Here is a 65,751-nt window from a genome sequence, read left to right on the forward strand (position 1 = left end):
CTGCATATGCGGCTTTTGAAGGGGAGACTGCCCAGACCAACGCCCATTTAAAAAAAAAAAAAATGTGATTGTGAAGAGACTATAATGAAGGAAAAGTAAAGTTGTATATATAAGTGCACACTTGTGTGTGTATGTGTGTGAGTATAAGTACAGGTGTGAGTATAGATTTAGAGGAAGATGAAAAAGGAAAAGCTAAATGTGGAGTGTGATAGGTGTAATGTGTGTGTGGGTCTGTGCAAGTGTCACCTAGTGATAAGTGCAGCAAATAGAATGGGTGTCTCACAGGCGTTGGTAATTATTAATTATTATTAATTAGACAGGGGATTATTGTATTTAAATATTTTTTATATGGCCTTAGGAGTGCACCCACAACCCCCCTCTTGTACTTAGAATAGCTCAGCAAATAAATCCACTGGAGATCAAGTCAAACTTCTGTGTAGTGTTTAATTAAAGATGCATAGCACTACATGTTTTGGACCTCTTGGGTCCTTCCTCTGGTGCATTTAAAGAATACTAATTTAGAGTCAGCCACCTACCCCCACACCATCATGTGACACAAACCAAAAGTTCCCCGTGTAAACCAGCTCCATCTTGTGGCCGGTGTAATAAGAAGCTTTTCAGATACTACGTATTATGTAACGGACACATTGGTAATTAGCAATCTTCATTAGTAATAAGGTATAATAGAATAGCTCCATCATCAATTGCACACGCATTTATTTTAAAGGTTTACTTATCCTTTAAAGAACAGAAACCAGCCAAAACAGGAGCACAATAGATAAGGACAGAGTAGGAATAAAAAAGAAACACCCATGATATTAGCCAATGGGAAAAGGCGATGATAGAGAACTTAAAAATGAGAAAGTTAAAGAGCTGAAACAGTGAAGATGAACAAAGAGTTGAACTTGAGTCATGAAGAATGGGGAAAACAAAAAATAAAAGAGGAAATAAGGTGAAAGCAAAAGGGAAAGCAGAATAATAAAAACTGGAATATACTTATAGGACTGAATGGAAAGGGACTAAATAAAATAGAATAATGGAAAATGTAAAAATAAACAATGTAAATACGTTGATATATGATATTAATATATTATTTATTGAATGGATCACATTTAGTAACCCTGTAAGTTATATATCATGGGCGGCAAGCGAAGCAACTGCGAATGTTGTCGAATTACAGCTGCTGGTATGTTCCTATAGCATTCCGCTGTCGGTGGGATGCTGAGAGCTGCAATTCAACAAATCCAAAATGACAGCAGATCAGCCAACCCCGAGTTATATATTAGTTTATGTTAATTACAGATCCTAATTAACATTGTCTGATTGTATTACTGTCTCCATGCACTGTTGTTGTGCACATGAAACTGATACTGCGCAACATGCTAGAATTTTATTTTCCAGGTGTAACTGAGAGAACTCGCAAGTCAAAAACCACAAAGTAAAGATGGACTTTTTGGTGGATTCAATGTATTGGAACAGGAAAGGACAATCTTTAGTGATGGGCGAATAAACTTGTGAATTCGCGGCGAATTTCTGCGTTTCGCCACCGCCGAATAAATTCACAAGACTCCTGCGAAAATTCACCGGCGAAGTCAAACAAATTTTGGGCACGCATCCGTCGCTCACATCAACGACGCCCATTGACTTTAACGTTGGCGTCACAATTGATGTGGGTGTCAATTTTCGAGATTCGCTGATGTTTCGCCATTTTTCGGTGAAATGGGAGAAATTCTCCCATCACTAACAATCTGTTACATGGCATAGCTTGCTCTACATAACGTCCCGCTCTGGATTTCTATATTCTCACATGCATCTTTTTTTTATCCTTTGTAATGAATCTTTTATGAGATTTTATATTTCCGCAGTATATAAACTGAATTACAGCACAACACACAGCGCCTAGTGTTCCAACGGGTCATTAGTACAAAGTAGATCCGGAGATAAAACAATGCGCTTTACCTACTACAGGTATGGGACCTGTTATCCAGAATGCTCGGGACCTGGGGTTTTCCAAATAATGGATCTTCTTAACTTAAGTCTACTAGAAAATCATGTAAACATTAAATAAACCCAATAAGCTGGTTTTGCCTCCAATAAGGATAAATTATACAGGTATAGGATCCCTTATCCGGAAACCCGATATCCAGAAAGCTCCGAATTACATAATAGCTGTCTCCCATAGACTCCATTTTATCCAAATAATCCAAATTTTTTAAAAATGATTTCTTTTTTCTGTGTAATAATAAAACAGTCGCTTGTACTTGATCCCAACTAAGATATAATTAATCCTTATTGGAAGCAGCACCAGCCTATTGGGTTTATTTAATGTTTAAATGAATTTCTAGTAGACTTAAGGCACGAAGACCCAAATTACGGAAAGATCCGTTATCCGGAATACCCCAGGACCATTCTGGATAACAGGTCCCATACATACTTAGTTGGGATCCAGTACAAGCGACTGTTTTATTATCACACAGAAAAAGGAAATCATTTTTAAAAAATTTAGATTATTTGGATAAAATGGAGTCTATGGGAGACACCCATGCCATAATTTAGAGGTTTCTGGATAACGGGTTTCTGGATAACAGATCCCATACCTGTAGTAGCAATTTCACAGCTGCAGCAAAATGAAAACGTGATCTACCAATCACTGTGACAAACCACAGCCGTCTCCATATTCCAAGGAAGAGATTATAAGAGCCAGTCACCTGACCTGTTATTAAACAGCTTTATTACCACTCACATGTCAAGCAGGTTCCAAACTCAATTGTCTTCCTTGTTCACAATGAAACTTTTTGCAATAGAATTTTGAAAATAAAATTAGGTTCTGGCCAGAGTTTCCAGCAGTGCTCGAAATTTCTTTACATCTACGTGTGTTTTGCCTTTAACTTGTTTCGTAGTTTATCACTTGTGCGGACATTTAAAATCTAAAAAAAACAAAGAAAACGCACTTATGGAAATATGTTTTTTTGTAGGTCTTTGCTTTCCAAAAACTGCCTAAACATAATGAAAATAATTAATAGATGTTCAAAGCTACATTAAAGCGTTAAAAATGGTCAACACTATTGGTGAAGGTCAGAGACGTTTATCCATTAAAAAAGCTTAAAGGAGAACTAACCCCTAAAAATGAATGTGGCTAAAAACGTCATATTTTATATAGTGAACTTATTGCATGAGGCTAAAGTTTCAGCTTGTCAATAGCAACAATGATCATGGACTTCAAACTTGTCACAGGGGGTCACCATCTTGGAAAGTGTCTGTGACACTCACATGCTCAGTGGGCTCTGATTGGCTGTTGAGAAGCTAAGCTTAGGGCGCGTCACTAATTATCCAGCAGAAAATGAGCTTCCCTGGCTGTAATATAAGCTGATGCTACAGGTTTGCTGATTATTCAATTCTGATGCTAATTGCACTGGTTTCTGTGCTGCCATGTAGTAATTATGTGTATTAATTACTAATCAGCCTTATATTGTGACATTTCTATTCTATGTGTACTGTATATTGTGAGTGGGTCCCTAAGCTCAGTAAGTGACAGCAGCACAGAGCATGTGCAGTGAATCAGCAGAAAAGAAGATGGGGAGCTACTGGGGCATCTTTGGAGACACAGATCTTTACTGCTAAAGGGCTGTGGTTGCCTTGGGCTGGTACAGAAGCACAAAACATCATTTGCAGCCTAATTCTTTGGTTAAGTTTTAGTTCTTTAATGATTTATTTTTCTCTATATAAAAAATACATTTAGGAGCCAGTGTGCAAGGAGCTACATTGTAGTGGTACAGTAGGCTAATCTCTCTCTCTAATCTGGCTAATCAGGTTTGATAAAAGATTATATATCCAAGAATATATCTTAGGCAATGGCATCCTACATATAAGTTGCAGTCAGCATAGTTTCATGAAGCACAGATCAGGTCAAGTACATGTTTTTTTTGTTTTTAGGATGTAGAAAGTTGGTGCTTTAGATGAAGGGATCTTCTTTGATCTGAAGGCTTTGGAATAAGTTCCATACAGTCTGTTGGTTTGGTGGTGCAACTTATATATATGGATAGGGAAATGACAAAAGGATTGTGCACATAAAACAGTTGCACTAACTCTTCTGACATTAGCTCCTATACAGCAGATACTAGACATATAACATCCCAGGTTTGAACCAATGACCTGCCGTTTCTAATGCACTTTGCATTGCCTCTATATGAGCAGACAGCTAAGGGCTTGGTGTCCTTGTATGTTCAAGCAGGCATGACTATCATTTATCTGAACACAGGTGACCAGCATTAGCCATTAGTCTGTCTATAAAACCCCTGCTCTGCACTAACACATTGTCTGTTATAGTTCAAGCTCACTGGCTCCTAGATGCTCTGAATACTGATGTATTTGTTCCTTGATTCCTGTTACTTCTTGCTATTCCCCGTGTGACTTACTGGTTCTGATCCCGCCTGTTCCTGACCTTGAGTTTATCTCACAATTTTGCTGCTGTTATTTGTTTCTGACCTGTCTGACTACATCCAGCTCTTTCCCCATTCAATACCTTTGGCTCCCTTCCCTGTGGATTCTCCTGCTCAGGGCCAGAACTAGGGGTAAGCCGAGTAGGAACAAGCCTAGGGTGCAAAGCTTGGGGCCACCAGACACTTACCCAGGGCCGCCATCAGAAATCGCAGGGCCCCATATGAAAAAATTTCCTGGGCCCCCTGGGCTGCACCCACCGCAAGCCCCACCTACAGGTCCACCCTCCCCACCCCACAGGTTCACCCCCCACCACACACTAAAAAAAAAAAAAACATTGGTGGCTATGGTTCCCACATGTTAATAAAAAAAAATAAAAAAATATTGGTGGTCAGGGCCCCCATTAAAAAATATTGGTGGCTAGGACCCCACATGGGAAAAAAAAAAATTGGTGGCTAGGGCCCCCCACGTTATAAGAAAATTGGTGGCCAGGGCCCCCCTTAAACGTACATTAAAAAGAACTTGCACCCCCAGAAGTTTAAAAAACATTTGGTGCCCAGGCCCCCACCACACAACAGGGACCACAAAGGGTTACCTTTAGGGGGGCCCTGCCATGTTACACTTACTTCATTACTTCACTGCTGTCATTGAGCTGCCAACTACAGAAGGGAGGAGGGGAGCATTTTCTTCTGTTATTGGTCACAGAATTTAAAGTCCTGGTAAAGCTGCATGGTGATTGGATGAGCTGGAGGAGAAGTTCAAACCTCAGCTATCCAATCCCTGAGCAGCTCAACCGGGACTTAAACCAATAACTTCTGTCCATTACTTAGACCAATAAGGGGAAGTAATGGACAGAAGATACCTCCCCTTGTGCTCCCGCCCTGCCTTCCCGAAGTCAGCAGCTCTCAGAAAGCAGGGGGCCCGGCTAATAAAGAAAGTGCAGCGTGGCTGGGCCCCCCTTACCCTTGGGGCCCCCTACAACTCTCCCCCCTGTCCCCCGTGATGGCTGCCCTGCACTTACCTTCTCTGTCCTCTCTACTCTCTGCGCTGCTGCGTGTAAAGGCACAGTACACAAGGAAAAGTCAAACAAAAATGTTTATTTAAAATTGTTGCACAGTGTCACTCACAACACAGCTTGGTCCACTAGCTCCTTCCAACGGGTTAACAAGTGCTCACAGTGGCGGAACTACCAGGGGAGCAGGGGGTGCAATTGGGCCAGGGCCCGCACCCCCTCAGGGCCCCCCGGCAGCTCGCGCACTGCCAATTTCGGGCCATATCGTCTGATTCCGGGTAAAAAAATCTGGTACGGAGGGGGGCGGGGTCCGGCGGCACATCCCGCACCAGGGCCCATCCCCCTCCAGTTACGTTACTCAATACCACACCACACTGGACTTACGAACCCAGCCAAGGCATTTCAGTTGCACCACCTACTGGTCAAGTAGTCCGTCGTACGACCTACGACCCTCCACTTGGCCCAGCTATGACTTTTCTTGTGCCACCTCCCTCCTTCAGTCAGCTTGACACCACGTCAGGCCCCCTCTGACCTTTCCGGGTAGAAATTTCCATCACCTTGGCCTGAGTTGTCCACACTATCCCTATTCTCACACTTCTCCCTATCTGTGTTTGAACCATGGCTGCTAAGCCACTCTCTCCTTGTTGGGGTGTCAGCTACCCATACTTACTAGCCCTGTCTGGCTAAGGCACCTAGTGCCTGTACTAGGGATAGAGACCTATCTACCTATATCTGCAGGAACTGAAGACGCAACCCTGGTCGGAACCCCTCCTTTTATACCTTTTTGCACTTGTCCCTCTATTGCTCTCTAGTGGTAAAGGGGAATACTACACCTGAACTCTATTACTCTGCTGCCATCTAGTGGCAGTTTTACCAAATTACTGCTAACACATTTACTTACCCACAGATCACATATATTTCACAATTTCATACCTCCCAACATTTTGGAAGTAAAAAGAGGGACAAAAAATGTTTTTCCCGCACATAACACAGCAATTTTTTTGACCACACCCTTTCTGTGGCCACACCCCCTAATTACCATGTTTGTTTTACAAAATTTGGCAGGTTATTTCTCCTTATCTAAACTGTGTTTTTGTGTCTCAAAATTGTTACAAAGTATCTTATTTACACCTGTTACCTGTTCTGGGCTCTCTGCTAAAAGCCAATTAAGTGAGAAACTTTGTTTCTTTTTCTGGCTGTTCAGTGCAGAGAAAAGAGGGACTTTCCAGTACAAATGAGGGACTGCGGGTTGAGCTGTCAAAAGAGGGACCGTCCCTCCGAAAAAGGGACAGTTGGGAGGTATGCAATTCCCATACACACAAACAATCATCACACCAACCAACATTTATAACAGCATTTAACACACATTACAGGTCACCTCCTTGTGGACTTTGAGTGAGTGCCGACTGGCCATGTTATGATGCAGATGCGGCATATGTAGCAGAATAAATATATGAATGAGCTTTATTCAGGGCACCTGGGAAGAATTCTTCTGGGATTAAGGCAGAATTTAATGGAATGGAGAGCCGCAGGCTGTAATGCAAACACTGTGGGTTTCTGAGCATTCAGATCCTCTAACTGGGGAAATTGGCCACCGCTGAGCTGCTGAATTGTTCCTTTAATACATGGGGAGCGTGGAACTGTCAGGCCGGGGATGAGTCCTGCTCAGTGCTCTGCAAATTGTGTTTTAAAGCAACTAAAAATAGCCTTTCCCCAGTGCAATAGCCCTAAGGCCAATAAGAACTCTAGGGGGCAGATGTATGAAGGGTCGAATATCGAGGGTTAATTAACCCTCGATATTCGACTAGGAACTAAAATCGTTCGACTTCGAATATCGAAGTCGAACGATTTAGCGCAAATCCTGCGATCGAACGATCGAAGGATTATTCCTTCGATCGAACGATTAAATCCTTCGAATCAAACGATTCAAAGGATTTTAATCCAACGATCGATGGAATATCCTTCGATCAAAAAATCTCAGGCAAGCCTATGGGGACCTTCCCCATAGGCTAACATTGACTTCGGTAGCTTTTAGCTGCCGAAGTAGGGGGTCGAAGTTTTTCTTAAAGAGACAGTACTTCGATTATCGAATGGTCGAATAGTCGAACGATTTTTAGTTCGATTCGTAGTCGAAGGTCGAAGTAGCCCATTCGATGGTCGAAGTAGCCCAAAAAACACTTCGAAATTCGAAGTTTTTTTAATTCGAATCCTTCACTCGAGCTTTGTAAATGTGCCCCTAGGTATTTAATCCATAGCTCTCAGGTGTCCTCTCCTGTTTTATATTATAAAATATTTGGAAGAATTCTACCTATGGAGGATAAGCCCTGCTTAACCTTACCCTGTAATTCTTTGGGGCATTTTTACAGCGGATCTCATAATGCCATACCATGGCCTTAAAGGGAATCTTTGTTTCATACGACTGTATCTTTACATCTATGGCCAGCTGTATTCTTACAATTTGATTGGTCCCTGATATTCAAAGGCTAGGAAAATTCTGACTGTGGTCGTATCTGATGTAGTTGATCATAGACAGGTCTTTGACACTTCTGGTGTTTTAATGGTCTTTACTTGGGTCGTGATCAGAATGCTACTACTCAATCACTAGGGACACATTGTTTAACAAACTACTGGAATCAGTAAGAGACGGGTGCATTTACTAAGAAGCAAAATCTCTACCTGTCGGCAGCTCTGCGAGGGGAAAGAGACGGGAGGGACCCAAAGGGCAACTAAGAAAAGAAAAGCTTGAGAGACTTGAACAAGTGTTGGGGGCAGGACACACAGGAGTGGGAAGAGCTACTGGGGCTCATTTATCAACACTGGGCAAATTTGCCCATGTGCAGTTACCTATAGCAACCAATCAGCGATTAGCTTTTAAAAGCCAGCTGCAAGTAGAACAATGAATGCAGCAATCTGATTGGTTGCCATGGGCAAATTTGCCCAGTGTTGATAAATGACCCCCACTGAGCCTTAATGATCTGGCAAGGAGTTGAGAAATGGAAAGGAATTATATAGGGAAGACTCCACTGTGATTGGTTGGACATAACTGTGCAGTTGATGTGGGTTAGACACACAGAGGAACACACAGTAAATATTGAATTAATTGTTGGTTTTAATATACATTATGAATTAAGTCACTGGTTTAAAAAGTACGTCACTTTAAATTCATGGATTGCATACGATCAAGTTATATTTAATTAATTAGAAGTTATTAGGGATCCACCGAATCCAGGATTCGGTTCGGGTTTCGGGCTTTTTCCAGCAGGATTCGGATGCGGCCGAATCCTTCTCCCCGGCCGAACCAAATCCTAATTTGCATATGCAAATTAGGCGCAGGGAGGGAAACTTCTTGTCACAAAACAAGGAAGTAAAAAATGTCGATTAAGCAAAAAAGTTCTCCGCAACTGCCTATTCACTGTGAATGCATCAAATCCTCTTCTCGGTCACCGTTATCCCAGCTTCAATTAGTCAATTAATACAGTAAGAGGCGAGCACCACAAAGTAGAAAAACAGGTAGTAGTCTTTAATAAATCACAGCATTTTGCTACTTTGAACTAAAAAATGTTTTCCCCTTCCCACCCCTCATTTGCATATGCAAATTAGGGTTTGGATTTGGTTCGGTATTCGGCCGAATCTTTATTGAAGGATTCAGTGGTTCGGCAGAATCCAAAATAGTGGATTCGGTGCATCCCTAGAAGTTATTGATGTTTTTTGAACCAGGCTTGTCGATTAAGCTTGAGTCAGACTAATGTTTTTATTTGTATTACTATTCTAATTGGTGTAGTTAATTAGAAGGAGAGGTCAATATAATCACCAACAGCGGTTGCGTTTTCTTTCCTTTTTCGAAATGGACCTAATTGCTCTACGAAGCTGCTGGGAATTGATAGAAACCAAGGACAGCAGCAGATAAACCCAGATTGAGCAGGAACGTCTCTAGATGCCACTCTGGACCAGTGGTTGGGTAAAGAATGAAGGATCTTCAGCCTCCTGGATGTCAAATCCCTCACATTATATGTATCCATGGTTAATGGCATTCATTTAGGCAACTGTCAAATAGCCCAGTATTTTCCCAAAAACAAACGAGTAGCTTAAAAAGTGCAAAACTGCAAAGCCAAAGCTGTGTGTTTCTAGGGCACTTAAGGTGGCATACACGGAGAGATCCGCTCGTTTGGCGATGTCGCCAAACGAGCGGATCTCTCTCCGACCTGCCCACCTTGGCCCAAGGGCCCAACGATTGGATCCTAACGAATGGGAGCAGGCGGTCGGATCGCGGGACCGCATCAATGAACAGATGCGGGCGCGATCCAACGGGATTTTTAGTCCCATCCGATTGAGATCTGCCCGACTTTCGGACAGATCTCAATTGGGGGGCCCCATACACGGGCCAATAAGCTGCCAACTCGGTCTGTCGGCAGCTTTTATCGGCCCGTGTATGGCCACCTTTACTCAAGAAGAAATACTTAGCCTCCAGGGCAGAAGTTTAGTTTTGCATAGTGACAGCATATCATTCAGACAATTTCAAGTAATTACTCGTATTTCTTGCATGACTTGGCTTTTCAATTACCATTTTTTTGTTCTGTGGCCGCCATGCTCTCATGTACCTCGGATTTTTAGTTAAAGGGGGAAAAATGAATAATTAAGAGACTGTCACTAATAGTAGACATTTGTGCACTTCTTCTCAACATAATGACAGGCTCTTTGCCTTCTCTCTTGCACCTGATGAGATGAGCAGTGAATAAAGGGAGGCCAGAGCTGAGGAAATGGAGTAGGACGACCATACACACAAATCTGCATACGCCATTCAATTAACGGATGTGATGTGACAACGGGGGGAAACAAAACTTAGCCATACAGAGTATAAATTGAACTTTGGCAAGTGACATTTTGCATAAAAAATGCCTCAGCTACAGCGAATGAACTCCCGTCGACTCTCAGTGGGAGAGGCGAGTCTCTTAAAGGAGAAGGAAAGCTATGGAGGCAGTTTATTGGCAATAGATTAGCCACAATAGTGGAAGCGGGAACACTATATTTATGCCAAAGAATGCTTTACAATACCTGGGTAAACTGCTCTAGAACCTGTTTAGGGTAGCAGCTGCCATATTAGCTTAGTGTGACATCACTTCCTGTCTGAGTCTCTCCCTGCTCACGCATAGCTCTGGGCTCAGATTACAGCAGCGAGGGGGGAAGAGGAGCAAACTGAGCATGCTCAAGCCCAAGCCCTGGAGGTTTAAGCTGAAAACAGTTAGTCTGATACAGAAGCCCATGAGTACACAATAGAAGGAAAGAAATGTGCGGTTTCTTTTGACAGAGGACTCAGAGCAGCATTACTTTGAGGGTTTACTGGTGTATTTATATAGACCTTTTGGATAAAGCTTACTTAGTTTTAGCCTTTCCTTCTCCTTTAAAGGAGAACTAAACCCCCCACAGCCAAAAGTCCCCACTGGCCCCCCTCCCCCTGCACAGTGTTACCCCAGAATCGTGTCCCCTGTAGGATTACTTACCATACATGCAGTGTCAGCAGCGGAGCTCATGGGCACATCTTCTTCTCTTCTGTAATCTTCGTAAAGTAAGCTTCGTATTGGCGCAGTTGGAGCAATCTTTCATTTAGCGACAAATTGCCGAAGGGAAGGAAGAAGACCCAAAGATTACCAATGCGCCCATGAGCTCCACTGCGATGACTCTGCATGTGCGGTCAATTATCCTACAGGGGACACAATTCTGGGGTAATTACCCTTTTGAAATAAAAAATAAAGTGGTATAAAGGTGATACCTTTATTGGCTAACTAATATAACCATAACAAGCTTTCAGAACATTTTAGTTCCTTTTTCAAGCGGATTACAATGAAGCTGTGGTGTTCTCTGGTATATACGGTATATACAACATTCAGCTCAAAGGTCAAATGACCAACAAAAGGAATATTAATCTGCGTGTAAGGGGTCAGTCATTTACGAGGGGATCTGCAAGAGACAAGCAGATAAGGTACAAGGGTGGGTGAAAGAGGCTGAATATAAATAAGGGCTGAGACACACGCTCAGATTCAGTTGCCCAGCGACTAATCTCCCTGAACTACCTCCCTTCGGCAAGAATGTAAATCGGCAGTTGGATGACAATCGGTGCGCTTCGTTTTCCGAAGTTGCCTCACGAGGAAATTTCAGGCAACTTCACAAAAGGAAGTGCTCCAATTGGGATCCTGCCGGCGATTTACATTCTAGCCGGCACTAGCCAGTTCGGGAGAAAAGAAGAGGCGATTTATCGCCGGGGGACTAAATCTCCCCGAATCTGAGCCTGTCTCTGCCGTAAGGGCTGAATTACTGGAGTGTAGAATAAAAGGAATTCCATATGATCTCCAGTCCAGATCATCAGATGTTGGTATTTATGATCTGTGGTGCCGGCCTTTATTAGTCCACATAATCAGCCATAAATCCAAGGCCCAGGTTTAGTCCCTTCTTCAGAGAATTTAAAGATTCCATTGTATTCCCACACTTTTCTTTCATTATCTGTTTTAAAATTGCCCTTAAGAACCAACATTTTTAAACCCTTTATGGAGTGATGAGGCCATTGAAATGATTTGCTATTGGTGTGTCCAGTTTTTTATTGGTTACATTGAATCGATGGTGTGTATTTCTCTTTCTCATACTTTGCCCAGTCTCTCCTATATACAGTCCCCGTTATGCATTTAGTGCATTGTATTAAATACACAACATTGGAAGAAGAACAGTTGTACTGACCATGGATGTTGTATTTCTCTAATGTGTCCGGAATTGGTATTTTGTCTGAAGTCAGGATGTGTGGGCAGGTTTTGCATTGGTTTTTGCCACAGGGGTATGTTCCATTTTTGGTGGGGCGCAATAAGGTTCCAATAGTTGGGAGTTGCTCCAAAAAAATAAAGGGCCAATAAATTAAAAAAATACAAAATATTGATTAGGACATATTTCGTGCCTGTTGGGGCACTTACTCATAGGGGTGCAATAAGGCACTTTTTGTTATTAGTAGGGATGCACCAAATCCACTATTTTGGATCGGCCAAACCCCCGAATCCTTCCAGAAAAATTCGGCCGAATACCGAACTGAATCCTAATTTGCATATGCAAATTAGGGGTGGGAAGGGGAAACCATTTTTTACTTCCTTGTTTTGTGACAAAAAGTCACACGATAGCCCTCCTGCCCCTCATTTGCATATGCAAATTAGGATTCGGTTTGGTTCGGCCAGGCAGAAGGATTCGGCCGAATCCTGCTGAAAAAGGCCGAATCCCGAACCGAATCCTGGATTCGGTGCATCCCTAGTTATTTTTTTTAGGGTGGGAGGCCGTCAGGAGGGAGGAAGGCCAGTGGGGACTTTTGACCGTGGGGGTTGAATTCTCCTTTAAAGCAAGGAGATCAGATTTTATCGCAAGGTTAACGCCTGATCATTTCACATTTTACCCACCAGCCGTACAGGCCACAATGCAAATGACCAGTTATCTAGGAAAACGAGAAACTTGACTTGTTTCGTATGATATTCAGTGCGTCTATAGCTGGGGACAATGTGACCAATATTGGCAGAAGACTTGGATATCCGTCGGCTCATTGATCGAGCGCCTTTGAAGGCAACCGAAAATCGGCCACTATTCGCTCTGAATCATCAGATACAGGTAGAATTCTATTGTTTCTACTTAAATATCGGACAAATTCAGCTCTAGCAGTAAGAGGCCGATTTATCAAAGGTCGAATTCAAGTGAATTTTTTTTAAAGTTGAATATACTCACAATTGGACTGGGAGGTTATTTAAGAAAAAAATTTAATGTCGAATATTAGATCGAATGGTTCCGACCCAAAAATTCGAATTGTATTTGATTCATACAAAGAGTTTTCTCCCGAAAAGAAAAATTTAATGGCAGGAATGTTTTGTTTAGGATGCCAAAACATAAAAGGGAAAAATCACCATCATTACTCTTCGGAGCAGATTAATTAAGTGTAATTCAAAGTGGGGGTGAGGTCCATTTGCAAGTAAGTCAGTAGCTCAGGTTTTGATAAAAATAAAAAGACTTTATAAGGACCTACAAGAAGCCTAACGCGTTTGGGCACTTACTCATAGGCTCAGATTTATTAAGGTTCAAATTGTAATTTCTAATTTTCGAATAGGATTTTTGGTCAAAACTCACAAATTTGAGTTGGTAAAAATACAAACTTATATCTGGACCCTCGGAACAACTCAAATTCAACAATTCACCACCTAAAACCTGCCGAGTTCATGTAGAGGTCAATGGCAGTGACCCATTTGATGATGTTTATAGCCTTCCTGACATTCAAGTTTTTTTTCTTTTCGTTTTTTTTTTCCCGGAGAAAAAACTAGATTCGAGTTTAGTCTAATTCGATTTGATTCGAGTTCTCGGGTCGGTAATTTTTGTTCGAGTTTTAGACGTTCAAGTTTTTTCTTAAATAACTTCCCATTCGAGTTGTGAGTATATTTGAATTTATTAGAGTAAAAAAATATAAATGAATTCAAATAAATTTGAAATTCGACCTTTGATAAATCTGCCCCTTAATCTATACAGTGTATTTGTAAATGGTTCTTAGAGCGCTGCTCTTTATAGTGACCAAAACACAAGTTACTCCAATCCATAGATTTAAGGAGCTGAAGTACGACCAAGAGACATTGTACAAGTCTTATTCAAGGGAAGCTTGAGGTCACCTACATATATACTCGCTCCCAGTTCATCTGTATTTGAAATGAAACCGAAAACAAGTAAATAAAAACAGTTTATTAAATCATTCAGACTTGAAAAAAGTCAACATTATCGAATGCACTTAAATGTTCTCATTTCGTAACAAGTGTTCTGTACAGAACAACCCCAAACGGATTGACTTGACATAAATTAAACAAGACGAGAACGCACAACGGAAAGAAACATATTTACACGAGACGCGTTGTTAAACGTATAAACCCAATAACCGGTTTCCCAGCCTGTAAGACGTTTAAGAAGTCGTCAAAGCAAGTCAACCGAGACACAGCAGCAACAGGTACACAGAAATAAATTCATGACAAACAAAGGAAAATGGAAAAAAACACATTAATCCTGTCCCATGATTGGGCTTACCAGAGGCTTCAGAAAAGGATTTGCTCTTTCCAGGTCACATGATTAAACAGAAGTGCAAGTCACAAGCATTTAGAGAAAAACTTCATGGTTATTTCTTTGAAAAGGAGTTCATGATCATCAGCAACTTCTACGCTTTCCTTAAAGGACAAAGAAACCTTCATAAATGATTATTTCCCATCGGAATAGGTGCTTTAAAACAAGCAAAACACCTTTCTATGCAGCATCTTTATATTCCAACCTTCCCTACAGCTCAGCGAGAAAGCTTTGATTGTCAAGGAGCAGGAGAACATCACTTCCACTGAACTGGCGCCCAATCTATGTTAACACCCAACGTCTTGAGCAAAGATGATTTCCTTCTAGTGATGACTAGAGGCCAGAAGGTGAATACATATGATGCAATGCTTGGAAGGAGAGTGACATCACTGGATACATATGATGCAATGCTTGGAAGGAGAGTGACATCACTGGATACCAGATGGCAGCTGTATTCATAGAAATAAAGCTCTATCTTCAAAGGCTGATTAAAAAAAATTGATGTTTTGGGCAGTTAAAATGTAGTGTTTGGAAAAGGGTTTGGAGGGACATGGTCATTTAAAGGCAAGATAACTTTCACTTGGGCTTAGTGTTGGGCCGTTCAGTTTTTAAGCCCAACTTAAATTAGTTCACGTTAAAATGGGAGATTCGTTTTTCCTCTTGAAGACTCTTGTCAATTAATCTGTCTCTCATAGACAGCAAGGTTATAACTGAATGAACAGCGGTATATCTGCATGATAGAGACCTGCAAGAATGTTAAAATATATTGTGCAGCCCTCCATATACAGATAAACTACATCCCCCAGCATTTTCTAGCAGCAGCTACAGTAGATGAACAGGAATGATATCTTTGAAATGAAATCAGCGGTGTTCTAAAAACAAGATGGCGGGTAAAGCTAAAAAAAAAAAAACCACCACAAAAAGAAATTCCTTTTGCTGACTTAAAACAATAAAAAGCTAAAAACAATAGCTATGACTTGATACATGATCCTTTGCTCACGGATTTGACATTGGATTACAGTCAAAGCACAATGCTTTCCTTATTTACCATTAGCTCTAGAAAAATATTTGTTCTATTTTACAAATTCCACATTTTTTCCCCTTTTGCTCTGCACTTCAAAGGCTTGTGCTTTCCATCAAGTAAAAATATAAATATAAAAAGGCAAGGATCCATTGCTAGCCAGTCACCTGAGGAAGAGTAACAGGGCTGAAGGGCACAAGGTATTAAGGTTTTAACCCAAGCACTTTGTATTGCTCTTACTACGCTAAGCCAATCATATTGGAGTTACAGTGGCGCAACAATCGCCTGCTTCATGTTCTTCATACGCTTTGCGGGGGAAACGTCAGCCCACTGAAGCAGGAGGAGCTATAAAGTGGTGCAAATTGGTGCAATCCATTCACTTGCTGGACTGCCTGAAAGTCTTTATACCGGAAGCGCTTAAGGAACGAGACCTCTGTCTGAGGGCCAGCTTCCCAAGAAGGTCAATGCTGTCAAACACAGGGTTCTCAATGATTTCTTCAACCTCCGGCCTTTCATTTGGGTTATGAGATAGCATGTGCAGTACCATTTTTTGCTGCAAATAGAGAAGGACATAATATTAGTCTTACAGTGGAGAGTGAGTGTGTCACTGGTCTGAAGCCAAATAAACCTGGCTTTTTTAATACAAAAGAGGTACAAGGAACAGTACCCAGTGTTGATAAACGACCCCCGCTGGGTCTTTTCCCTGCACCCAAGTCTGCTGTCCCAGCTTCAGAATAATGGGAACAGGCAAAGTGGGCAAGTGTAATAACAGCATAAATATTAGGGATGCACCGAGTCCACTATTTTGGATTCGGCCGAACATCCAAATCCTTCGCAAAAGATTAGGACAAATACCGAACAGAATCCTAATTAATTCTAATCCTAATCTTTTGCGAAGGATTTGGGGGTTCGGCCAAATCCAAAATAGGGTGGGAAGGGGAAAACATTTTTTTACTTCCTTGTTTTGTGACAAAAAGTCACGTGATATCCCTCCCCTAATTTGAATATGCAAATTAGGATTCAGATTCGGTTCAATCGGCCAGAAGGATTCGGCCGAATTCGAATCCTGCTGAAAAAGGCCGAATCCTGGATTCGGTGCATCCCTAATATAAATGGTGCTATAAAAGGTGGAACATATTGTTACAAAGAAAACACCAAGAAGTGCTTTATAACAAGTCCATATAACAAATAATAAAAAGAGAAATAAGCAGAATGTAACAACAGGATTACAATATAAAGTAAAATCTATTTAAAGTGATACGGACAATCGGTATCAGTAAATAGAAGCTGCATGTTAAATTTAATTAGGGATGCATCGAATCCAGGATTCGAGCAGGATTTGGCCTTTTGGCCTCTGCCCGGCCGAACGGGATCCTAATTTGCATATGCAAATTAGGGGCAGGGAGGGAAATCGCGTGACTTTTTCACAAAACAAGGAAGTAAAAAATGTTTTCCCCTTCCCAGCCCTAATTTGATTATGCAAATTAGTATTCGGTTTCGGTATTTTGAATCTTTCGCAAAGGATTCGGCGATTCCAAAATAGTGGATTAGGTGCATCCCTAAATATAATCAGCTAAAAGCTCCCCAAAGCCGCCCCCAGCACGGCGAACCTTAGTAACGGCGACCCTCCGTCAACATTAAATCATCTTGCGGAGTTGTTTCAGTCACGCTGGGCTGGGGGAGGCAAGATCCCTAGATAGTCTAATTACTTATGAAAACAGGACTCCAGCCTATGGAGGGATCGTGCTACCCCCAGTCCAGCATGACTGAGAAAGATGATTTAGTTACTAAGGCTTGCCAGACTTTAAGTAGTAGGCTGGAGTTCTATTTCACTTATTTTACAGGTTTACAAATAGGGCCCCGGTTGTGCCTTGGAATATACCTGGCTCTTGGAAAAGTGTAACAATTCTGAACACCACGGGACAGAAATTGATTTTGCAGATTAAGTATTACATAAAAACATTAAGCAGTGGTGAGTTTACCTCGGTGGCATATCGCTCTGTAAATAGTTCTGGGAACTTCAAGTCGCGTAATTCTGTTAATACCTAACAAAAAAGAGAAAGGGAAAAGTTTGAGAATGGCGTGGTCATTCAGATTAATTAAATTCTGAAAGGCGTGTTAAGCAGTTTGTAATATCTTGTACACAGTACTATATGTGCTTTACTCTACAGCCATGTGTGGGGAAAGACTAAAGGAAATCCCTTCTGTGTCTGATGATCCCCAGGGAGTAGCAAAATAACATAAAATACATTTCTAATAATGGTTTGTTTCATGTGTCTGTGCTTTCACATGGCTCTTACTGAGCAGTGCAATAGTATAGTAATACAGACCAGTATTATGCAGAGCTCTTAATTAGGTTGATTGCTAATTTCTACAAAATAAGGCTCTAATAAAATATATTTTCTGAAGACTTAAAAAAAAAAAAAAAAAGTAAAATAATTCTGTAATACAAATATCCATGTAGGTAGTGTAAAAGCCATAACATAGGTGAAAATAAGGCTTTTATTCAATTAAAGCTGAACGTCTGCAGTTCAACTGCATCTGAGTTGTTTCATTTAAAATTCATTGTGGTAATGTACAGAATCATATTCCATAGCATTCTACAAAACAAACAGTTTCTTGTCAGCACTTTCAGTCCTATTACTAAACTCGAAATGCTTCAGGACCTTCCCAACAGAGCACAGACTGAAGCAGGGGCGATCCTTAACCCTTGGCCACCCTGAGGCAGCCTTTGTTCTGCCTCCCACCTCTCCCCTCACGTTTACAAGAGGAGTCCCGGAAGTTGTTGGGGGGGGGGGTCGGAAGAGATGCCTTAAATAATCCCCTCCTCACTAATCTACCATGAGCCAACTGTCTGGGTATTCTACTTACACAATTATATGCTGCACAGTGACAAGTCCTAACCCATCGGGAACACTTAGAAAGTATGTACTTACTCTGACTCGCTCCATCTGTGTGCTAAATGGGTATAAAAGCTCAAACAAGATCAGCCCAAGGGAGAAGATATCCACTTTGTGGGAATAGCTTTGGCCAAAAATCTAGAAACAGAAAAGCAAAAGAGACACCAATGTCAAAATAAGAAGCATGTTGTTATGAAATTCAGCAGCAACCACAATAAAAAGGGTAACAGGTAAATCTTATCAGGATGCAGTATACATGGAAAGAGAACGGAGCAAATGCAAGTGTCAGATACTTTGCTTGCCGATTCATTGTCACTGTTATCACATCTGAACTTACAATAAACAAGAAAGGAATTGCAGGGGAAAGTACAACAGGATGATGTTGAAGGATAAGAGATGTAGAGTCTTTGGGTGAAATGTTTCTTTACCTGCTCGGGGCTCATATACAGTTTAGTTCCCACTTGACCTGTATGACGGGCATATGCTGGCATTGGTGTTAAAACGGTTTCTTCATCTTCTTCTTGGTCCATTGCAGTCACCAGCCCAAAATCTCCTACTTTAACTACATCGTCTACTGTAAAAAATATATTGGAAGGCTGGAGAGGGGAGAAAAAACAAAACAGAAATCATTTTAAACAAATATATTTTGTCAGGTCCCATAATCTTTCACTTGAAAGGGTTGGTTCACCTTTAGGGTCAGGGCACACAGGCAGAATAGGGGAGATTAGTCGCCCGGCGACAAACCTCCTTTTCTTCGGGGCGACCAATATCCATGAACTGCCTCCCGCTGGCTAAAATATAATCGCTGGCAGGATGGCACTCTGAGTGATTTGTTTTCCATAGTCGTCCGAAGTTTCCTCACAAATCTAATCTGCCTGAGTCCCCTGACCTTAAGATAACTTCACAGCAACTTTGCAATTGTTTTTTGTTTTGTTTTTTTTAACTATTTGCCTTCCTCGAACTCTTTCCATAATTAATTATTTTAATTATTTGCCTTCCTCAAACTTTCCTTAATTATTTTAATTATTTGCCTTGATCAAACTCTTTCCTTAATTAATTATTGTTTTAATTTGCCTTCCTCAAACTCTTTCCTTAATTATTATTTTTATTATTTGCCTTCCTCGGAGGAAGGAAAATAATTTAAAGAATTATTAAGGAGTTAGAGGAAGGCAAAAAATAAATATAATAATTAAGGAAAGAGTTAGAGGAAGGCAAATAATTATTAAGGAGTCAAACTCTTTCCTTAAATTATTATTTCAATTATTTGCCTTCCTCGAACTCTTGCCTTAATTTTAATTATTGCATGTAAAGGCAAAAAAATAAAAACCCATTTTTACTTTCTCTATTGAAAAAGAAACCTATGTCCAACATACTTTAATTAAAAAATGTGTACTGTTTTTATAAGAAACCTGACTGTATGCAGCGAAATTCTCCCTTCATTTACTGCTGTGGATAGGAATTGTCAGACGGTCCCTAACTGCTCTGCAGGGAAACAATCATACTTATGAACAGCAGGGGGAGCCCCCGCCTTACTTCCCAGCCATACAGAACTCAAGCAGCTTTGTTTGTCTCCCTGTAGAGCAGTCGGCGACTGTGTAGAGATTTGTATTGGATTTTATTTTTGCCTTTACATCCCCTTTACTGTTTTCAACTCCAGCTGCAGGGACAAAGATCATGGTGCCAGATTTAAACAGATAAATTAAAGATTATTTTGCTGCAGCCACTGGTTCTGCAGACTTGGAGAAAGTTTGTATTAAACAATATAAAAACTATAAAATCCACATAAGATTACATGACAACACAGGACCCAGTGCAGTCTGTATATTCTGATTATTAATCAGTCTTGTTGTATCGGCTTCTGGCAGATATTATTTGACTTGTGCTGTTTTGATAATTTAGAATATAAGCAGCTCAGACCACACTGAGCATGTGCACAGCCTTGGTCTTGCAAAGATGTTTAACAAAGTTACAAGATGGTGACCCCCTGTGGCCAACTTTGAAAGCATAAATCATTTGTTTGATTAGGTTTGTGGTGCAGTAAGTTCATGTTTATATTTAGTATACAAAATACAGCATTTCTAGCCTTATTCTATTTTAGACTTTACTTCCCTTCTGCTCCCGCAGAATCCTGTACTGAAATCTGTTTCTCAAAAGAGCAAACAGATTTTTTTATATTTAATTTTGAAATATGACATGGGGCTAGACATTTTCAGTTTCCCAGCTGCCCCAGTCATGTGACTTGTGCTCTGATAAATTTCAGTCACTCTTTACTGCAAGTTGAAATCATATCACCTCCTCCCTCCCCCCTACACCCCAATATTAGAACTAAAAAAAAAAATACACTTGCTGGTTCAGAAATTAAATGTTCTATTGTAGAGTGAATTATTTGCAGTGTAAACAGAGTAATTTAGAAATAAAAAATCATGAAAGAATCCCTTTAAAGGTACAAACCTTGAGATCCCTGTGCATAAGCCCTTTGCTGTGTAAAAACTCAACGGCTTCTGCAATCTGCAAAAATACATGAAGACTTTCCGCCTGAGGCCGCTCCTGTAGTGAGCAACGCACACTCATCCAGTCTTTTAGGTTCTCTTTACGGCACAGCTGCATCTGGATGTAGAGGTAAACCTTTGGGGAGCTGGGCTTTATACTTTCAGCAGCGTTTTTATTTAGATCAAGACATAAGGAGTTGGGCCTGGGAGGAGACTCAGATAAAGTGCTTGTGGAGGTGGGTTTGCTTTCATTAGAGTCTTGGCTTGCGCTCTCTCTTTCTGAAAACTCGCTATTCGTGATAAGGACTGAAACCTCTGCCTTGTCTACGTGGTTGGAAGAATTGTCACAACCAGAATCTTCAAAAACTATAGAAGATGATGTTCTTTCGGGTACCCCGATATCTGCCGCCGTACGAGGGCAATGTTCATACCAAATTCCTGTGTTCTCATCTTCAGAACCGTCATCTAAATCAAAGTCTGAAAGGCAACTGTCCTGCAGGTTTACCAGGGAAGACTCATTGAAAGCTTCGCTTCTGGACTGCCTGCGAGGTGATGCCTCCTCACTCTCCCCTTGCACAGCAATAAATGCAGAAGGCAGGTAGCTGTAGCTTTCCGACGGGGTGATTACTTCTACTTGCTCTTTCATTGAATATGGATCAACGCTCCGGACCTTTACAGAAGGACCATCCAGAGGGGTGGGAGAGCTTAGTGGCCAATCAGTGCTAAAAGAAAATACAAAAGAAGCAATAATGTATGACTTATTATAGATAGCCTTTTTTTTTATAAGAATGCCCCTTGTGAAGTACTGTATATACTCGAGTATAAGCTGACCCGAGTATAAGCCGAGGTACCTAATTTTACCTAGGAAAACTGTGTTGACTCAAGTATAAGCCTATACTATATACTTGCTATATAAGTGAAACAGAAAGTTATCAAAGATCAGTGCTCTCACGATTGAAAAAGTTAATTTCCGGTACCTAAATAAAAGATAACGAAATATAGTGTAGCCTGCTTCTTTCCAGGAGTTAATGAAACATCGGATCTACTCACAAAATAGATTCTTGAATGGCGGCTTATCACAGCAATTGTTATTGCAATGGTGCAGGGGAGAACCAGTTTTCTTAAATGTCTGGAAAAGAAGCTCTAATAGTGTAATATTGCCGGAGCTCAATATCAGAGCTCAATGCGCGATAAGGAACACCAAGATGGAGGCCATGGGATTTCTCTTTCGATTAATGGGACCGGCATGGAGGTGAGAGGATCCGGTCACATGCCTGTGAAACCCTGACGATAAATGCTGAAGTGAAGACGCCGCTGCCCTGTCCCTGGGCCTGTCGAGATGGAGAAGCGGCACTTCCAGGAGGACAATTCACGAGCTCCGGCAATATTACACTATTAGAGCTTCTTTTCCAGACATTTAAGAAAACTGGTTCTCCCTTGCACCATTGCAATAACAACTGCTGTGATAAGCCGACATTCAAGAATCTATTTTGTGAGTGGATCCGATGTTTCATTAACCCCTGGAAAGAAGTACGCTACACTATACAGTAGAACCCCGAATTTACTTTTTTCAGGGGGACCAGGGGAAAAAAAAGATGTAAAATCCGGGAAGATGTAAAATAAGGGAAATGTATTAAACACACATATATGTAAAGAAATAAGTATAGGAGCCATTTTTTTTTTATTTAAAAGTTCACATGTACTTCCCCCTTCAACACAGCTCACCATTTCCAACTAACGTAAAAAACGGGAAAAACACCCATAGAACTGTACTGAGGCTGGGAGGACCACAAAAAAGGGACGTAAAATCCGGGGACGTAAATTCGGGGTTATACTGTATTTCGTTATGTTTTATTTAGGTACCGGCAATTAACTTTTTCAATCGTGACCGCACCGATCTTTGATGCTTCACACTTTGGACATGCTGACTCGAGTATAAGCCGAGATAGACTTTTTCAGCACATTTTGAGTGCTGAAAAACTCGGCATATACTCGAATATATACGGTATTGTGCCATTTACTTGTAACAAGTGAATATATAGTGAAATTCCACATATTGATTTTTACTTTAACCTCAGGCTGAGGGGCCATCACATTGCATCACGTTACACTCACTAAACATATAACCCCCCCCCTTAACATCAGCTATACAGCCAATAGAAATGCCTCTATGGGGGGGGGGGAAATTCACAAAAGTGGCGATATTGAGACAAAATAAGATAAAAAGTGTCAGATTTGCCACCAAATTCACAAACCTCTATCTCCACTTTTGTGAATTTGTCTTTTTAAACAGACCGTTTTAAGATTTTGTCTTTTGCACAACATTTTATAGACATTTTTTCTGAATTTGCCTTTAGCCCTTACTACACCTGTCAGTCAGCCATCAAATTGGGGAATGAGTTTATTTTACCTAGGAAAATGACAATTTTTTTCAAGATAACCTGGGCTTTCTAAATCTACCTACAGGTTTGTGTAATTCCAATTATGTAACAAGATATAAGGGTCTAAATACAAGAAATGCCATTTTGTATAATACAGGGATTTGTATCAGAATTGTTTTATTATCTTAGGTCAAGTGTCTAATTGTTGCTAAAACTAAAAAAATGGCTGGAAGGCTTTACTTTTCCTTTAGATTATAAATTCACTCAAATTGCTAAAATTGGCCCATTCATTAAACTAAAACTAGAAAAATAATTCAAGTGCAAGTTAAAAACTTGTTACATATAAAATTGTATAAATTACACTTTTTTGGTTTAATCAGTGTTTGAATTGTTTTGTTATTGAGGCGTTTACAGCTATAGGGTTAGACAGAAACTTGTTCCGAGCATAAAATGTTAATCCCTATTAATATGCGAATTATTCCCCAATAAATTAGCTGCAAGGGGTGTGAAGTGAAGATTGGCTGAACCAATGCAGAGCAAGTGATCTCAGAATTGATCTGACACATGAGGAAGAGTTATACTGAGCTTCACTCCATTTTTAAAATGACGGGAGAGAATGTCGTTTAAAATGCAGTTTTTGAGCCATTTTTATGTCGTTTGAAAGACAAATTCATAAAAGTGTCTGTAAACGGTCTTTCTTTCACTAAAATATGAAGTGTCTGTTGAGTCGGAATTTAGGCAGATTTGGAGAAAGTATTTTACTCCTGTAATGGTTTCTCTCCACTTTTGTGAATTCCCCCTATGTCTTTATGTAGTGCTTTTCTTTCAAAACTGTTTTATTTTCCTTATCCATATAATATTGACATGCTATTTTGATTTTTCCTTATAACATTCAACTGTTCTCCTGCACAGAGGAGAATTATTATACATAGTGCATTTCAACGTGCGAAAGTATTGGTTTTATTCCAAGAGAAAGCTAAAGCAAAATATTAAAATTCTTTATACTTTTTGTCATTTTACCAATATGTCATGAAATAGTGAAAACAAACAAGAAAGATAAATGAAAAAGCCTTGCCAAAAGGAGTTTCATTCTATCGGACCTTTTATTTATTACCTTCCATCCTTTAACCACAGTTCATCCATCTTTTCCTGCCACAATTCTGGAGGTGCTTCCAACCATGCGTTGAAATAGCGCACGATGCCTGGGTGCTCTAGTTTGGCCAAGGCCTTTACCTCACGCATCACTTTCTCTCGAGCGAGTTCCCTGAAAACATGAGTGTGTTGATGAATTTTCCAATTGAATTATACAATATAAACGGAATAATAGGGCCCATATGATAAAGAAGGATATTGTAAAAGTCACTTCCATGATCATATAAAGGAATGAGGATGAAGGCCAAGCATCTTTATACAGGTCATGGAACCTCAAAATGAGCCTTTGCTGGATCCCTTTAAAAAGAAGAACACAAATGTACTATGTAAACACAAGGTCCATTTACCTATTTGGAAGGCGGATTCTCTTGATTGCGTAGTTACAGTCATCGACTTTGTTTCTGGCTTCAAACACCACTCCAAACCCTCCACGGCCGAGGCACTGAATGGGCTCAAAATCTGTGAGGTACCTGAGCAAATATTAAAAGAAACCTGTTAACAAGAGTCATACTGAAAGGAGGTATTGTTGTTTCTCCTACTCAATGTAACTGAATGTGTCTCAGTGGGACCTGGATTTTACTATTGAATGCTGTTTTTAGATCAACCAGGCAGCTGTTATCTTGTGTTAGGGAGCTGCTATCTGGTTACCTTCCCATTGTTCTGTTGTTAGGCTGCTGGAGGGGGGTGATATCACTCCAACATGCAGTACAGCAGTAAAGAGTGACTGAAGTTTATCAGAGCACAAGTCACATGACTGGAGGCAGCTGGGAAACTAACAATATGTCTAGCCCCATGTCAGATTTCAAAAATAAATATAAAAAAAATCTGTTTGCTCTTTTGAGAAATGGATTTCAGTGCAGAATTCTGCTGGAACAGCACTATTAACTGATGCGTTTTGAATTTAAAAAATTTAAATAAAAAGTCTTCCCATGACAGTATCCCTTTAAACAACTTTCATTGCATTTGATTAAGCAAAATGTGTGTAGCTCGTCCCTTAGGTAAAATCTGTATCCAGCTCAATGTTACTAAACGAATCTCTAACCAGCTCAATGTTACTAAACGAATATATATATAGCACTGTTGATGGGTGCAACTTACATTCATGTGTATTTAGAAAGTGCCAACCTACTCCACTGTGCTGTACTACATAAAAGTGAACACACACATTAAAAATAGACAGATACAAGAGTTAATATTAGAGGTGGACCCTAGACGCCACTTAGTTATAGGATGGCAACTTAACCATGGTCACTCCTCCATACTCAAGATAAAAATAGTTACTCTTAAAGCAATACCGCCTTAGGCATAGAGGCGGGACAGACAATTACTTTCACTTTCCATTCAGCACTTCCTAGATATCACTGTTCTCCCAACATTCCCCCGTTCTGTTAACCATTTAATTGTGTAGCCAGGACATGGGGATGGACATCAGGTCCCCCATTCTGGTGCACAAACAAGATTCTGAGATGATACAAGACTTGTCTTAATAACAGTGTCCACAAAATGGCTCCTGCCTGCTTGTTATAATTATTAAAGGGATACTGTCATGGGAAAAAAAAAATTTTCCAAAATGAATCAGTTAATAGTGCTGCTCCAGCAGAATTCTGCACTGAAATCCATTTCTCAAAAGAGCAAACAGATTTTTTTATATTCAATTTTGAAATCTGACATGGGGCTAGACATTTTGTCAATTTCCCAGCTGCCCCATGTCATGTGACTTGTGCTCTGATAAACTTCAATCACTCTTTACTGCTGTACTGCAAGTTGGAGTAATATCACCCCCTCCCTTTCCCCCCCCAGCAGCCAAACAAAAGAACAATGGGAAGGTAACCAGATAACAGCTCACTAACACAAGATAACAGCTGCCTGGTAGATCTAAGAACAACACTCAATAGTAAAAACCCATGTCCCACTGGGACACATTCAGTTACATTGAGAAGGAAAAACAGCAGCCTGCCAGAAAGCATTTCTCTCCTAAAGTGCAGGCACAAGTCACATGACATGGGGCAGCTGGGAAATGGACAAAATGTCTAGCCCCATGTCAGATTTCAAAATTGAATATAAAAAAATCTGTTTGCTCTTTTGAGAAATGGATTTCAATGCAGAATTCTGCTGGAGCAGCACTATTAACTGATTCATTTTGAAATTTTTTTTTTTTTCCCATGACAGTATCCCTTTAATTCCCAGACTGAAGGAAACAATATTCAAATAATTTATATAGTGTAATTAAAGTTAATTTTGCTTGACTACTGTGATAAAATAGGATTTTGAATAATTTTTTTCAATGACGGGTCCCCCACCACTCTCCATTCATTTCTATGGGATTTTGAAAGGCGTATTTATCAAAGGGTGAACTTTCACCCGTTGATAAATATCTTTTAAAAATCCCATAGAAATGAATGGAGAGTGGAATTTCACTCTCAAGGACTGTGGCAATCTCGAACTTCACTCTTTGATAAATATACACCCAAATATGTTCCTCTAAAAGCTGCCCCAGCCCTGAAAACCTTTGTGAAGCTGACCCTCCGACACTGCTAATGGAACTTCTGAACCGTTTCAGTGAAGCTGGGCTGGGGGCGGAGCAATCCTTCCATAGGCTGAAGTCTCGTTTTCATTTATAATTAGCCTACGGAAGGATCACGCAGCCCCCAGTCCAGCATCACTGAAACGGTTCAGAAGCTCCATTAGCATCCACTACATTAAATCATCTTCCTGAGTTGTTTCAGTCACGCTGGGCTGGGGGAGGCGCGATCCCTCCATAGGCGAATTACAAATAAAAACAGGACTCCAGCCTATGGAGGGATTGCGCCTCCCCTAGCCCAGCGTGACTGAAACAACTCAGGAAGATGATTTAATAGTGTCGGAGGGTCGCCTTTAGTAAGGTTCGCCAGGTTGGGGGGGGCTTTTAGCTGATTATATATCTAGTGCAGTTTCTTTTCACTGATACCGACACGTTCCTATTTTCATAGGAACGTGTCAGTTTCACTTTAAGCTTTACTTCTCCTTTAAGGGTTTGGCCCATCAGGAGAACTTTTGGTACTCCGACAATCCAGTCCAAACCCCCCATTATCAAGAAAGTAGAGAAGGTCTGAGCTACAAATAATTCAAAATACATTGCATTCGTGCAGAGTCTCCATTAGAAGAGACTGATTAACAGGCAAGCATAAATACCTACCGTGACACGTAGCCGCAATTCTTGTAGTCGCTCAAGTTGTCTTTCAGGTCTCCGTTTATAGCATCATATTTGCAGTCAGTTTGACACTGTGTCTCAGACTCTTTTCTCTTCTGATTGAAAAGGCACAAAACAGGAGAACACGTTCACAGATGAAAAGAATAGGTTTAAAGAAGTCGGGATTAGATACACTCGGGAGTTATGAAGCATTGCTGGATCACAGCATCACGTCCCCTTGCACATTTATATTTCATAAAGAATTCTTAAAGGGACATTTGCACAAAAATCAGCTGTTGATTGTTAATGCAGGTATGGGATCAGTTATCCTGAAACCCGTTATCCAGAAAGCTCCCAATTAATGCCCATCTCCCATAGACTCCATTTTAACCAAATAATCCAATTTTTTAAAGGGATCCCGTCATCGGAAAACATGTTTTTTTCAAAACACATCAGTTAATAGTGGTGTTCCAGCAGAATTCTGCACTGAAATCCATTTCTCAAAAGAGCAAACAGATTTTTTATATTCAATTTTGAAATCTGACATGGGGCTAGACATTTTGTCAATTTCCCAGCTGACCCTGGTCATGTGACTGCACTTTAGGAGAGAAGTACTTTCTGGCAGCCTGCTGTTTCTCCTACTCAATGTAACTGAAGGCGTCTCAGTGGGACATGGGTTTTTACTATTGAGTGTTGTTCTTAAATCTACCAGGCAGCTGTTATCTTGTGTTAGGGAACTTGCAGTACAGCAGTAAAGAGTGATTGAAGTTTATCAGAGCACAAGTCACATGACTTGGGGCAGCTGGGAAATTGACAATTATGTCTAGCCCCATGTCCGATTTCAAAATTGAATATAAAAAAAATCTGTTTGCTCTTTTGAGCAATGGATTTCAGTGCAGAATTCTGCGGGATCAGCACTATTAACCGATTCATTTTGAAACATTTTTTTTTTTTCCCATGACAGTATCCCTTTAAAAGGATTCCCCTTTTCTCTGTAATAATAAAACAGTAACTTGTACTTGATCCCAACTAAGATATAATAAATCCTTATTGCAGGCAAAATTTCATGTTTACATGATTTTCTAGTAGACTTAAGGTGTGAAGATCCAAATTACAGAAAGATACGTTATCCAGAAAGCTCCGAATTACAGAATGGCCATCTTCCATAGACTTCATTATAATCAAATAATCCAGATTTTAATAAAACTATTTCCTTTTTCTCTATAATAATAAAACCGTAACTTGTACTTGATCCCAACTAAGATATAATCAATCCTTATTGGATTTATTTAATGTTTACATGATTTTCTAGTAGACTTAAAGTATGGAGATCAAATTATGGAAAGATTCATTGTCCGGGGAAAAAAAAAAAGTCCTAAGCATTCTGGATAACTGGTCCCATACCCATACCTGGTCCCATACCTGTATATAGTTTATATTAAGGCAAGCAAACATCTACTAGAACGCATATAGATTTCTGTAAATACATTTATGGCAGAGTGGTACATTTGAGTACAGGTATGGGATCTGTTATCCGGAACCCCGTTATCCAGAAAGTTCCAAATTATGAAAAGGCCGTCTCCCACAGACTCCATTATAAACAAATATTCCAAATCTTTAAAAACAATATCCCTTTTCTCTGTAATATTAAAACAGTAGCTTGTACTGGATACAAACTAAGATACAATTAATCCTTATTGGAAGCAAAACCAGCCTATTGGGTTTATTTAATGTTTATATGATTTTCTAGTAGACTTAAGGTAAAAAACGGAAAAACCCAGGACCCGAGCATTCTGGATAACAGGTCCCATACCTGTACTGTCGAATAAAAATGTTTGCTTTAATGTAAAATAGAAGGATATAGCATATATGCCAAAAGAACTGGTTTATGATGGTCTAGCTGCTGGTTTCTTGAGTTAAGTAACAAAACACTTTAGAGTGTAACAAATGAGCAGCATTACTTACCCTGGCACTGCTTAGATTTGGTTGGAACAGCTTGCGCACAACATAAGTGGTGGCAGTGATACAGAACAGGATTGTGCCCACAATCTCCTTCCACCAGTGCAGGAGAAGGACTGGATCTTTCTTCCGAATGTTTTTGTAGTTTGGATTCTCCAAGATCCCAACAGTGATCTGAGTGCCTCGCTTGTTCCGTTCCCTCTTGTAGTAAGGCAAATAATACCCATTATCTAGAACACAAAGTTGAACAATGTTAAGATACAGCTTCTATTTACCACCAGGTAAGGTTAACTTAGACTTTTTTTCGGCATGCAAATGAGATGAATTCGAATATTTTGGCAGATTTGTTGGCAACATTGGGAGTTATAAAAAAAATTAATTAGGAGTTTTGTCAGAATAATAAATGAACAGGGTAAGTAGAGTACATGCCAAGGCTGGGTATAAAATACACCAGGAGTAGAGATAAAACAGCCCTCAAGCCTGCAAAATGTGCTATGTGTGTACAGCAATAATCAGTCTTTGCTCAAATCAGCTGCAGAAATTTTATATGCCCCGCCTCTTCAGAGCAGCTGTGGAAGGGAAAGGTATATAATCAGAATTGTCAATCAAGAGTTAAACTGCCAATAAGTTTCCAACTTGATGAGAAGAGACCAGGGTGCATGTATGGCAAGCTTAAAGGAACAGTTCAGTGTAAAAATAAAAACTGGGTAAATAGGCTGTGCAAAATAAAAAATGTTTACAATATAGTTAGTTAGGCAAAAATGTAATGTATAAAGGCTGGAGTGAGTGGATGTCTAACATAATAGCCAGAACACTACTTCCTGATTTGCAGCTCTCTAACTCTGAGTTAGTCAGTGACTTGAAGGGGGACCACATGAGACATAACTGATCAGTGAGTTTGTAATTGATCCTCAGCATTCAGCTCAGATTCAAAAGCAACAGTTATGACCCATGTGGCCTACCCTTAAGTCTTTGATTGGTTACTGCCTGGTAACCAATCAGTGGAAACCAAGAGTTCTGAAAAGGAGGAAGTAGTGTTCTGGCTATTATGTTAGACATCCAGTCACTCCAGCCTTTATACGTTACATTTTTGGCTAACTAACTATATTAGAAACATTTTTTATTTTGCACAGCCAGTTTTTATTTTTATAATGAACAATTCCTTTAAAGGAGAAGGTAAGCTACCAAAGCAGTTTATTGGCAATAGCCATAATAGTGCAAGCTATAAGACTATATTTATTCTGCAGAATGCTTTACCATACCTGAGTAATCAACTCTAGGAACGGTTTGTTTAGGATAGCAGCTGCCATATTATCTTGGTGTGACATCACTTCCTGCCCGAGTCTCTCCCTGCTCACTCATAGCTCTGGGCTCAGATTACAGCAGGGAGAGAGGAGGAAGAAGCAAACTGAGCATGCTCAAGCCCTAGCCCTGGAGGTTTAAGCTGAAAACAGGAAGTCTGATACAGAAGCCCATGTGTACACAATAGAAGAAAAGAAATGTGGTGTTTTTGACAGAGGACTCGGAGCAGCATTACTTTGAGGGTTTCTTTCTAATCAAGCTTACTTAATTTTAGCCTTTCCTTCTCCTTTAACCCAGCTGTTTTCATGGGGATGATGGGATAGATAGGAAGGGTACCAAAAATATAACAAAAAGTCGGTAAGGCCCTATTAAAGGAGAAACAAACTCGTAACATTACAAAAACCCTACCCCCCTAACATTTGTAGACCCTACTCTCCCCAGCCCCCCTAGGTGGTACTTTTTACTTGCCCCTCGGTGTAGATTCTGTCCCCGGCAGCCATCTTCTTTTCTTCGTTAAACCTCAGAAGCAGACCTTCGTTTTCGGTGCATGCGCAGTTGGAGTAATTTTCCAGACCTGAACAACTGCGCATGGGCCGAAAGTCGAGGAAATTTCCGTCAATTTTCGTGACTTTCGGCGCATACTCGTTCGGGACCGGAAAATTACTCCAATTGCACATGCGCCGAAAACTAAGGTCTGCTTCCGATGTTTAACGCAGAAAAGAATATGGCCGTGAACTGCAGGGGACAGAATCTGCACCGAGGGGCAAGTAACAAGTTAGGGGCATTTGTAGCGGGTACCACCTAGGCTGGGGAGGAGGAGAGTCTACAAAGGGTAGGGGGTTTTTTATGTTACAGGTTTGTTTCTCCATTAAAAGAACTGGTAGACAATTTTAACAGAAACTCTCTTTAACTCATATGGAAGACTTGTACGTTTTCCCAATAACCTGGTCACAAATGTAGGTCCATTGCCACTTTTAGAAAGTTGAGGGCTATGTTGATGTTCTGATAAAGCCACAGCATGTTAACCTTAAATCATTGTCGGTCTTGTGCAAATAAGCCCATTAACGCCCAATATTAAATCATTTTTGGCACAGCACACAAAGTCATGTTTGTTGCAACGACAGAGTGAGAAAAGTCAGCACAAACATGGTGGCCCAGTGGTTAGTGACAGTTGGAAGATGTTACATGAAAGGGCAGCACACGTTACAAGCCTGTACCAGTCAGAGCTGAAGTATGAACAGAATGCCCAACTGAGATCACAGGCACTACTATCTGTCTTGCAGTTCTTTGCTGTACGAGTCTTGGGTTTCCTTAGAAATAAGGTAGACATTTTATTGTAGAGCAGCAGTCCCTTCAGCTGCCGTCAGTATAGCATATGAATAAATTGCAAACTAGACAAAGTTTTGGAGGACCTAAGAAAAAAAACAAAAAACACCTGGAATACTTCTGTAAAAAAGTAACCAATGTAAAGGGGCAGATGAGCCACCAACTTATAAGCTTGTGGATAAGTAAACCTTTAAAATAAGTGAATGTAACATTGATGAGGGGGCTATTCTAAGCACTTTTGCAATGTACGTTCATTATTTTTTTTTTCATTAAAGTTATTAAGGGATACATGTACTGTTTATACAACAGCGCCACCTGCTGGTCAGTTTCCCACCAGTCTGACCACCAAGTAGTCAAGGAAGAAGTTGTAAGGAGAAAGAAAGAGGCTGCTCTGATGTTCTTCTGCTTAGGAGAGGTGCTTTGAGAATTTTATTCCTAAGCAGAAGAACATCAGAGCAGCCTCTTTCTTTCTACTGACAACTTGACTATTTAATGGTCAGACTGGTGGGAAAATGACCAGCAGGTGGCGCTGTTGTAACAAAATGCATTCATATTAACAGCACATGTATCCCTTAATATCTTGGAATTGAAAATAAGTGTTTAGAATAGCACTCATCAATTCTACATTCATTTATTTTAAAGTTTTACTTATCCTTTAAATAGTAGAATATTACCAAGATATGGTCGTTTATGGAAGGTCGCTAAAAAAAATGGACTGTGGACATTTATGGAGACAGGTGGAATACAGATTTTACCACTTTAATAAAAAGTTTTTACAGTACAGATAAGGGAATATTCTTCCTATAGGGGTGCATTGTTGTATTGGAAAGTTTCAACATAAAGGAAAACTATACCTCCAAAATTAATATTTAAGCAACAGATATTTTATATCAAATTAATTGGCATATCTTACCAAACTGGAATATATATTTTAGTAAATATTGCCCTTTTACATTTCGTCTTGAACCACCATTTTGTGATGGTCTGTGTGCTGCCTCAGAGATCACCTGACCAGAAATACTGCAGCTCTAACTGTTACAGGAAGAGATCACCTGACCAGAAATATTGCAGCTCTAACTGTAACAGGAAGAGATCACCTGACCAGAAATACTGCAGCTCTAACTGTTACAGGAAGAGATCACCTGACCAGAAATATTGCAGCTCTAACTGTAACAGGAAGAGATCACCTGATCAGAAATACTGCAGCTCTAACAGGAAGAAGTGTGGAAGCAAAATACAGAACTCTTTTAATTGGCTCATGTGATCTAACAAGTATAGTTTATTTGGTATGTTTGTGTGCACAGTGAATCGTACGATCCCAGGGGGCGGGTCTTATTTTTTTAAAATTGCAAGTTTCTATTTATGATTACCCAATGGCACATACTACTAGAAAAGTATATTATTATGAAAATGGTTTATTTACATGAAGCAGGGTTTTACATATGAGCTGTTTTATGTAATATATTTTTATAGAGACCTACATTGTTTGGGGGGGGGGTAGACTTTCTTTAATGGATTTGCATCTTTTCAAACCAACTTAATATGCCTTGCTGTGTTACTTATCTGAGAAGTTTTAAAGGAGAAGGAAAGCTACGGAGGCATTTTATTGCCAATAGATTAGCTGCAATAGTGCAAGCTAGAATGCTATATTTATTCTGTAGAATGTTTTACCATACCTGAGTAAAAAGCTCTAGAAACTCTCTGTTTGTTTAGAATAGGAGCTGCAGTATTAATGTGGTGTGACATCACTTCCTGCCTGAGTCTCTCCCTGCTCTGGGCTCAGATTACAGTAGAGAAGGGAGGGGTGGGGGGAGAGGAGCAAACTGAGCATGCTCTTGCCCAGGGCAATGAGGTTTAAGCTGAAGGCAGGAAGTCTGATACAGAAGCCCATGAGTACACAATAGAAGGAAAGAAATGCAGTGTTTCTTTTGACAGGGGACTCAGAGCAGCATTACTTTGGGGGTTTACTGGTATATTTAGATGGACCTTTCTGTTAAGGCTTACTTAGTTTTAGCCTTTCCTTCTCCTTTAATACTGTATGTGATCTGGAAGCTATGCTTTTATACAGGAATATTTCTTTACATAAACTGACAAGACAGAAGCTACTTTCTGAAATGGCATCATTCTGACATTGGCAACATTAGGGGAAAAAAATAGTACTCATGCAAGGAAGGAATGAAAGAGTCATGCCACGCAACAAAGATTTGTCAAATGCAAGCAAGAGGCAGTATTAATGTAACCAATAACATCACATGCCACGAAATAGGGACACCACCCTTATAATAAGAGTCTAATTGCCCAGCAATGACAGTTACCTCAAACGGTTAGCCACCCCAAAGGGGAACAGAATGACTCCATTCCCACAAGACATGTATGTGCAGAACCTATACAGGCCCTACAGATTTAAAAAAACAAAATATGTCCAACATGTAGCATACCATATTGCATATTTATGTGAAGACAGAAAACCAATTTCACTGGCACAAGCTTGTATTTACGGGAATCTCTCTCTCTCTCTCTCTCTCTCTCTCTCTCTCTCTCTCTCTATCTCTATCCTGCTCACACACCACTCAACAGCTCCACTGTAGAGACAGTAAAGAAGACCAAATTCCTGGGAGTCCACATCTCTGATGACCTCACCTGGACCACCAACACCGCCTCCATCACCAAAAAAGCTCAGGAGCATCTTCACTTCCTAAGACGACTGAAACGGGCCAGGAAGAATGGCTCTTTCATCATTGCAGGACATCTTCCACAAGCGATGTGCAAGAAAGGCCTCCTGCATTGCACTGGACTCCACACACCCCTCACACAGACTCTTCACGCTGCTCCCATCCGGCAGACTCTTTTGCAGCATTAAAGGAGAAGGAAACCCCCTGGGCGCAAAAATCCCTCCCCTGTGTTGCCCCCCCTCCCTCCTCCACCCTGGCCTACCTGTCCCGCTGGGCAAATGCCCCCTCTGCGCAGGTCCAGTCCACGGAGTTCTTCCTGCTTTGACCGGCGTTTTTGGCGCATGCGCAGTAGGCGCAATTTACTGGTACAGATCTACTGCGCATGCGCCAAAAATCACAAAGTGAAATCCGAAAACTTCGTGACTTTTGGCGCATGCGCAGTAGATCCGTACCGGTGAAATGCTCCTACTGCGCATGCGCCAAAAACGCCGGTCAAAGCAGGAAGAAGACCGATTGGGAGAAGATGGCGCCTGTGAACTCCATGGACTGGACCTGTGCAGAGGGGTGAGTAACAAGTTAGGGGCATTTGCCCGGCAGGACAGGTAGGCCAGGGGGGGAGGAGGGAGCAACACAGGTGGGGGCAGGGTTTTTGCGCCCAGGGAATTTCCTTCTCCTTTAAAACCCAAACAACCAGGCTGCGCGAAAGCTTTTTTCACACAAGCTATCAGACTCCTCAACTCACTGCCCACCCTCCCACTACATTCCAGACACACCTGAACTGTGAACTGTTAATTTATTTGCACAATTCTTAAGGTTTACACATGTATATACCCAATTTCTGCCAATATATTGCACATTTCAAATGTTTACATATTTATTGTGTATTCTACGTGCCCTTTTGTGATATGTACTAGCTGGAGCCACGTCGTTTCATCTTACTGTGTATTGGTATACTGAGGAGATGACAACGTTTACTTTGACTTTATTTATAGATGTCATCTATATACGTCTATCTATCTCGATAAATCTATCAATCTCTATCTATATAAAATAATAATTACACTAAATTTCTCCTTTAAAGGGGACCTGTCATCCTAAGAAATAATTTCAAATTCTTTTCTATCATGTTAGTTGAGCAAAATAAACTTTACTTACACGGTATTTATTATTTAAATTTTGTTTCCTTCTGTCTTGGAATTATACAATCACAGCAAGCAGGCAGCTGCCATTTTCTGGACACGGTTATTAAGGGAAATTCTGTATCACCCCAAAATCTTGGGTATGCACCAGAATGGGGGACCTAATGTCTATGTGCAGTGCCCTACACAATTATAGAGCCTGAGGAGGGAAGGGGGAATGTGAGGAGAGCAGTGACATGTAGGAAGTGCTGAATGGAAAGCGAAAGTAATTGACTGCCGCTCCTCTATGCCACGGGCATAGAGGCGGGGCAGGTAATATTTGATTGACAGTTTAGACATTTAAACACCTTTATAACAGGTATGGATGTTTTAATGAAAAAAAAATTTGGGATTTCATATTTAGTTTGCAAAGGACTTTCATTATGCAGCTTTTTATGTGTAGGCGACAGGTCCACTTTAAGATAAGACCACCTCCAAGGGGTTTTAACCCGTTTCCCACAAACTTTTTGGTTAGTTTTTATTGCCCAGCCAAAACACACATTTTTCCATTTGTGAGCTGCGCTGGGCTCCAAAAAGCTAGCGTCATCATTGGTGGAAGTGTGTTTCTGGAGACCTCCCCTACCTTCTGATGTCATCTGAAAAGTCAGCTAAGGGGCAGAGAACAGATTCAGGTCTGGCTGGGGGTCTTGAATTTCCTTCTGACTGTGCTTTTGATTTAGCTTAACAATGCAGGAATAACAAGCATGGTATTCGGCTATTGGTAATTGGCGCCGAGGTTTACACTAGAGTCATCCAGTGGATCGGGTACCCACAAAAAATGCAGGTACCCTGCGGGATGAGGGTCTGCAGATTGTGGGTCATCTATATTTCTTATCTTATATTGTCGTTATTTTACTCCTTTTAAAAATTTACAAAACGTTTTAGCACTTCCTGTTTAATGGTGGTTTGCGAAAAAGGCAGTTGCGGACTGGGGTCGGGTAGCAGATCCAAGTGGGTAAATATGCAGGTTGCAGGTAGAGTCCTGGTCTCAAAAATTGGTTCCGTGCTCATTGAATCAAAACTATAGACTGCCCACCAAGTATTGAGGTGCAGACAAGCTGGAAATGGCAAAATGTGCATTAAAGCAAACTGTGCTCATGTGTACCTACATACAAGCGTTGTCTTGAAAAGTTCATGAAAAACACTCCCTCACAACACTGAACAATAAAAATTGAAACAAACATTTTAAATTCCAATATTGCGACAGAGTTGCTTACCCAGTTTTAACCTTATACAGCACCATCAGTGTGTGGCAAATATAGATACACAAATAAGCAAATGGTTTGAAGCGGTCACAGTTTAACATGCTAAAGACACATGAACTGCCCTTCTTACTATGATACATATTCTGCATTAAGTGATGGTCAAGCTGGAAGGAAAACTGTGGGAATAAGAGGCTACGGTCAAAGCACAGTTTAGTGCTTGGTTCACTAAAATATTAGGATTCTATTCATCATTTAAAGGACATGTAAACCCCAAAAATGTAATCGCTGAAGAGCCTCTTTGAAATCTCTTAATAATTGCCACTATGGTTGTTCAAAGCTTAATAGTAAGGCAGCAGCATACCTTTAATCACTTAGGATTCCTTCTCCTCCTCTAACCCACTCAGCCCCCTCTCTCTAGAATTTCCTTTGGCTGTTGGCTCATGAGCATGCTCAGTTCTCCTCAACTCAGATTAATAAACACACCCTCCAGTCTAACAGCTAATGGTGATTGCTGGGTTCCCATAGAAACTCTGCTCTAGCAGTCTACTCCAATTTTTAAAGGGGAACTATTGAGAAAATTAAAAATAAATATTAGCTTCAGCACACTAAAGTAAGAAACTTTCTAAAAACAATTAAAAATGCTGTATCGTTTTTTGAAATAATCAAGGTTATCTTCACTATTCCTCTCTCAGAATCTGTTTCTGCTCAGACTCTCTTCATTCAGGACTTGGGTGTCAGATGAATGATCCAATATATCTTTATAGGGGGGGGGGGCTCATTTTGCCTAAAAGATGTATTGGAGCTCACTCTATTAAAATCACCAGACATGTCTCTCTACATGCAAAATTAATGCAAAAGGCAGTTATTTTGTTAGATTTTGTTTGTACTGGAATCAGTTATTTGAGGGAGCTCTAATACATCTTCTAGGCAAAAGGAGCCCTCCTATAAGATATATTGGATCTAACTGTCCTTAAATATCTGACAAGCAACTGCTGCATGAAGACAGAATGAAGAGAAACAGATGCAGAGAGCGGAATAGTGAAGATAAACTTGATTATTTCAGAAACAATGCAGAATTTTTTTGATTATATTTAGAAAGTTTCTTACTTCAGTATGAGGAAGCTTATATTACATTTTCGCGATAGTTCCCCTTTAACTCCTAACCCCTTAGAGCTTAGAGTAACCATTATAGTGCTCAATCCAACCAGCACTTATCATTGTAAATTCTTCCTGTATTTGCCTGCATTCTTTAATTACGTGAACTTTTACATCGCATATGTGGAGGAGATATATGCAGTACAAATAATGCCATTTGGATGGGGAGATGTGCCCAACTTATATACATGGTAGGAAAATGTAGGCTTTACATGTCCTTTAACTGAATCAGACTTGATAGACCCCTTCACCAAAAAACAAGTGCCTCAAGAAGCAAGAAAATAGGAGGATAAACTAACAAAGAAACAAAAAAAGTGAAAAGTAGAATCAGCAAAAATGAATCTGTTGTACAAGGCCCATTGTAACATTGCCATTGTTTTTTTTTTTGTCTAGCACCTTTTGTATATAAAATAATTTTCCAAGCCAGCATAAGCCTAAATACGATCCAGATATTTCTCCAAAGTAAAAATAAATTAGTCTTACCATATGGATACTGCAGAACAGAAAGTGCACCGTTGCTGTATTCTTCATGAGAGAACTTATCATTGCTCAGGCACTTATCAAACTCATCTGAGCCAACCAGAACAGGAGTCCGGGAGGGTGAGTCTGAAATGAACAATGGGGCATCATTAAAGGGATACTGTAAGGGGAACATTTTTTTTTTTTTTTTTTTCAAAAAAATATGCATAATTCTGCACTGAAACAAGTTTCTCACAAAAGCAGATTTTTTCATATTTAATTTTGAAATCTGACATGGGGCTAGACAGAGTGTCCATTTTCCAGCTGCCCCCAATCATGTGGCTTGTGCTCTGATTTCCATCCCAGGGATTCAGTTCAGATGTGAAAAAGGATTTGGCAGAATCTGAATCCTGCTGAAAAAGGCCGAATCCCAAACCGAGTCCTGGATTTGGTGCATCCCTACTTTATTATACCTGTGAACCCATTTCAGTAAAGAAAGAAAATAGCACTTACGAATTAAAGGTTTCCATTTAATCCTGGGTAGAGATATAATGGCATTGTCCTTATTCCTAGTATCCAATGCAGTTGGATTTACAGGAAACTTCTCAGAAATTCTTACAGATGATTGAAGGTAAAGCTGTCCGCGGTACATTCCTAAATAGAATCGAACAGAAAAAAACAATTTGAAGAAATGATTTTCAGTACCCTGGTTTGCCATTTGTGTTATTTGCTTTCCTCTTTATGGAGGCTGCAGACTGATTTAAGAATAGTGTAAGGAACAGTAGATGCCTCTGGAATTATATAAGGGATTCGGTCATGATTTTTATGATGTTGTTTTTATTTCTAAATTACATTGGTTTACACTGCAAATAATTCACTCTACCATATAAAATATGTCATTCCTAAACCAGCAAGTGTATTTTTTTTTTTTTATTTGTAATATTGGTGTGTAGGTGCAGGTCATTTTGCCTGGTCATGTGCTTTCAGAAAGAGCCAGCACTTTAGGATGGAACTGCTTTTTGGCAGGCTGTTGTTTCTCCTACTCAATGTAACTGAACGTGTCTCAGTGGGACCTGGATTTTACTATTGAGTGTTGTTCTTATATCTACCAGGAAGCCATTATCTTCTGTTAGGGAGCTGCTATCTGGTTAGCTTTCCATTGTTCTGTTAGGCTGCTGGAGGGGGGTGATATCACTCCAAGTTGCAGTACAGCAGTAAAGAGTGACTGAAGTTTATCAGAGCACAAGTCACATGACTGGGGGCAGCTGGGAAACGGACTGATGCGTTTTGAAAAAAACATTTTTAACCATGACTGTATCCCTTTAAGGTTTTAAAGAGTATGAAGACATACAAAGTACCTAAGTAGAAGCTGGACTCCGTGGCACCTCTTGCTGCCTCTACAAGGTCTTCTTCATCCTCGAGGATTTCATCATCCGATGTATAACTCGTATCATCAAAAAGGCTAATGGGAACAACCTTTCCATTTCGAACGAGCCAGGCTGAAGCGATTGGAGTGCAGAACTGGGAAAGATTGGATCAGGATTTATCAGAACGGAGAAAAGGCAAATATAGGTTTAGATGAACTGTACAACTGAAAGGGAAAATAAATCTACAATAACAATCTAAAAGTTGCAACAATTTAGAAATTTATAATAGGATTCACTGTAGTCCAGAGCAGTAACAGCAAGTAGTGAAAATCTTTTGTTTGCATTTAAAGGAGAACTAAAGCCTAACTAAAGAAGTAGCAAGAAATGTTGTACATTATGTGGTGTGCTTCTGTACCAGCCCAAGGCAACCACTGCCCTTTAGCAGTAAAGATCAGTGTCTGCAAAGATGCCCCAGTAGCTCCCCATCTTCTTTTCTGCTGATTCACTGCACATGCTCTGTGCTGCTGTCACTTACCGTACTGAGCTTAGGGACCCCCTCACAATATACAGTACACATAGAATAGAAATGTCACAATATAAGGCTGATTAGTAATTAATACACATAATTACTACATGGCAGCACAGAAACCAGTGCAATTAGCATCAGAATTTAATAATCAGCAAACCTGTAGCATCAGCTTATATTACAGAGGAAGCTCATTTTCTGCTGGATAATTAGTGACGAGCCCTAAGCTTAGCTTCTCAACAGCCAATCAGAGCCCACTGAGCATGTGAGTGTCACAGACACTTTCCAAGATGGTGACCCCCTGTGACAAGTTTGAAGTCCATGATCATTGTTGCTATTGACAAGCTGAAACTTTAGCCTCATGCAATAAGTTCAGTATATAAAATGCCATTTTAGCCACATCCATTTTTAGGGTTTACTTCTACTTTAAGGGACCTGTTAACCTAGGACATGCAAATACAACTTTCATCGTGGGCGGTCTTTTTTTTTTTTTTTTTTTTACTAAGCACCCACTGAAAATGAAAATCTGACCTCTAAAACGGTGTCAAGCCAAGCAGATTCATAGCCATAAAAGGTTTTTATACCTGGTGTTCCCACTCCAAATGGTCAAGCTTTCTGTTGAAAGCCATAACCTTCCAGTCAGCTACAGAAACCTTGATGGCCAAATCTGTGGTTCCAACTTCTTGGTCATCTCCATCAGAAATAATCCTAGACTCATCGGTGCTATAAGTTGGCTCAAGCTGCCCTTCAATAAACCCAACTCCAGGCTCAATATCTGGGATATATCTCAATTCAAAGTGTCCAACGCTGAAATTCCACCTTAAGAATGAAGGGAGAAAGGCACTCAATGGGAATACTTATGAAACAAATCAAGATTCATTGCTTTTTCTGATTTTTTCAAGAAGCCTTGATTTTGGTACTATGTTACTATATATCTGGCCAGATTTGGGATGACTTTGACGTAGTTGGCCAGCTTAAATATATTGCAATATATGGACAAACAATCCCTGTTTTGTGTAAAGGGTAAGGCATTTTTTAATAGTTGTATGCACAAAATGTCTCAATGTCCTTTTTCAAGGATCCTTGAAAAAGGCCCCAAGAGGCACTCACAGGTCTTAAGTATTTTTTAAAAATTTATTTATTATCACATTGGCTGTGGCGTTTCGGCCTAGTCCTAGGCCTTTCCCACACTTACTTTTCATTCCCACTGCGGGGACCCACTGCCCGCACTGTTTTTTGCTTTCTGTGCAACAATAATATATCATCCTGCTCAGATTCATCTTCATTCCACCGCCGACAGCCCATGGCAGAGCAGATATATTTTACCTTGACCAATAAGAAAAGCAGTGTAAGACTTATTTCTTAAATATTAGTGGATGTTAAGATATAATATATAAGATATTTTTGATTTATCATTTATTAGTAGGCTCAGTTGCCATTTAAAATAGTGTTCCACTGCTAAACACACTGCATGCTAGCTGTTAAGAAGGATTCCATGGAAACATTAAACAGCTGCATAATCTTTGTAAACTTCCGTTATAGCCCCTTGGGAATAGTAGAGGAGGCTTTCTCTGTACAAATGAATCCTACTTGTATACACTCTAGTATTGCTATGGCCCCTCTAAATGATCCACTTCCAACGATCTGTTAATGGTTTGATTTTCACTGGTGCAGTAAATGTGTCCCTAGATGATATTTGCCCAGCAAAAATATATAAAACACAAAAGCCATGAATATCCTGTAAATTATATAGTGAATAAAGTACCCCCTCTTGTAAAATATAAGGATATTATAAGTTAACGAGGAGTTTCATGACCATATAAAAACACGAGGCCAAAGGCCGAGTGTTTTTATACAGGTCATGGAACTCCGAGGTAATTTCTAATAGCCTCATATTTTGCAACTGAGGGTACTTTATTTATTATAATACACAAATTTCATTGTAAGGATAGAATACACAAAAGCCATGAATATCTTGTAAATTATATCCTTATAAACGGTGAGTTCTGATGTCATCAGTTATCAATGGTGAGTTCTGATGTCATTTCTGTCACATGACTCACTGAAATTAGTGTATTATAATAAATAAAGTACCCCAAGTTGCAAAATATGAGGATATTAGAAGTTACCCCGGAGTTCCATGACCTATATATATATGGTCATAAAACTCCTCGGTAACTTTAAAATATACTTCTAATTTACAAGAGGGGGTACTTTATTCACTATATTATACACAAAAGCCACGAATATCTTTTAAATTATACCCTTATAAACGGTGAGATCTGATGTAATTTCTGTCACGACTCACGGAAACTTGTGTATTATAATAAATAAAGTACCCCTTGTTGGAAAATATAAGAATATAAGAAGTAACCTCGGAGTTCCATGACCTGTATATGGTCATGGAACTCCTGGGTGACTATAATATCCTTATATTTTACGATAAGGGGTACTTTATTCACTATATATATTTATTGTTAATAATGTAAATGGAATTTTAGAAAACAGTGGAAATATTATATAATGCATGGATTGTCAACACACAGTACCTTCCCAGTGGTTGCACTGAGGCCATATGTTGTTAGAGATTTCCCTCCAACTAGTACCACATCATCTCCGAACTTGTGTGAAGACTCCAGCAGAGACTCTACAGTAAACGGAACAGCTTCCATACTTTCTCTGTCTCGATCCCACTGAAATAGGTCACCATCCAGGGAGGGAATAATCATTTTATTGCCAAAAACCTAATGATTAAAAAAAAAAAAAAAATAATTATTATTCATTAGATACCAAGAGACAGATTGATCAAGGGTCGAATTGGGAATGCAAATGACCACATTTTATATTTTTTTTTATGTTAAAACTCTCAAATTTAAATTGAGAATTATCCAAACTCAATTCGAATTTCGAGATTTTACAAACCTATAAACTGGGAATAACTTGAATTCGACCATCGCCGCCTTAAACCTGCTGAGTTCATGGATAAGTAAATGTCTAGTGACGAATTTGAAGATGTTAATAGCATTCCTGACATTCGAGTTTTCTTCGGAGAAAAAACTCGATTCGAGTTTTATCTCATTTGATTCGAGTTTTCGGGTGGGTAATATTTGGTTTTTTTTCTTAAATACCCCCCCAATCGAATTTCAAGTATATTCGAATTTATTAAGAGTAAAAAAAAAAGCGAATCCGAAATTCGACCTTTGATAAATGGGCCTCCAAAAGTTGTTCACAAAAAAAAAAAAAGATACACAAAGCGAATCAATTACACAATGGGAGTCATTTATCTGCCCATAGGCAGTAACCCATGGCAAGCAATAAAATTGCAGCATTCATTGTTTTTCTTGCAGCTAGTTTTAAAAAGCTAATCACGGATTGGTTACTATGGGTATCTGCCCATGGGAAAATGTGCCCAGTTTTGATAAATGATAATAAAGATTAGTCAATGCGGCAACAAATCGCCTCTTTTTTGGGGCAACAATCTCCCCGAACTGCCTTCCCCTACCTTCCCGCTGTCTAGAATGAAAAATCGCCAGCGTTATGGCACTTGCGGTGCTTCATTTTCCGGAAGTAGCCTCACAAGGAAACTTCGGGCGACTTTGGAAAACGAAGCGCCGCGAGTGCCAATCCCGCTGGCGATTTTTTCATTCTAGCCGGCAGGAAGGTAGGGGAAGGCAGTTCGGGGAGATTGTCACCGCCGAAGAAGAGGCGGTTTGTCGCCGGGGCAACTAATCTCCCCGAACTGCCTTTCCCTACCTTTCGTCAGCGAGATGGCACTCGCGGCACTTCGTTTTCCAAAGTCGCCCGAAGTTTCCTAAAACGAAGCTCCAAGTGCCATACCGCTGGCAATTTTTCATTCTAGCTGGTGAAAAGATGAAGGGTGAAGGCAGTTCGGGGAGATTAGTCGCCCTGAAGAAGACTAATCTCCCCGAATCTGCCCGTGTGCCCTTACCCTAAGACTAAAATTAATTTCAGCGTATACCTTCTCAAAAAAAAAAAATGCATGTTCTGCACCACGGGCAAACAAAAAAAAAAAAATAGAATACTCTTCTAACAACTTTTAAAAGTGTGGGAGATCTGATGACGCAGCTCTAATGTAGAATGGCAGGACATAAGTGATTTATAGGACAAGTGCATGTGCTTATAGAGCTTTCCCATTTAATTTAATGACCCACTTTCTATCTCATGCTGCATTGTGGGTACTTCTGCACTATGGAGCCAGAGGGAATTGCTGAAGCTGTCTGGTAGATATTGTGAAAGAAAGCCATGAATATTGATGAATAGGAAGTGTGGGCATGTGAGAAGGTGAAGGGCAGTGAATGTGGGTTAAGCAGGTAAGGAATGACATCAGCTGCCAATGAAACAGAATTACCTCACCCTCTAATCCAATTAGATAGCAGATCTGAGGCCGTGTAAACATTCTGTTCAGCTTGACTGCCCATCAGAGGGATACAGCAATCAAATAGCTTGACACACAAGCATTAGGCTAAGGCCACACTAGGCGATAGCGCCGCGATTTGACTCGCGGCGACTTTTCGCCGCGACTTTTAAGCCGCAATCGCTGGGGAAACTTTTGCGCTGGCGTCTATGGGGAATCGCCAGCGTAAAAACACACGCGGCGATCTTTTTTCTATTGTCGCTCGAAATCGCCTAGCGAGGCAATTTCGAGCGACAGTAGAGAAAAGATCGCCGCGTGTGTTTTTACGCTGGCGATTTTTCGCGATTCCCCATAGACGCCAGCGCAAAAGTTTCCCCAGCGATTGCGGCTTAAAAGTCGCGGCGAAAAGTCGCCGCGAGTCAAATCGCGGCGCTATCGCCTAGTGTGGCCTTAGCCTTAAAGGATCAGACAAATGCCCCTTTCATGGAGGAAACAATCCACCTCAGGAGAATCCACACAAATAATCCTCACTTGTCCATCATGGAAGTATATAAACTAGAGGCAGTATCAATTTGTTCCAACTCATTGCAGGGACATATAAATGATGGTCATTGGAATACCAGAGCCATGGTCACTTAAAGGGATACTGTCATAGGAAAACGTTTTTTTGTTGTTTTTTTTTTTAAAAGGCACCAGTTAATAGTGCTGCTCCAGCAGAATTCTTTTCATATTTTTTTATATTTCATTTTGAAATCAGACATGGGGCTAGACATATTGTCAGTTTCCAGTTGCCCCCAGTCACGTGATTTGTGCTCTGATAAACTTCAGTCACTCTTTACTGCTGTACTGCAAATTGGAGTGATTTGGACTCTAGCAACCAGATTGCCGACATTGCAAACTGGTGAGCTGCTGAATAAAAAGCCACGTAACTCAAAAACCAAATTAAAACCAAAAGCAAATAGTCTCAGATTATCATGCTCTACGTCATACTAAAAGTTAATTTAAAAGTTAACAACCCCACCTAGTTGTTTTCAGATTGTTTACCAGAAATAACAACCTTTTCCAATTACTATTTTCTATGTCTGAACAATTTTCTAATTTTGAAGTGTAAAGTGTAATTTTTCACATTCTAAAGCAACACGGGGGGGGGGGTCACCGACCCTGCTGATCTAAATTGATACATTTAGTTGATACATTTGTTATCTTTGTCCCTGTTGAGCAGAATCCTTGAGTCTCATTTAAGGCAGCTGTTAGAATTGATACAATAGTTGCTAATATTACACAGATATTGCTGAGAAATGTATCAACTAAATGTAGCAAATTGTAACAGTTTAGAGTCTGCGCCGCCAGATAAAGTCCTGCGCGGAACCAATTTGTAAAATCCGAACCCGACCTGTGACCCATACACTTAACCGCTTGGACCCTGTAAGTACCTTATCCCCAACCAGATCCGGTGACCATCAAGAAACAGGAAGAGCTGTCATTGTAAACTGGAAGTGACATTATTGGAAGTAAGCGTGATCAGAAAAAAAAGCAGTAAAACACGTTATTGCGAAGACCTGCGACCCGAACCGCTTTATTTTTATTTTATTATTATTATTAACATGTATTTATATAGCGCCAACATATTGCGTAGCACTGTAACTTTAAACTTAGATTTTGAAAAAAAACTAAAAAATAAATAATGGAAAGAAATTGAAAAAAGTTTTTATGTTTGGGGAACAATCTGAAAAACAACTGAACTGAAAAGTGTTTGGAAGGTGAACTTAAAGTCTGCCACTTTCCTGCGACACTGGGCCTTACAGCATAAAAAGACACAGTTCCCCAGCTTTTAACAGCAGGATAATAAGGCAAAACATTATTAATCTAATAACATGAAGTTCAGCATACCTCTGGCTTACTAAGGCTGGAAGACACAAGGGAACCAGAGCCAATATCAAAGTCCCATTGTTTTCGGCCATGATTCTCTGCATCCAGTGCTGCAATTCTCCCATCTAAAGTGCTGATAATAACCAGAGACCTGCTGGAAAGAAAATACACACACATAGCGTTAATAGAAAATTAATACAACAAATAAAAGACTAATACCGTATATACTCAAGTATAAGCCGTCCCGAGTATAAGCCGAGGTACCTAATTTTACCTCCAAAAACTGGGAAAGCTTATTGACTCGAGTATAAGCCAAGGGGTGAGAAATGCAGCAGCTTCTGGTAAGTTTCAATCAAAAAATTGAGGGTTTCTGCTCCCATTGGAGGTGCCGGCGTCTCGTTTTTGGATGCCGGCGACCATTCTTGGACGCCGGCGAATATTCTTGGAGACTATTCTTGGACGCCGGCGACTATTCTTAGACGCCGGCGACCGTTTTTGCGCTTGACCCGAGTATAAGCCGAGGTAGAGTTTTTCAGCATATTTTGGGGGCTGAAAAACTCGGCTTATACTCGAGTATATACGGTAATTAAAATGACAAGTGCTAGAGCTTGTTTTATGTTCAGGCTATAAAAGGACCAAATGTAGAGAGACCATAGTAATTGTTGGTTATAAAGAGCAATACAAATAAAGGCAAGATAGCAATAAAGAAATATGCATATCAAATCACTGTACATAATTGTTATTACTGCATACATTATCCAGGTGAAGTGTTATAGCTCCACAGTATATGCTACAGTCCTGCGCAGAACCAATTTCTAAGACCCGGACCCAAGCCAGCAACCCAAACCACAACCCGCATATTTACCCACTTTGATCCACTACCCAACCCAGACCCACAACTGCCTTATCCGCAACCCAACCCGCCGGCCACCATCAAAGAGGAATTGATGGTGCTGCAAAGCGGAAGTGACGTTATCAAAAGTGGGCGAGAACAGAAACAAGTTTTGTAACACTTTAAAAGGAGTAAAATATAGACAATATTACATAAGATAAGAAATTTAGAGGAGACCTGCAACCTGACCCGCATCTATACCCGCACCTGAAAAATCCTCCTCATTCCGTAGGGTTCCCACTTTTTTGCGGGTACCCGACCCGCTGCAGGACTCTTGTATATGCCATATATTCAGTATAGAACAAGCTGCTGAGTGAATCTGCACAGGTACCGGTGAGTCTGACACAACTGTAACAACCCCATATGACTCTGTGAAGGCAGGGAAGTGCCCTCGTAGCTAGAAGAGCAATAAAAGTGTACTTAGGGTGTGCCAAGTGCTAATGCAGAAGTATAAGTGACATGTGAACTGGAAGCTTAGTTAGGTAATGTAAACGGATTACTTAAAACTTACACAGGGATTAGTGCAAAGAGTCATGAGACACAAGAAAAAGTTTTCCAGAAAGATGTGTATGCTTTCAAATAACAGATGTAATGACAGTTTATGAGCTGGTTGGAGCTTACAGTCCTACCAAACAGATGACATTTTGCTCTGCTACCATTCATTTAAAGGAGAACTGCGAAAAAAATATCTGTTGTAGACTTAAGCTGGCCATAGACGCAGAGATCCGATCGTACGATCGGACTTTCCCATCTCCCGACCCGCCACTAACCATTCAGATCAAAGTCTTACCAGTCAGATCAAATAAAGTAGTTAAAGAACAGATCAGCAATGTTCTGCCCCTGACAGCAATCGTACGATATCTATGTCCAACCAAAGCTGGTGACAGTCTCCCACTGAAAATCGTACGATCGGCAATACACGCAGAGATATTATCGGCAGCCGACAGAAATTTTCTAACTTGTCCGATCGACCAAACGACCGATCTCCACCAGACGAAAAATGTCGGGACTCTCCGCACACGGTTCGAAAATTGTACGAATCCTCGATTCGTACGATCAGATCTTTGTGTCTATGGCCAGCTTAAGACAAAAGACAACATGCACGGTGCATGCTATATTTTGCATGATCGGACCCTTCAAACACTCTACATTTTGAAATCTCAATATAGTCTACGAGCGTGTACTCACTATTCAGACATTTGTGAGTTTCATGCACATAATTATGATGAGAAAACAGGGGCCATATGGATATAGAGTAACACCTCTTCAATATTGCTATGAACATAGTTCCTTCAGCATGCACAGCTTAAAGGAGAAGGAAAGGCTAAAATTAAGTAAACTTTATCAGAAAGGTCTATATAAATACACCAGTAAACCCTCAAAGTAATGCTGCTCTGAGTCCTCTGTCAAAAGAAACAGCACATTTCTTTCCTTCTATTATGTACTCATGGGCTTCTGTATCAGACTTCCTGTTTTCAGCTTAAACCTCCAGGGCTAGGGCATGTTCAGTTTGCTCCTCCCTCCCCCTCCCTCCTCCCCTCCCTGCTGTAATCGGAGCACAGAGCTACGAGTGAGCAGGAAGACACTCAGGCAGGAAGTGAGGTCACACCAAGCTAATACTGCAGCTGCTATCCTAAACAAACAGCTTCTAGAGCTATTTACGTATGGTAAAGCATTCTGCAGAAAAAATGTAGCATTCTAGCTTTTTACTATTGTGATTAAATCTATTGGCCATAAACTGCCTCTGTAGCTTTCCTTCTCCTTTAAATCCTTTCCATTAAATAGGTAGTGTTAGCAACACAGAGCTGCATTAAGCATAGATACTGTACGCATCTCACACAAGGCAATGCGGTTGCTAGGACTGCAGAAAAGGTATAGCAGCAAATGCTTGAGAATTCCCATTACAGACGCTGGCAGCCAGAGGCAGCGCTAATTGCTCCCATGTTGGGAGACGAAGTCAGAAATAGCCAGAATCTCACGGAGAACCGTCAGTGAACAGGGATCACACAGATAAGATGGCTGGCATACTTAAAGGCCAATGAAAAAGTCAATGGTCTCCATTAAAGCAGATAAAGAAAGACCCTTTATTCTTCAGATTACATTTCTATACTTAAAGGGGTTGTTCACCTTTGCATTAAAAAAGAGAGTGATACTTTGAGACTATTTGCAACTGGTTTTCAATTTGAGTTATTTACCTTTTTATTAAGCTACTCTTGTTTGCAGTTTCAACAGTCTGGTTGCGAGGGTCCAAATTACCATAGCAACCTAGCACTACTTTGAATAAGAGACTGGAATATGAATAGGAGAAGGTCTGAATGGAAAGATGGGTGATAAAAAGTAGCAATAATACATTTGTAATCTAACAGATCATTTGTTTTCAGGTGGGGTCAGTGACCCCCATTTGAAAGCTGGAAAGAGTCAGAAGAAGAATGAAATTTAAAAAAAAATTATACAAAATAAAGAAGAGCAATTGAAAAGTTGCTTAGAATTGACCATTCTCTAACATACTAAAAGTTATCTTAAAAGTGAACCACCCCTTTAAAAGGAGAATTCAACCTGTAATTAAACCCCCCCCCCCTCTCCCTCCCTCCCAGCCTACCTGCTCCCCTGGGCAAATGCCCCTAATTTTTTTTTTACTCGCCTATCCGTGCAGATTCTGGCCTTGGAAGTCACGGCAGCCATCTTCTTCTTCTCGGGTAATCTTCGTGTATGGACGGTATTTTCAGTGCATGTGCAGTTGGGAGTAAATTTCTGGTGCGAACAACGGCGCATGCGCCAAAAATTTTTGCGACTTATTGGTTCGGGACCGGAAATTTACTCCAACTGCGACGAAACTTCCAAAAAAGACCGAAGAAAGAAGATGGCGGCCGTGAACCCCAGTGGCCAGAATCTGCATGGAGGGGTAAGTAAAAATTTATGGGCATTTGACACGGGGGGCGAGGGTTTTTCTTTTATTACAGGTTAAATTCTCCTTTAAATAAGAGGACCAATTCAATCTTTCCTCTATACCCTTTTAAAAGTTTTTTTTTTTAAATTGGCAGTTATACAGGGACTTATGGCTCATTTCTAAAGGGTCACTTGTATATTTACTCCTCGCTATAGTGTGCCCCAATTATGGCTAGAGTACAGGTATGGGACCAGTTATCTTCATTTATTTATATAGCGCCGACAAGATACAAAGTGCAATAATAATAATACTGTACCTAAATGAACCATAACATTTCCTTGCAAACACAGGTAATGAGGTAATGAAATACATAAAACAAGAACACTTAATACAGGTATTACTATAATGTTTTTATTATTATAGAGAAATAGGAAATTATTTTTAAACATTTGGATTATTTGATTGTAATGAAGTCTATTGGAAATGGCCTTTCCAATTAAATTACAACTTTCTAGATAATGGGTTTTCCGGATGACGGATCCCATATTTGTACAACAAAAATATACCTTACTGCTGGTGGATATATGGAACAGCCTTAAAGCTAGTGTGCTGGGTAACAATACAAGTGAAACATAAGAGTGTCTTGGGGGATATTTACAGTAGGGATGCACCGAATCCAGGATTCGGCCTTTTTCAGCAGAATTTGGATTCGGCTTCGGCTGAACCCTTGTACCTGGCCGATTCGAATCCTAATTTGCATATGTAAATTAGGGGCAGGTGAGGAAACAAATGAATTTTTATCACAAAAGTAGTATTTAGTTCCACCCCTGCCCCTAATTTGCATATGCAAATTTGGATTCAATTCGGTTCGGTATTCGGCCGAATCTTTCACCAAAGATTCAGGGATTCGGCCGAATCCCAAATAGTGGATTCGGTGCATCCCTAATTTAAAGGCACATATATCATAGGTCGAATTTCAAATTCATGCGAGTTTTTAAAAACTCCCATAAACTGGAAATTCGACCAATCGAAATTTGAAAAAAAATCAAATTTCCTAAACTGGGGTGAATAGGGTCGACCCAAAAACTCGAATTAAATTCGATTTGAGTTTTAAAAACTCAATTCGATTTTTTTTTTCTCTGCAGCCTTCATGACGTTCAACTTGTTTTTCAAACAACTCCAAATTGATCCCAGGACGTCTCCAAATTGACTAAAACAGCAATTAGACAGGTTTTAGGTGGTGAATAGTCAAATTCTAATTCTTAAAGGGCCAGTATGAAATCTCAAAATCACATTTGAATTTTTTAAAAAAAAACTTGCATCGAATTTAAACAATTCCCTGTGCGAATTTGACAGTTTTGGCCATGAAAAAACGCGTCATTCTCAATTCGACCATTGATAAAGCTGCCCCTTAATTAAATACACACGCGGTTAATTAACACATTTATTCAAGCATGCAGTTCAGTACGGAAAATAGGTTCTACTTTTTCGTCAGCTTAGTTTCTCCACTTACTGTCTGTCTATGCTTTATGTTCAAGCCAAAACAAACACTGTGTAAGTGACAAACAGTGACACTGAATGCGACATAAGAGAATTACAGTAATAAAAACTAACAGGCACATGGCTAAAATAAACATTTGCCCAAACAAGACAGGGAGCAAACCAGGAAAGTGCACCTGAAGTTGCATTAAAGACCAATGGAAAATATCCGCATTTAAAAAAAAAAAAAAAAAAAACAATCGGCAGCTTTAGGGGAATTTAATTACATGCAACGAACAGTGAAGCAAAAATAGTTTTAGCCGTATGGACAAACAGCCGTGATACACACAGATTTATTTTAGCCATGCAAATGGTGTTGCAGAACAAGCAAATAGGAAGCAGAGGAATCCAGAAACAGTTGTTTCTAATTGGGTTTAAAGGAGAAGGAAAGCTACCAAAGCAGTTTATTGCAAATAGATAAGTAACAATAGTGCAAGCTATAACAATATATTTATTAGGCAGAATATTTTACCATACCTGAGTAACAGCTCTAGAAGCTCTCTGTTTGTTTAGGAAAGCAGTTGCCATGTTAGCTTGCTGAGACATCACTTCCTACCTGAGTCTCTTCCTGCTCACTCATAGCTCTGGGCTCAGATTACAGCAGGGAGGAGGGAGGGAGGAGCAAACTGAGCATGCTCAAGCCCTAGCCCTGGAGGTTTAAGCTGAAAACAGGAAGTCTGATACAGAAGCCCATGAGTACACAATAGAAGGAAAGAAATGTGATGTTTCTTTTGACAGTGGACTCAGAGCAGCATTACTTTGAGGGTTTACTGGTGTATTTATATTAGGGATGCACCGAATCCGCTATTTTGGATCCGCCGAACCCTTTTGCGAAAGATTCGGTTGAATACCGAACCAAATCCTAATTTGCATATGCAAATTAGGAATGGGAAAACATTTTTACTTCCTTGTTTTGTGACAAAGCCACGCAACTTCACTCTCCGCCCCTAATTTTCATATGCAAATTAGGATTCGGTTCGGTCAGGCAGAAGAAATCGTCCGAATCCTGCTGAAAAAGGCAGAATCCTGGCCGAATCCCGAACCGAATCCTGGATTAGGTGCATCCCTAATTTATATAGACCTTTCTGATAAAGCTTACTTAGTTTTAACCTTTCCTTCTGCTTTAAATGGATATTAACAGAAAGGAGAAAACTATTGTAAGAAACTTACCCTGGTGGTCTAGTGGGCAGCGGGGTCCACGCTGTGTCCTTGGCGTGGACGCCCGCTGCGCCGCTCCTATCCTGCCCTTGCCGGCGCCATCTTTGATTACTAGGGCGCGCCTGCGCGCCTCTTAAAGGTGCGGGCACGATTGCGCCAGCGCGCAACGGTGCGAAATTGCGCACGTTTTGGCGCCAATTGGATCCCTATTTAAGGCCCACTCAGACCTGTAGCCAGTGCCCGTTATAGGATCATATCCTGAGGTTTCCTGAGCTTTTTGCTACCTGTTCCTGAATTTGCTATCCTGACTGATTATCCGTGTTTGACCCTGCCTGTTCCTGACTACTCTGCATTCTGTATTCTGACCCTTGCCTGCCTACGACAACGATTCTTGCTTGACCCTTTTGATTGACTACCTGGTTTTGACCCCTTGCCTGCCTGACGATTCTGCTATCTGCCTGTCCTGATCCGGTCTGTTCCGTTTCCACCTGACGCCTTGTCCTTGACCTTCTGCCCAAAGATTCTTGCTATCCGGTCGTGCCCCTTTGCCAGCCAGAACTCCTCGCCTTGTACCCCTCGTTAAGACCAGGTGGCACCCAATTAAGCTGAGGGCTCCTCCCGAAGCCCAAAGGTGGTCACACTACTGGTGAAGCCGAGCCGAGACCAGGGTCCTTGGCATTTGTTCTGGTATTGGGTGCCGGCCGTGACAACTATGCTGCCTCTAAACCAGGGCTCCCCAACCTTTAGAACCCGTGAACAACATTCAGAAGAAAAAGGAGATGGGGAGCAACACAAGCATGAAAAATGTTCCTGGGATACCAAATAAGGGCTGTGATTGATCATTTAGTAGCCCCTATGTGGCTTGTCAACCTACACTGAGGTTCTGTTTGGCAGAACATCTGATTTTTATACATCCAAAACTTGCCTGGAATTCAAAAATAAGCACCTGCTTTGAGGCCACTGGGAGCAACATCCAAGGGGTTGGAGAGCAACATGTTACTCACAAACTACTGGTTGGGGATCACTGGTCTAAACAATTACTGTGAAGATATGTTAACCAGCATAATTTTTTAATCCGGTTCAGAAATGAGAGCATAATGCAACTGATTTAAGTTTTAGAAGTTTTAGAGGAAGACAACAAACTAAGAGAAACCCAAGTATTGTACTTATTTTCCCAGTGTGTTTGAGCCAAGGGGATTTCCAGATGACGGCACTTTTCTTTAATGTGAATCACTAGGCCTTAAAGGGACACGAACTTATTCTTCAAATTATTAAGTTACCTTTAGATAATTTTTATCATTTTCACAGATAGGTCTGCATTTGTCAATTAGAATTTCTAACACCAATGGACCATTGCAGCAATATGGCTCCCTCAAAGGAACATGGGGAATTGGAAAGCCAAAGTAACACCACTGAAGAAAATACTTTTAAGATAAAATAATAATAATGCATATAATAAAGGATAAAGTAACAGTGACAGTATTTTAAAGTAATAAAAAGATAATTTCCTGTTATGCTGCATTGGTAAAACTGGTTTGTTTGCTTCAGAAACTCTACAAGAATAGATGTTCTGTGTAGCCATGGGGGCAGCCATTAAAGCAGAGAACACACAGTAGAGAACAGATAAGTACTACTATAGTTTATATAAACAAGCTGCTGTGTAGCCATGGGGCAGCCATTCAAGCACAGGATACACAGTAGATAACAGATAAGTACTACTATAGTTTATATAAACAAGCTGCTGTGTAGCCATGGGGCAGCCATTCAAGCACAGGATACACAGTAGATAACAGATAAGTACTACTATAGTTTATATAAACAAGCTGCTGTGTAGCCATGGGACAGCCATTCAAGCACAGGATACACAGTAGATAACAGATAAGTACTACTATAGTTTATATAAACAAGCTGCTGTGTAGCCATAGGGGCAGCCATTCAAGCACAGGATACACAGTAGATAACATAAGTACTACTATAGTTTATATAAACAAGCTGCTGTGTAGCCATGGGGGCAGCCATTCAAGCACAGGATACACAGTAGATAAGTACTACTATAGTTTATATAAACAAGCTGCTGTGTAGCCATGGGGCAGCCATTCAAGCACAGGATACACAGTAGATAACAGATAAGTACTACTATAGTTTATATAAACAAGCTGCTGTGTAGCCATGGGGCAGCCATTCAAGCACAGGATACACAGTAGATAACAGATAAGTACTACTATAGTTTATATAAACAAGCTGCTGTGTAGCCATGGGGCAGCCATTCAAGCACAGGATACACAGTAGATAACAGATAAGTACTACTATAGTTTATATAAACAAGCTGCTGTGTAGCCATAGGGGCAGCCATTCAAGCACAGGATACACAGTAGATAACAGATAAGTACTACTATAGTTTATATAAACAAGCTGCTGTGTAGCCATAGGGACAGCCATTCAAGCACAGGATACACAGTAGATAACATAAGTACTACTATAGTTTATATAAACAAGCTGCTGTGTAGCCATGGGGGCAGCCATTCAAGCACAGGATACACAGTAGATAAGTACTACTATAGTTTATATAAACAAGCTGCTGTGTAGCCATGGGGCAGCCATTCAAGCACAGGATACACAGTAGATAACAGATAAGTACTACTATAGTTTATATAAACAAGCTGCTGTGTAGCCATAGGGGCAGCCATTCAAGCACAGGATACACAGTAGATAACAGATAAGTACTACTATAGTTTATATAAACAAGCTGCTGTGTAGCCATAGGGACAGCCATTCAAGCACAGGATACACAGTAGATAACATAAGTACTACTATAGTTTATATAAACAAGCTGCTGTGTAGCCATGGGGGCAGCCATTCAAGCACAGGATACACAGTAGATAAGTACTACTATAGTTTATATAAACAAGCTGCTGTGTAGCCATGGGGGCAGTCATTCAAGCACAGGATACACAGTAGATGACAGATAAGTACTACTATAGTTTATATAAACAAGCTGCTGTGTAGCCATAGGGACAGCCATTCAAGCACAGGATACACAGTAGATGACAGATAAGTACTACTATAGTTTACATAAACAAGCTGCTGTGTAGCCAAGGGGGCAGCCATTCCAGCACAGGATACACAGTAGATAACAGATAAGTACTACTATAGTTTATATAAACAAGCTGCTGTGTAGCCATGGAGGGCAGCCATTCAAAGCTGATAAAGGAGAAAAGGCAATAAGCAGCGGATAGCAGATAAGCTCTGTAGTATACAATGGTATTCTTCAGAACTTCTGTTATGTACGGTGTATCCTGTGCTTGAAAACCCATGTGCAGGGAATTGTGGGATTTGGAGGATGCAGGCTGAGGACAACTGGCTGGTGATACAAAGTAACAGTAGTCAGACAGCTCAGCAGGAGAGCAGGGGGCTAGGCTTAGGGAACTGTTCCAAACCATTAAAAATCATGAAAAGTCTGCATATTTTTTCATTGATGTATATCGCAAAGTTGCTTGATATAATGTTTACTTTTCAAAAAGCTTAAGTTATGTTTTTGTGGAGTTCCCCTTTAAACTTAAATTTTGGAATAAGGGTAAAAAAATAAAAAAATGGAAGGCGATTGAAAAAAGTCTATTTCTGGTGAGCAATCCGAAAACAACTGAACGGAAAAAAAAGTGTTTGAAAGTGAACAACCACTTTAAAGTGATACTGACACTAAAAAAATACTTTTTAAAATATGAATGTACATTAAAAGTTACCTATAGGTCATGCTGATCGGTTTTTTTTGCCGTGAGGTTTGGTTATCCAAATGTTAGTTGAAGTTTCTAAACCTGCTTTGCCAACCTGACTGTCCCATCTCAGGCTGTCAGTTAAAGTTTCTAAGGCTAAAAAACTCCTGCTGCACAACTATGGCAGCCCCCTCATAGTAGAACATGGGGCATCAGACAGGTAATGTAAAAGCATTGTGCAAATACTTTATGGCAAAGTTATAAGTAGCCTTCAAAGGCAATATTATGGTAGATGTATCAGTTCCCTTTAAAGCCTGGGTGATGACGTTGCCATTATAACAGCCCCTAAAGAGGAGTCACGCGATCCAGAACCGGCGTAAAGCTACAGGGACAGGTGTAAAGCCACAGGGACCGGCGTAAAGTTACAGGGACCGGCGTAAAGTTACAGGGACTAGTGAGAATATACAGGGACCGGCGTAAAGCCACAGGGACCGGCGTAAAGCCACAGGGACCGGCGTAAAGCCACAGGGACCGGCGTAAAGCCACAGGGACCGGCTTAAAGCCACAGGGACCGGCTTAAAGCCACAGGGACCGGCTTAAAGCCACAGGGACCGGCTTAAAGCCACAGGGACTAGTGAGAATATACAGGGACCGGCTTAAAGCTACAGGGACCGGCGTAAAGTTACAGGGACCGGCGTAAAGTTACAGGGACTAGTGAGAATATACAGGGACCGGCGTAAAGTTACAGGGACCGGCGTAAAGCTACAGGGTAAAGCCACAGGGACCGGCATAAAGTTACAGGGACTAGTGAGAATATACAGGGACCGGCTTAAAGCTACAGGGACCGGCGTAAAGCTACAGGGACCGGCGTAAAGCTACAGGGACCGGCGTAAAGCTACAGGGACCGGCGTAAAGCTACAGGGTAAAGCCACAGGGACCGGCATAAAGTTACAGGGACTAGTGAGAATATACAGGGACCGGCTTAAAGCTACAGGGACCGGCGTAAAGCTACAGGGACCGGCGTAAAGCTACAGGGACCGGCGTAAAGCTACAGGGACCGGCGTAAAGCTACAGGGACCGGCATAAAGTTACAGGGACTAGTGAGAATATACAGGGACCGGCTTAAAGCTACAGGGACCGGCGTAAAGCTACAGGGACCGGCGTAAAGCTACAGGGACCGGCGTAAAGCTACAGGGACCGACGTAAAGCTACAGGGTAAAGCCACAGGGACCGGCATAAAGTTACAGGGACTAGTGAGAATATACAGGGACCGGCGTAAAGCTACAGGGACCGGCGTAAAGCTACAGGGGCTAGTGAGAATCCACAGGGGCAGACTTAAAGCCACAGGGACTGGCGTAAAGTTACATAAAGTTACAGGGACAGGTGTAAAGCTACAGGGACAGGTGTAAAGCTACAGGGACAGGCGTCAGGGACTGGTATAGAAGCCGGACAGGTATAAGGGCCCCTGTGACACTCCGAGCCTGGGAAACAAGGAGAACTCGGAGTTAACCCTTTGTTGCCACACTACACACAAAGTCTCCCTTTAGTCTTCACCTGGGTCTCCGCTCGTCCTTCATTCGTTCCGCGTGTTCCTGCTCAGCCCCGGACTCCACATCCTCCACAGTCACCTCCCCAGCAGGGAAAGCGGCGGCTCCGGAGGATAAAGAGCTCAGACTGCTCCCCGCAGCGCTCTCCTCTTCCTCCCACGGATAAGCCGCCACATCACCCCCCGGTGCCTCCTGCTCCAGCAGCCCGGCCGCGGCCGCTCTCACCAGCAGCAGAGTGACTAGAGACAGGCCGAATCTCCACACCCAGACGCTCCTGCCCTCCATGGGCTCGTGAACCCGCGTAGCTCCGAACACTTTCACCTCATAACACTTCGATTCTGCGGCTCCCTAAAGGCTACTCTTCCTTAGCTGACGTCACGCACGGCGTCACCATCACGTGGTCTAAAACCTGGCAGAGCAGGTGCTCAATAAGTGCCCCGCGTCCTCTTTACGGTTCCGCGGTCTCTTCAAATTGTATGAGGCGTGTCAGTCACAACTACACTGGACTGCTGATCCGTTTATACTCGCTGGTCTCTTCCTAATACTTTGTGGGCGTCAGGGCAGGTTCTCCTGTCTGTTTTAGACTAAGACTATATCCCTCAGCTTCGCTTTACCTTTATATAGCCCCTTGGCCTTATGACGTTTCACCGGCTCGTAGTCTTAACATACCCAATCACAAGCAAGACAGAAACTTTATTCTCTAAAATAATTGGCTGTGGTTGACGTCTGTCAATAGCATGTTGCCCCGCCTGTCAACAAACTCTGTCAGAAAGTGGCGCTCAGCCTCATGGGACGCCGCGTGCGTGTAGGTCTGCAGATTGCTGTGTGGAAGGCCTCCGCCAATCAGATCGTGCCATTCATGTTCCCCTCCACCAATCAGATTGGGACTTTCCTGGTTCCTGTTTATATGTTTTTTTTTTACTTATGTTAGAGAAGTAATAGGCAGCTGATTGGCCGATTACCTAATCTAGTAGGGTTTGTATTGGCTGGCTATAATGTCAGCCTGAAGGTAGGGCGGTGCTACAGTCCCTGACTTGATTGGCAGATGCATGACAGTAGATACGTGGCTGGTTTTGAGTGTTCAATCTGCCGCCATTGGTGGTGAGAGGGAAAAGAGGCGGGCACTGGGGTGCAGCCTGGGTGTGTGGCAGAGAGAGAAAAGTCCCGAAGTAATGAAATATCTGACGTCATAAGTTTATTAAAGAGGTTGTTTACCTTTGCAATAACTTTTAGTTTGATGTAGAGAGGGATATTCTGAGACAATTTGCAATTGGTTTTCATTTTTTATTAAGGTTTTTGACTTATTTAGCTTTTTATTCAGCGTCTCTTCAAATGGCATTTCAAGCAATCAAAAGGCAAATAATTCAAAAACGATGTAAAATTAATAATGAAAACCAATTGAAAAGTTGCTTAGAATTATTATAGTATTTCTATAACATACTAAAAGATACCTTAAAGGTGAAACCATACCTCCCAACTGTCTGTTTTTCTGAGGGACAGTCCCGCTTTTGACAGCTCAACCCGCAGTCCCTCATTTGTACTGAAAAGTCCCTCTTTTCTCTGCACTGAACAGCCAGAAAAAGAAAAGAAGTTTCTCACTTAATTGGCTTCTTGCAGAGAGCCCAGAACAGGTGCAAATAAGATACTTTGTAACAATTTTTAGACACAAAAAAACAGTTTAGATAAGGAGAAATATTTTCAAACTTTCATAACCTGCCAAATTATGTAAAACGAACATGGTAATTAGGGGTGTGGCCACAGAAAGGGGCGTGGTCAAAAATTGCCGTTCTACGTTCAAAAACATTTTTTGTCCCTCTTTTTACTCCCAAGATGTTGGGAGGTTTGGGTGAACCACCCCTTAAAGTAATCAGCTCTAAAGCAGATTTAGGCTTTATTTACTTGCACCTTCAGTGTGAAGGATATGGGCTGTGCTCAGTGTAACAGGTGGATGGGTCAGATATACCGCTCAACATTTTGGAAATAGAAGGAGGGACAAAAAGTTTTGCCATGCGGAGTGCAGCAAAAACGTTTTGACCACACCCATTTTTGTGGCCACCCCCCATAATTACTAGCCCCCCAATATGACAACCTCTGCTGGGTCTTACAACTCCCTGCATCCTCTACCATCCTGATAATGAGAGGGATGCTGAAATATGAAAACAATAGAACATAGCACATTTATTCATGTTCTGTATTCATGGGGTGGGCTCAGTTCTCTGAAACAGAGGGTTGAGACTTGCAGCAAATCAAGGGTGGAAGGCAGGGTGCAAACTGCAAAAAAAAAAAAAGTCAGATTGTGCTAATTTTTTCCTTCCATAAGGGCAGAACTACACGGACAATTTCTGTGCATTTCTGTCGGATCCGGCGCTGGGCGACAAAACGCCCGCATCAAGTCGGATGCGACGAGAAACAAGGTAAGTAATAGAAAAGTCGGATGGTGTCGCAGCGTTCATCTGACATGACAGCGCTTGCATGTCGGATGAACGCTGTGATACCATCCGACTTTTTTATTATTATTTACCTTGTTTCCCGTCTCATCCGACTTGACGCGGGCGTTTTGTTGCCCAGCATCAGATCCGAAAGAAATGCACAGAAATCGTCCGTGTAGCTCTACCCTAAAAATTATCGTATTTTGCATCTGTATCGCTATAGTAAACTGACTTGTGCGAGGGCAGTTTAGCTACTTTCCTTGGTGAGCTGAGACCACCGATGAGCTCTCTTTCTCAGGGGTAAGCCCTCGCAGTGGGGTGGAGACAAGGGTGTAGTGTAACTGTAACCTGGTGCGATAGCACAATGATGGGCGCCAGTAGTTCTTTAACAGTTGAACAAAGAACAGTATTTATTGAACAAGAGCACATAGATCATTCAGCACATTGATCCACAATGGAGTATAGAAATTACACAGCAGCATAAAGGAAGCATATACTCACAGCACGTATAGGCTGAATCCCCACAGGCTAGGGAATATACAGCAGAGAGTGAGTTGACCGCATGTGATGGGTATTGCCCGGTTTTCAGGATAGGGGAACTCCTGACATCCCTATCTCAACACTTGGTTCCGTACTCTGGGTCAGTAATACCCTGGGATCTTAATCCCTCTAATCTCCTCGGCGGAGCCTTGAGCTGCTCAACTAAATAACCTCTCTATCACTCCTAGAGCGATCTATAAAACGAGTATAGCTGTCTAATTACTAGGGCCAAGGCGCCTAGGGTCAGCACTACCCATTCCCTTCCAGCCTGCTTGGTTGGGCTAAAGCAATGGACCCAGACCTCATGGTTCCAAAACCTTTTATACTCTGGCACAGTGCCATCTGGTGTACACTGTGTGAACTGCAGGGGTTACATAAGCACAAGGTCCCCATAAGGACCCACTGAGGTGTCCATATTACTAGGGATGTGCCTGTCTGTAAAGTGTAAGGGTGTCTAAGATTTTCACATCCCTACACATCTAAAAAGGAATGTGATTAAACAATAACAAGGTTGACAGAGCAGTTAAATCCTAACAAACGTAGAAGCCGAGTTCCTGATATGATTTGGAGCTGGAGTATAAGACAAACTTGTTGTACCCGTTATTGTATTACTGTGCAACATTTATTGATCTCACTGAGAATAAACTGGCAACTAAGCTGTGGTAACCCCGGGAATCACCTGACAAAAGTTGGAATAACTACTACTAGATTCTGTATTATCTATAGCAAAAAGGAAACATTGTCCTTACCCAGTTAGTATAGTTTATACAGAAGCAGTGGCCACCAACCTGTAGTAGCTCATTCCAACTTCTGTCGGGTGATCCCTGCCAAAATAATACTAAATATTCCTAATGAATGAGATGAAAGTGATGGTAGGACAGACAAGACCAGGCATGACTTTGACACAGATGGTCAGCTTTAATATATTGTAATATATGGACCAACAATAGCTGTTTTGTTTAAAGGGGGGGATTGTCTGATAGCTGTATGCCAAGAATATTTTGTCTTTGTATGAATTTTGTGGTCACACCCTTGTCTCACCTGTTAGATACATTAGATCAAAAAATATGAGGATCCCTATTGAGAAAGTAAGAAAATACAACATTATTCATATGAATACTTATAGTAGAGTGTTGATACAGGGAATATCTTAATTGACACCACTTGAAACAGGGGGGGGGGAATTTTTTTTTTTTTTACATTCTGAGGGAAACTGGAAATCAGCTCGAATTTACTTAGCCGGAAGGTTGAACTTGACAGAAATGTCATTTTTTTTAAACTCTAAAACTGGCAAATGTTAAGATACAGTGAAAAAGGAATCCCCCAAATCCCCCCATTGTAATATATGCTGATCTATTGCTGCACAAGGTAGGACTGCAGTTACATATGAGAGAGGAAGAATTCCTTATGTGAAATTTACATTGAGAGTTTTGTTCAGTTCCTCTACAAATTAAAGTAGATTGAAGTTGTTTGAGATATTCTTAAAAATCTTAATTTTTTTAAATTCCATTCCAACATATAGGTACATATATGTAGTTAGGGTCCACGTTCCTAGCAACAAGACAGCAGACTGAATTCCACACTGGAGACTGAAGAGAACAAAAGGATAAGAATGTACTCTTATACGGTATTGAAAGCTCCAGCTTCAGGCTTCTCAAAACAGCCATGTCTAAGCTGCGTCCTTTCAGATGCCTTCAGCTATAGGTGGGTTGCTTAGCATCAGGGTGACCTTAAAGGAGAAGGAAAGCTACCAAAGCAGTTTATTGCCAATAGTTTAGCCACAATAGTGCAAGCTAGAACTCTATATTTATTCTGCAGAATGCTTTACCATACCTGAGTAAACAGCTCTAGAAGCTCGCTATATGTTTAAGATAGCAGCTGCCATATTGGCTTTGTGCGACATCACTTCCTGCCTGAGTCTCTCCCTGCTCACTCATAGCTCTGGGCTCAGATTACAGCAGAGAAGGGGGGAGAAGAGGAGCAAACTGAGCATGCTCAAGCCCTAGCCCTGGAGGTTTAAGCTGAAAACAGGAAGTCTGATACTGAAAACAGGAAGTCTGATACAGAAGCCCATGAGTACACAATAGAAGGAAAGAAATGTGGTGTTTCTTTTGACAGAGGACTCAGAGCAGCATTACTTTGAGGGTTTACTGGTGTATTTATATAGACCTTTCTGATAAAGCTTACTTAGTTTTAGCCTTACATTCTCCTTTAACATGCAAATGGTTACCATACAGAGAGACCCATAATCCCTCTTTTTGTGCATAGTGACCTGTGCATAGTAAGGATTGGTTTGAAATTCCGTGGGGGGCAAAACAAGCTGAATGGCTGGGGGGGTGATGTCATTCCTTCACTGAATGAAATTGAGAGACTGATTCTCGTGTCTCTGTTCCTCTGTATAAGATGCAATGAAACCCTCCAGTCACGTGACGCATTTCCTATTATCTCATTCTAGACCATCTCTGGGGATGATTTATACTGAAGCTTCTTTATGGCCTTCGCTTATCAATGATGTCATTTCAGCAGAGGATTTTCATTCAAGAAATGCCAAGAGGCAATAACATTTGGCGCCTTTGAGCCAATGATCCTCGACCGCTGGCTTCCTGATGATCTTTGCTATAATATTGCTGAGGTTTGACATCCTTACCTGGTAAACACTGGACTTTGTTGAATGAAGTGTAACCTAATCTTAATCAGATTTTCTATTAGTACTCCTTTTAAATTCCTTAATAGCCAGTAACGTTGCAATAAAACCTTCAGTATGAATACTGCCATTAGGCACCCCGCCTAATGGTTTTAAAAAATAGTGGTGAGCACAACTTTCCCTTGTTTGTTATAGTTATACAGGAGCAGTGACCAGCTCCATGTTGTAGCTCCCACCCTTCCCAGCTATAGTCAGGTGATCCCACTGGTGTCTAATAAAAGGGCAGCCAAGTATGGGGGTTTACTTTGAAAGCAGCGAGTAAGTTGCAGGTAAAACCTAGTCCCTTTGTAAAATGTATAATGAAGCAATAGAATTCTTAATGAATCAGATAAAATTGAGCGTAGGACTGGCCAGATATGGGATGACTTTGACGTAGTTGTTCAGCTTAAATATATTGCAATATATGGACAAACAATCCCTGTTTTGTTTAAAGGGTAAGGCATTTTTCAGTAGCAGTAGCACAAAATGTCTCTGTCTTAAATATATTGATAATGGGTTGAGTGCAGAGGACTCTTGTATTTGACTATATATACAGTACCATGTCTAGAATGGGCAATAAACCTGAGCATTCACTTTGGGCACTATTCATGAACATTTATAAGAATATCTTTAATAAAGTTGCAAAATATTGCTGAAGCCCATGGTACCACAGGCAGTTCTCAGTTTCAGTGACCATATACAGTATAGGACAGTCCTGTATGGTATCTGACAGTTGGGCCTGTGTGTTATATGAGGGGCCACCTTTGAATTGTTCCATTCAACAGCTTGAATGATAAGAACGGCACTTCTTCCTCTGAGGATGCACCAAGCAATCCAACTGAATGATAAATTGAAAAAAACTGTATCCCAAGTGCGTGTGTGTGTGTGTGTGTGTGTGTGTGTGTGTGTGTGTGTGTGTGTGTGTGTGTGTGTGTATATATCTAGAGCTGTTTACTCATGTATGGTAAAGCATTCTGCAGAATAAATATAGAGTTCTAGCTTGCACAAGAGTACATTCTTATCCTTTTGTTCTCTCCAGTCCCCAGTGTGGAATTCAGTCTGCTGTCTTGTTGCTAGGAACGTGGATCCTAACTACATATATGTACCTATATGTTGGAATGGAATTTAAAAAAATTAAGATTTAGAATATCTCAAACAACTGTCAGATACCATACAGGACTGTCCTATACTGTATATGGCCCCTGAAGTCACTGAAACTGAGAATTGCGGTACTGTGGTACCAGCTCTAACAACCATGGGCTTCAGCAATATTTTGCAACTTTATTAAAGATATTTTTATAAAT

General features: G+C 40.8%; 1 protein-coding gene across 3 annotated transcripts; it reads right to left on the reverse strand.

The window, feature by feature from the left end:
• Nucleotides 1-14,173: 14,173 nt before the first annotated feature.
• eif2ak3.S (eukaryotic translation initiation factor 2 alpha kinase 3 S homeolog) lies at nucleotides 14,174-59,406 on the reverse strand. 3 transcript variants are annotated; one of them, XM_018242993.2, is made up of 18 exons: nucleotides 58,803-59,406; nucleotides 47,084-47,213; nucleotides 43,368-43,562; nucleotides 42,014-42,144; nucleotides 41,403-41,637; nucleotides 40,284-40,446; nucleotides 39,439-39,579; nucleotides 38,950-39,072; nucleotides 32,148-32,240; nucleotides 29,635-29,858; nucleotides 27,676-27,785; nucleotides 24,848-24,970; nucleotides 24,463-24,612; nucleotides 20,930-21,689; nucleotides 18,907-19,074; nucleotides 18,515-18,616; nucleotides 17,561-17,623; nucleotides 14,174-16,131 (listed from the first exon to the last, which is right to left on the reverse strand). In XM_018242993.2, exons 1-18 carry the CDS (start codon nucleotides 59,078-59,080, stop codon nucleotides 15,955-15,957), a joined length of 3,366 nt encoding a protein of 1,121 aa, XP_018098482.1. In that variant the 5' UTR covers nucleotides 59,081-59,406; the 3' UTR covers nucleotides 14,174-15,954. The 3 variants fall into 3 exon arrangements, with proteins under 3 accessions (XP_018098482.1, XP_018098481.1, XP_018098483.1); XM_018242992.2 differs by having other exon boundaries at nucleotides 47,084-47,216; XM_018242994.2 differs by lacking the exon at nucleotides 32,148-32,240 and having other exon boundaries at nucleotides 47,084-47,216; nucleotides 58,803-59,405.
• Between the last annotated feature and the right edge of the window lie 6,345 nt (nucleotides 59,407-65,751).

Source organism: Xenopus laevis, chromosome 1S (assembly GCF_017654675.1).
Source record: "Xenopus laevis strain J_2021 chromosome 1S, Xenopus_laevis_v10.1, whole genome shotgun sequence".
Taxonomy (NCBI): Eukaryota; Metazoa; Chordata; class Amphibia; order Anura; family Pipidae; genus Xenopus; species Xenopus laevis.

What these genes read in the sequence shown, in the direction of transcription:
- eif2ak3.S (XM_018242992.2), bottom strand. Translation starts at nt 59,080, where the DNA reads ATGGAGGGCAGGAGCGTCTGGGTGTGGAGATTCGGCCTGTCTCTAGTC. An exon ending in TGTTCTGCAGTATCCATATG is followed by an intron (nt 32,241 to 38,949) that starts GTAAGACTAATT and finishes CTTATTTCTAAG; the next exon opens with GAAACCCAAGACTCGTACAG. An exon ending in CAGAGCGATATGCCACCGAG is followed by an intron (nt 16,132 to 17,560) that starts GTAAACTCACCA and finishes CTCTATTTGCAG; the next exon opens with CAAAAAATGGTACTGCACAT.